Source organism: Podarcis pityusensis, assembly GCF_964106645.2.
Source record: "Podarcis pityusensis genome assembly, chromosome: 13".
Classification (NCBI taxonomy): domain Eukaryota; kingdom Metazoa; phylum Chordata; class Lepidosauria; order Squamata; family Lacertidae; genus Podarcis; species Podarcis pityusensis.
This window is the reverse complement of record NC_138038.1, coordinates 30,384,335-30,456,423: the sequence shown is the minus strand read 5'-3', so window position 1 is coordinate 30,456,423 and position 72,089 is coordinate 30,384,335. Positions and strand designations below refer to the sequence as shown.

General features: G+C 40.6%; 9 protein-coding genes across 9 annotated transcripts in view; 3 read left to right on the top strand and 6 right to left on the bottom strand.

Moving 5' to 3' along the window:
- The window catches only part of LOC308460830 (olfactory receptor 14A16-like), a gene marked incomplete at both ends in the record, with an annotated part of 9,490 nt that extends 2,854 nt beyond the window's left edge, over positions 1-6,636 (bottom strand). The window contains 2 exons of the mRNA XM_080977365.1: positions 3,944-4,128; positions 6,489-6,636. Coding sequence (XP_080833491.1) covers positions 3,944-4,128; positions 6,489-6,636 — 333 coding nt within the window. The remainder of the gene's footprint in view (positions 1-3,943; positions 4,129-6,488) is intronic.
- A 2,474-nt stretch (positions 6,637-9,110) lies between these two features.
- On the bottom strand, positions 9,111-10,097 carry LOC308460829 (olfactory receptor 14A16-like; the record flags this gene model as incomplete). The annotated part of the gene is made up of 1 exon (XM_080977364.1): positions 9,111-10,097. One exon carries the CDS (start codon positions 10,095-10,097, stop codon positions 9,111-9,113), a length of 987 nt encoding a protein of 328 aa, XP_080833490.1.
- Positions 10,098-16,273: 6,176 nt separating this feature from the next.
- Positions 16,274-17,287, bottom strand: LOC308460828 (olfactory receptor 14A16-like; the record flags this gene model as incomplete). Its single annotated transcript, XM_080977363.1, has 1 exon — positions 16,274-17,287. The coding sequence occupies one exon, from the start codon at positions 17,285-17,287 to the stop codon at positions 16,274-16,276; it is 1,014 nt and encodes a 337-aa protein (XP_080833489.1).
- A 4,221-nt stretch (positions 17,288-21,508) lies between these two features.
- LOC308460827 (olfactory receptor 14A16-like) lies at positions 21,509-22,399 on the bottom strand (the record flags this gene model as incomplete). Its single annotated transcript, XM_080977362.1, has 1 exon — positions 21,509-22,399. Exon 1 carries the CDS (start codon positions 22,382-22,384, stop codon positions 21,509-21,511), a length of 876 nt encoding a protein of 291 aa, XP_080833488.1. The 5' UTR covers positions 22,385-22,399.
- A 6,901-nt stretch (positions 22,400-29,300) lies between these two features.
- Positions 29,301-30,408, bottom strand: LOC308460826 (olfactory receptor 14A16-like; the record flags this gene model as incomplete). Its single annotated transcript, XM_080977361.1, has 1 exon — positions 29,301-30,408. Exon 1 carries the CDS (start codon positions 30,276-30,278, stop codon positions 29,301-29,303), a length of 978 nt encoding a protein of 325 aa, XP_080833487.1. The 5' UTR covers positions 30,279-30,408.
- Positions 30,409-35,108: 4,700 nt separating this feature from the next.
- On the bottom strand, positions 35,109-37,349 carry LOC308460825 (olfactory receptor 14A16-like; the record flags this gene model as incomplete). The annotated part of the gene is made up of 2 exons (XM_080977360.1): positions 37,327-37,349; positions 35,109-36,100 (listed from the first exon to the last, which is right to left on the bottom strand). The coding sequence occupies exon 2, from the start codon at positions 36,078-36,080 to the stop codon at positions 35,109-35,111; it is 972 nt and encodes a 323-aa protein (XP_080833486.1). The 5' UTR covers positions 36,081-36,100; positions 37,327-37,349.
- Positions 37,350-42,997: 5,648 nt separating this feature from the next.
- Positions 42,998-62,105, top strand: LOC308460824 (olfactory receptor 14I1-like; the record flags this gene model as incomplete). Its single annotated transcript, XM_080977359.1, has 3 exons — positions 42,998-43,648; positions 58,223-58,318; positions 62,004-62,105. The coding sequence occupies 3 exons, from the start codon at positions 42,998-43,000 to the stop codon at positions 62,103-62,105; spliced, it is 849 nt and encodes a 282-aa protein (XP_080833485.1).
- Positions 47,379-50,215, top strand: LOC308461852 (olfactory receptor 14C36-like; the record flags this gene model as incomplete). The annotated part of the gene is made up of 2 exons (XM_080979017.1): positions 47,379-47,439; positions 49,233-50,215. 2 exons carry the CDS (start codon positions 47,379-47,381, stop codon positions 50,213-50,215), a joined length of 1,044 nt encoding a protein of 347 aa, XP_080835143.1.
- A 2,568-nt stretch (positions 62,106-64,673) lies between the features above and the next one.
- On the top strand, positions 64,674-65,663 carry LOC308461851 (olfactory receptor 14I1-like; the record flags this gene model as incomplete). Its single annotated transcript, XM_080979016.1, has 1 exon — positions 64,674-65,663. One exon carries the CDS (start codon positions 64,674-64,676, stop codon positions 65,661-65,663), a length of 990 nt encoding a protein of 329 aa, XP_080835142.1.
- Between the last annotated feature and the right edge of the window lie 6,426 nt (positions 65,664-72,089).

Sequence of the window (72,089 nt, the reverse complement as noted above, 5' to 3'; positions counted from 1 at the left end):
TAACGGTCTGTTCGATTGATCAATCCTGGTGTTTGTGTGGCCTCATTCCTCAATGTTGTTGAATAAAGGGACTTAGGGAGCGCTGGGTGGATATTTTCCTCACAACATCACTAAGCTAAGGTTTGGCTTAGTGTGTCATACAAACCACAGGCCATTTTGTAAGCTAAGTGCAGTCTATATAAGCTTTATGAGGCACCATCTACCAAGCAGAATGTCCTATTCTCCACAATACACTATAGTAGTATTTTCTTCATTCAGCTTTTAAAACAACTACCCAGGCGATTACTAAAATTAAAAATATGTAAATAACTTACTCTTTTTTTTAACAGAAAGTAAATTTTCAGATGAAATTTATTTACCACTTCAGGGTCCTTTGTATTCTTCCAGCCATTCATAAAACTTGTTCCCTTTTTCTTCTTTTTTTAAGTTCACCTCTCTTTTTGAGGTGGAAATAAGTTCACCTCTTCTTTCTGAGATGGTGGAAATATTTGTGTACTCTTGCAGAATGATGCTTTTACTACGTAGTGGGAAATTATTCTTATAATATTTATACTCCTGGGAGTATGGTCTCAGAACCCCAACGTAAACAATTGTGTTCTTGGAAGCTTGGACTCAGGGGCTCAACACAAAACAACAGTAGCATTTCTTGAGACTTGGTCCCAGGAGTCTGACACAGATGATCAATTGAGGTTCCTAAATAAATGTTAATTTTCTGGCCCTTTACTTCTGATAATAGCTCTGTATAGTTAAAGGAGAATAATTAAAAAAAGAAGAAGCCAACACGATCACTAAGTTCTTCTCAACCACTGCTTCAAATGCATTTAATTCATTAAAAGGTTTAAAAGCTAAGCGTGATATCATTCATATAAATGAATGGCATGTGGTTGAGGTTAGTGGCCTTTCCTGACAAATCCACTAAATCTTTTCTCTCTCTCTCTTTTTTTTTTTTAAAGAATATTTATTCCAATTTTAAAGTTACAAAAAAGAAAAAGAAGAAATAACAAACCATACACATGTTACAAAAAACAGACAGTAAGAGGAAAAAAAACTCCACAAAGAATAAACATACATCACAATAAAGAATAACAGAAATCAAATTAGACCTTTACAACCTTTTTCCCTTTTACTTATTTCCATGACTTCCTCTCACCTCCCTGCTTTGTATTCTAGTTTAGATCGTATCTCCAGCAAATCCTTCTAACCTTCTTTTCTTTTACTTATTTTAACATTCGATAGTATTTAATCCTCCTCTATCCTCATTTTACACTTCATTTTTACTTATTCCATTATACCATATCTGCCAATACGGCCTAATATTCTTTTCCAACCTTTTTCTAACATTCTTTTATATTACAGTATTTCTGAAGATATATTTTGAATTTTTTCCAATCTTCTTCCATCAACCCTTCTTCCTGGTCTCGAATTCTGCCGGTCATCTCAGCCAGTTCCATATAGTCCATCACTTTCATCTGCCATTCTTCTCGGGTAGGCAATTCTTGTGTCTTCCAATATTTCCCAATGAGTATTCTTGCTGCTGCTATCGCATACATAAAAAAATTTCTGTCTTCCCTTCACACCAATTGGCCGACCATGCCCAAGAGGAAGGCCTCTGGTTTCTTCACAAAAGTGTATTTCAATACCTTTTTTAGTTCATTATATATCATTTCCCAGAAGGCCTTGATCTTTGGGCACGTCCACCAAAGGTGGAAAAAGGTACCTTCATTTTCTTTACATTTCCAACATTTATTATCGGGCAAATGGTAGATTTTTGCTAGCTTGACTGGGGTTAAGTACCACCTATAAATCATTTTCATTATATTTTCTCTTAAGGCATTACAAGCTGTAAATTTCATACCTGTGGTCCATAACCATTCCCAGTCAGCAAACATAATGTTATACCCAACATCTTGTGCCCATTTAATCATAGCAGACTTAACCATTTCATCCTGTGTATTCCATTTCAGCAGCAGGTTATACATTCTTGACAAATTTTTAGTTTTAGGCTCTAACAATTCCGTTTCCAATTTGGATTTTTCCTCCTGGAAACCAATCTTTTTATCTAGGTTAAAAACCTCCCTTATTTGATAGTAATGAAGCCAATCTCGAACTTTAGTTTTTAATTTGTCAAAACTCTGCAATTTTAGTTTATCTCCAACTTGTTCTAAAATTTCACAGTATTTTGGCCAATTTGTCTCCATATTAGTTTTTTTCAATGCCTTTGCCTCCATTGGTGACAGCCACCTTGGTGTTTTACTTTCCAACAAATCCTCAAATCCACTAAATCTAATGGCACACCTAGGCATATCATGCAATCAGACAAACAAAATTGTGAATGGTACATCTAAGCTGGAGGAATGCAAGATGCCCATGTAACACAGGATATATTTTGAATCCGCATATCTAAATTTATCTGGAAGTTGTAACTGGGGACAACATCTCAGTAGTTCCCTATGATTATAGTGTTACTGTGGTTGTGTGCCACCCCCAATCTCTGGCTGAGCAGTAACAATACTCCAGAGGGTTCTAGACACTCACCCAGAGTCTGTGTTCCTTTGCAGAAAATGAGGCACAATTGAGTCTCTAATGTCTTTATGATATATGGTTTATTTTATACATATATACAACCTTTAGCCTTCAATGGAGTGGCACACAGCAGCAGCACCCCATAACATGCAAGCTTAATCTATGGCAGCATCACCAGAATCCATGTCTTCTGCAGCCTATCTTGTAAGGCACATTCAAGATGTTCTCCTTTCCACTTCTTCCTTACAGTTCACCTAAGTTCTGGTCTCATTTTGTAACACAGGAGAAGGTCTCTCCTTTGGCATCCTAGAGTTTATTACCTCAAAAATGTCTAGCATTTCACACTTATTCACACTTTGCCCTTTGATGCTTTGAACTGCTAAAGAATAATGCCCTCCAGGTGTTCACCTCACACAAAAATTAGTCTACTACATAACCCATGAAGTGTGCCCACTTAACCAACTTTACATGTGTTTAATACGGAGGCTTACCAGAGAGTCCACTATACTTCTTCCTAATACACTAGGAACTGGCCATTTTCAGGTTATAAATCCTATTATTTACTGAACCTAAACATTGGTATCACAGATCTAAAACAATACTTAGAGAGATTTCACCTTTTCAGAATAAGCCAGAAAGAGATATTAAGAGAAGCTTGCCTGAAACCAAGTAATTTTGATAATGCATTTTTAATCTCTGTATTTCTCATACTGTAGATTATTGGATTGAACATGGGTGGAACAAAAGTATACATCAAAGTTAATGCAAAGTCCAGATCAGATGGAGTTTTAGATGGAGGCCTAAGGTAAGCAAAACATCCTGTGAAACAAAATACGAAGAAGACAACAAGGTGGGGTATGCAAGTGGAGAAGGCCTTCTTCCTTCCCTGAACAGAAGGAATTTTCAGGACAACAGTGAAGATGTGTACATAAGTGACAACAATGAAGACAAAGCAGCCAGTCACCATGATTACACTCACCACCAAAACTCCAATTTCTGTTAGGTATAAGTTTGAGCAGGCAAGTGTAAGTAAATGTGGGATCTCACAAAAGAACTGATTGACAATGTTTGAACAGAAAGGTGTAGCAAAGGTTGCACTAGTGTGCATGACTGCATTAAGAAATCCAGTGACCCACACACCAGCAACCATTTGTATACAGGCTGCCCTGTTTATCACCATTTCATATTGGAATGGATTGCAAATGGCAACATAGCGATCATATGCCATGACTGTAAGCAGGGCAGTATCAGATGATAAAAAGAAAACAAATGAGAGAACCTGAGCAACACATCCAGTATAAGAAATGTGTCTGGTGTTCATGAGAGAATTGGCTATGGATTTGGGGATAGTGACTGAAACAGCAATTAGGTCCTGTATGGCCAAGTTCATCAGAAAGAAGTACATGGGAGTGTGAAGGTGATGGTCAAAGGCTACTGCAGAGATAATGAGAAGATTCCCGAATACAGTTGCCAGGTACAATACCAAGAAGAGGAAGAAGTGTAGAATCTGCATTTCTCGGATTGCTGAGAACTCCAGGAGTAGAAATTCAGAAACAGAGGATTCATTACCTATTCTTGCATTCATTACTATAATGCTTGCTGCCTCTGGAAAAACAAAAACACGACAACAGGAAGTTCAACATCAGTTGTTGTTATTGAGCTTTATTGGCATAAACATTTAAACACTGGTTTAAATCCTCTTCTGATAAGAGCTTTTGTGAGATATAGAAGGTAAGAGAAGGAAGGAGAGAAAAAAATCTAATAACAAATCTTCATCAAAGCAGGAGTTAGCTTTTAATTCTTTATAGCTCATACACCATTATTTTAAAATAAGAAACTGTTATTTTAAAACTGGATGATGGTGCTGCTCTCAATCTCTGGAAAATGAACGATGCCACTGCTGGAGATGTAACACGGGAGTCCTACCACAATCCTTGCCATACTTTCTTAGGGTTGCCATATTTCAAAAAGTAAAAACCAGAATGCCACCAAAATTGTTGAGCCAAAAAAACGTGATTTTTCGATTGACTTGTCTAAGATCCACAACAAAGTGCCGGCTTTCGGAATTCCCCACCCCTCCAGATGTCAATTCCGCCTTTGAAATCCCGGTAATGTCCAGACATATGGCAGCCCTATACTCAGAGGGCAGATGCCTCTTGCTATCATGTACATATTTACAAAATGTATCTTGAGAGCAAGATTCAGTATCAAAACTGATCTTGATAGTTGCTTCAGTTTTGATACTGAATTACAGCAACACTTAATTCTAGGAAGATGATTCAAGCTTTTTGTATTAATTCCCTATGCCTGTCACAACTTGGGTGCTTAACAGCTTGATTCCTAATATCCCTGTTTTATCAGTGAGGCCTTTGACTGAGTAACTGGTAGTGGTTCCACATGACTCAGACACATAGCTGATACTCACCAGCAGACATGCATTCAGTATTCTGGGCTCAATGCTTTGCAACTCCTTCCTAGTTGAGATCACAGAAGTTTCTATTGTTTAATCTTGGTTGTATGTTTCTAACCTTAATGTGTACTGTGCACAGACCACAGTCTTATGTATGTACAAATGTATAGGCTCTTGAAGAGAAGCTTATAACTGCTTTACTTGTCTTCACTCACAAGTAGCTGCAGTGAAGGTTTATTCTTGGTTGTAGCTCATGGCTGATGAGGAGAGAGGCTAACCACTAGTCCTGCTTTGGATGATGTGCTAAATCAAATCCTGATATAGCTTAAGATAACAGTAAAAGGATGCGGGTGGCGCTGTGGTCTAAACCACTGAGCCTCTTGGGCTTGCATTTCAGAAGATCAGTGGTTCAAATCTGCACAACAGGCTGAGCTCCTGTTGCTCAGTCACAGCTCCTGTCAACCTAACAGTTCAAAAGCACACCAAAGTGCAAGTAGATAAATAGGTACTGCTCTGGCGGGAAGGTAAATGGCGTTTCCGTGTGCTGCTCTGGTTTTGGTGTTTCGTTGCGCCTAGTCATGCTGGCCACATAACCCGGAAAAACTGTCTGCGGACGAACGCTGGCTTCCTCAGCCTGTAAAGTGAGATGAGCGCTGCAACCCCAGAGTCATCTGCAACTGGACTTAACTCCCAGGGGTCCTTTACCTTTACCTTTTTTAACAGTAAAAAGGACCATGGAAGAGCAAACCTACTGTAATCTAGGAGGCTGCACATTTGTGTAATCTCACTAAATTAAGATTTGCAATTAGCTTGTCATGGAAACCAGGACTTTGGGTATTCTATGTGCAGTCTATATAGGTTTCAGGAGAGACCACATAACAAGCAGGATTTCACGATCTACACAATACACAATAGTAGTATTGTCTGGACTTAACCCTCCAAAAACTACCCAGATATCACTAAAGTTATAAAAATATAAACATCTTACTCTTTTCCTATATAGAAAATAGATTCCCAGAAGCAATTTCTTCATTACTTTAAGATGTTCTGTATTCTTCTAGCCACTCAAGGACGTATTTTTTCAAAAAGATATCACCTGCTCATTGTCTTCTGTGAAAGCTAAAATGTTTCTATACTCTTACAGAAAGATGATTTTACTATGGGAGGGAAATTTATTATTATTATTATAGTTTTGTTCCTGGGAGTTTGGTCTCAAGAGCCTCAAATAAATCAGCAATTGTGTTCCTTGGACTCAGGAGTCCCACAAAAATTAGCAGCGGTGTTCATTAAGGCTTGGTCCCAGGAGTCCAAAACGAATCATACAAAGTATGTAAACGTATGAACATACTTAAGCTAGAATAAACCACCAACACTTAGATTTGTTTATATTCCTGTTTCTAAAAAGTATACTATGTAATACTATTAAAAATGATAATGTCAATGCCATATAAGTCTTTCTGGAAACTTCTTGTTTCAACTGGACCTTCGCATACTCATTTCTGATAGTTGTGCGAGGTATAACTAGCTCAGTGTTGCACATGCAATTTTCCCTTACCCACTGTGTTCTCCCATTTAGGATATCTGGAGAAGATGCCGTTTATTACATTTAATATATATTCATCTGAGGTCTGTATTTTATACGGTCTGAGAGCTAGTTCTTCATTAACAACATCCCTATGTGTCCCTGAAATATCATCATGCATTCAACCCTCACCTTTGGTTGCAGAGGAGTCTATGCTCATAACCCTGTCCCATAATATCACTTCTGTCTCAGTATCTTATGTATCTGGGACTGGACACCTTGTGTTAAATCAGAGTTAAGGTGTTAACATGCATGGTGGCATGGTCCTGAGTTTTCTATGAAACAAGAGCTCATCAAGGGAGCTTTCCTGCTCTAAGGATGTGGCCCTGTAACTTTGAAATGCCATACAAGGATCCAAAGCCTTTTTTTTAGCAAATACTTTATAATTTTCAAATACAAGGGCCAGCAGCTCTTTTTCTATTTGTGCATGGTTACTTTTGCGGTTGGTGAGACGCCGTGTAGCACATACCGTACCACTTGTCTCCGGAGTTTTCATATGTATGTGGGATTTAAGGTCTAATAATGTAGACTTGTCCATGGAGTTTTCTTGGCAGGGATACTGGAGTGGGTTGCCGGTTCCTCCTCCAGGTGGATCACGTTTGGTCAAAACTCTCCACTATGACCTGTTCATCTTGGGTGCCCTGCTCGGCATAGTTCATAGCTTCTCTGAGTTATTCAAGCCCCTTCGCCACGGCAAGGCAGTGATCCATGAAGGGGATCCCATGGACTGCAAGAAGATCAAACCTATCCATTCTTAAGGAAATCAGCCCTGAGTGCTCACTGGAAGGACAGATCGTGAAGCTGAGGCTCCAATACTTTGGCCACCTCATGAGAAGAGAAGACTCCCTGGAAAAGACCCTGATTTTGGGAAAGATGGAGGGCACAAGGAGAAGGGGACGACAGAGGACGAGATGGTTGGATAGTGTTCTCGAAGCTACCAGCATAAGTTTGACCAAACTGCGGGAGGCAGTGGAAGACAGAAATGCCTGGCGTTCTCTGGTCCATGGAGTCACGAAGAGTCGGACACGACTAAATGACTAAACAACAACAACAATGTAGACTTCTGTTGCTTAGGGCAAAATATAGTGACTGATAATCTAATAAATGAATTAACCACTTAACAATTTTTTTAAAAATATCCCTTCACTAAAGCAGTTCCTATGCCTTCTCTGGAGGCAACTATGGGCAATTTATAATCAGAATATTGTGTTCAAATCTTTAGACTATGTTAGCATACCATGTCTACAGAACATGAAGTTCTTTTCATTTATTCATACAGATTCCATACATTTGAGTACTTCCATCCTTGTGAGGTCCAAAGGAATTTGCAAGGAACATGTGTCACTTGTCTTTTTGGCTATGTTATTTAGATGTTATATGCATCGTTCACTTTGCCCATTCCTCCAAAAACATAAGGGTACATCTGTTCAAGGTGAATGTCTTTTGTTTGGCAAATTGAGTGTCATCTTTCAATGAATCCCAGAGCATGACTTTTTCTCTCTCTCCAAGCAATAGTTCTTTATTCCCATACACTATCACAAATAGGATGAACTCTATCAGTTCTGGGAAGCTTACCACCAACTCCCTGTGTGGAATTACTTTCCCTGTGTGAAACTCCAGTCTTATATTTTCCGAAAGTATGTGGTTTTGTTTTTTAAGATTTTGAGAAATTGTGTCAGTGGCCACTGTGTCAATTTCCCTAACTAAAGATGGGAGGTGGGAAACATGAACAACTTCCTGGGTTTTTAAAAGATACAGCTGTTTTAACTCTTTCTTGGTAAAAAAACAACAGCACCAGCCAGGTGTTTTACTTATGGGAAGGATGCCCTGTGTCCACTTATCTGCCACCAAAGGTTCAAAGTAATGAGGAGACACTTCTGGAACAATTTTATATACAGTATACAATGAGGATTCCAGGTTAATAGTCACTATGGTATGGTAGAACACTTCATTTTAGAAATGTTACTTATGTGGGGCACAATAGTTTCAGGCAAAAATTCTTTACAGAGAACATTTAAGCCCCAGTTAGCACTCTTATTTAAAACTAGTTTCAGGATAGATTATTTCCATCTAAAATGGACATTTGTTAATTCTAGCAAGAATCTCACAGCCCCTTCTAGGATTTTTTTCTCAGCCTCAGGGAAGCAAATTGGGTTGCCCTCTAAAACTAATCCCTAAATCCAATCAGAACAGGTCCTTCTCATCTGAAGTTCCTAAACAAGGGCTCATCCACACTTTTACTTCTTCCATAGTTAGAAACCAAGGGTGTGAATAGGGTTGTTTTCTCCTTTCCCTACTCATTTCCTCGGGAAAACCCATTTTAGCTTTAAATAAAAAGAAATGGCATTCTACGGAAAAGCTTGTTATCAGATGAATGCTGTTGGAGAAGAGAAAGGGTTAGACATGCACTAAATGATAAACAGTCCCTCTCTAAATGCATAATTAACAGGCTATGTGAACAGAGAAGCAACAATGTTAATGGTATATCTATGCTGGAGGTCCTTTTGACACCCAGCAGATTTTGAGTCTGCATATCAAAATGTATCTAGAAGCTGTAACTGGTCATGATATCTCCACAGTTCCTTATGCTTAGACCTACAGAAAGAAATGTAACCTTTTCAGGATAAGTCTGGAAAAGATATTAATAGAAGAGTGCTTCACACCCAAGAGCTTTGATACAGCATTTTTAATCTCCTTATTTCTCATGCTGTAAATTATTGGATTGAACATGGGTGGTACAATGGTATACATCACAGTTATTGCAAAGTCCCCATTAGATGGAATTTTTGAGGGAGGCCTAAGGTAAGCAAAACATCCTGTGAAACAAAATAAGGAGAAGACAACCAGGTGTGGTATGCAAGTGGAGAAGGCTTTTTTCCTTCCCTGAATAGAAGGGAGTTTCACAACCACAGTAAAGATGTGTACATAAGTGACAACAATGAAGACAAAACATCCAGACACAAGTATTACACTCACCACTATAGCTCCAATTTCCATTAGGTAGAAGTTTGAGCAGGCAAGTGTAAGTAACTGTGGAATCTCACAGAAAAACTGATTGACAATGTTTGAGCAGAAAGGGGTTGCAAAAGTTGCACTCGTGTGCATGACTGCATTAAGGATTCCAGCAACCCACACACCAGCAACCATTTGTTTGCAGACTGCCCTGTTCATCACCATTTCATATTGTAATGGATTGCAAATGGCAACATAGCGATCATATGCCATGAGTGTAAGAAGGGCAACATCAGATGATACAAAGAAAAAGAATAAAAGCACTTGAGAAATGCATCCAGCATAAGAAATGTGTCTCATATTCATGAGGGAATTGGCCATCGATTTAGGGATGGTGACTGAAACAGCCCCTAGGTCCTGGATGGCCAAGTTCATCAGAAAGAAGTACATGGGAGTGTGAAGGTGGTGGTCAAAAGCTATGGCAGAGATGATGAGAAGATTCCCAAATACGATTACCATGTACAATACCAGGAACAGAGAGAAGTGTAGAATCTGCAGTTCACGTACAGCTGAAAACTCCAGGAGTAGAAATTCAGAGACAGAGGATTCATTGCCTATCTTTGCATTCATTACTAAAATGATTGGTGCTTCTAGAAGAAAACAGGAAGATAAGTATAGGTTTAAGTCCTCTTCTGATAACTTATATTTGGTAACCAATACTGCTTTGGATGTGGTTTTTGTGGGAAATAGATTTAAAAGAAAGAAGTGAACAAAATAGTGTAATAATAAATCTTCATCTGAAGGAGAACTTAGCTTTCAGCTCCATATTGATACTGCACCATCGTCCTAAGATAAACTACTGCTAAGTAGTGCTTTTTCTTCTGGGAATTATAGGGGCAGAACTACCCAAACAGTATAGAAATTTATTCATGCATGTCACTACAGCAGCAAGAAATTTGGCTTAGCTTGTCATGGAAACCAGGTCACTGGTTTTTCTATGTGCAGTCTATGTCAGGTTTCAGGAAAAATCTAAAACAAGCACTATTTCCCATTCTACACAATAGACTATAGTAGCATTGTCTGCATTTAGTTCTCCGAAAGCTATCCAGGTATAACTAAAGTTATAAAATTAAGCATCTTACTATTTTTCTTTATAAAAAATAGATTTCCAGATGCAATTTCTTCATCACTTTAAGATGTTCTGTATTCTTCTAGCCACTCGTGGATCTTTTTTTCTTTTTTAAAAATCTCTCCGTCCTTTTCTTCTGAGACAGTGAAAATGTTTGTATATACTTGCAGAACGATGATTTTACCATGGGCTGAAAAATTAGTACCATTATTATATTTATGTTCTTGGGAGCTTGGTCTCAAGAGCCCCAAACAAAATAGCAATTGTTTTCCTGGATGCTTGGACTCAAGAGTCCCACACGAAACAACCATGGTGTTTTTTTAAGACTTTGCCCAATGGGTCTAACACAAATACTGAAGATATGCAACTAAACCATCCTGTTTCAAAACAACTTACTATATAATATTTAAAATACTTGTGTGAGATATGACCAGCTCAGTATCCCCCCCCCCCACTGTGTTCTTCCTACTTCTGCTATTCTTTCCTCCCTTTTATGATATCTGAACTAGATACTTTCTGTGACATTTGAATACTTGACAATTCGAGGTCTGTATTTGATATGACCTGGGAGTTACTTTCTGTTAAGAGCCTTACATGTCTCTATGATACCATCATACATTTTGACCATCACCTTTGGTTGTAGTGGGATGTATGTTCATAACCCTGTGCCATCATACATTTTTGTCTCTGTCTCTTTTGTATCTGAGACTGAACACCCTGTGTTAAGTCAGAGTTAATGTGTTCTGCATGTTGTAGTCTGACCTGAGTTTTCTATTAAACTAGAGCTCAGCAGGGGATCTTCGTTTATCTAGTTATGTGGCCCAGTCATTTTGTAATGCGAAATAAAGATCTGTTTTGAGTCTAAGGGCTTTTCCATAAATGCTTTATAATTTTTACATTGCTTTCTGCCACCCCACTAGTTCAGTGGCATGCAGTGAAATTTCTCATGGAGGAACAGTTGGGGCTAGAAGCACTAGCTTGCAAGGAGCATATATATCCATCTGAAGAGTATTATTTTGCCCTATCTCAGTTCAGTGCATGCACTTGTAGGGACTGGCAATTTTTAAACTATCAGTTCACACATACCACCTCACAGTCAGTCTCACTGCTTATCTCACTGTGCTAAAAGCTCTGGGTAATGCAAGAGCCACCACTAAATTTCAACCAGGTGTAAACTCAAAGGAAATACCATAGATTTCACCTGGAGAAAAATAATACTTGGAGTGTTTTTGAGGCCCTTGCTTGCAAAGGTGACTAACAGTTTGTGGTTTGTCCTGCTTATATTGGTCTCCCACATAGAAAGGTGTGAATTGTTTTACATTCAGCACCTCTTTTTCCTATTTGTGTCCTGAACATATTCAAAAACTTGCTGTAGTCATTCATCAGGTTCTGTGATAATACTACCACAAGCAAGGATTTCATGTATATCTTACTGCTATCAATTCCTTTAAAAATGTGATACATTGTCTTGTTGGTGTAATATGAACAATAGGTTAAATTACAGAGTGCTTGGGCTCATGTCTTAAGGCGCACATCCACCATGTCTGAATGTTCTGAGATAAGGTTGCCAGGTGCACTTTGTTACCATGGCAACACCAATGAGGTTGAGTATATGACTTACTGAGCCATTGCTTCAGGAATTATGTCTACACATAGACAAAGGTATAATAATCTCCAGGGCTTTGCTTTCATTATGGTTTTGTTGTGCACTTCCTGTTGCTGTCCTGCTTGCGTGTCAGGGCCTGAATCTGTGAGAGAAAGGGGAAGAGGTTGTAGGTTTTACAAAGCAGTACAGTGGTGCCTCACAAGATGAAATTAATTTGTTCCGCGAGTTTTTTCGTCTAGCGAATTTTTTGTCTTGCGAAGCACGGTGTCGGAAAAGTTTTGGAAAAGCTTCAAAAATCACCAAAAACCTCAAAAAAGGCTACCACACCGCGTTCTATGAGTTGCTCCTTGAAGTCAAGTCGCAACTTATTAACGGTGTTAAGAAAAAGGAAACAAACTTGCAAGACGTTTTCGTCCTGCGAAGCAAGCCCATAGGGAAATTTGTCTTGCGAAGCAGCTCAAAAACCACAAAACCCTTTCGTCTAGCGAGTTTTTCGTCTTGCGAGGCATTCGTCTTGCGGGGCACCACTGTATTAGCTAGCATGGTGATAGTGTTAGCAGATCTCTATACATATATATCTTTACTTCAAAGTCCAGAAGAACTGTACACCGGAATCTCCGGAATGTAGCCTTATTGGAATTCACCGATTGGGTCAGTGTTGCTCTGGGACAGGAGGAAGGAAGTCAAACAACACCTGAGGTTGATTCAAAGAAAGAGTTTATTCTGCTGTCCGGATAGCAGAAGGCACTTGCGTGATCAAGTCCACAGCAAGTCCAAAGAAATGACCAGTTTCATGCAGTTTATATATCCTCCAGGCACCCTCTCACTCCTCCCCTAGGAGCCCAACCACGTCGGCCTACGTACACAGGTTGACATCACATATGTTCCTGCTCTGGTACTCTCAACCATAAAAGGATCTTCCTTCCTGCACTCCTGACCATAAAAGGATCTTCCTCTTCCTACATCATCTGCGGGAACACGCTCTGGCGCTGTTCCCAGATTGGGTCTGCGCGTCTTTGTGGTCAGCACATAAGATAAAGTTCTGACGTGTCTTCTCTCTGTTCTGTTCTACTACTGGTACAGTGAAGGCCATAGTTGCCGTCACAACTGATAAAGCAGAGGGCTCTGTTCTTGTTATGGATTTACTCAACGGCTTGAGTTTATGCATTTTAGCTAAGGGAAAATAGGGATTTTGGTGCAGTTTAAAAACTGCCTGCACAGTCAGTTTTTGGGTTTTGGAAACCCATTCCTTCAGGAAGAAATATCAACAACCTCAGATATGCAGATGACACAACCATGATGGCAAAAAGTGAGGAGGAATTAAAGAACCTTTTAATGAGGGTGAAAGAGGAGAGCGCAAAATATGGTCTGAAGCTCAACATCAAAAAAACGAAGATCATGGCCACTGGGCCCATCACCTCCTGGCAAATAGAAGGGGAAGAAATGGAGGCAGTGAGAGATTTTACCTTCTTGGGCTCCATGATCACTGCAGATGGTGACAGCAGCCACGAAATTAAAAGACGCCTGCTCCTTGGGAGAAAGGCGATGGCAAACCTAGACAGCATCTTAAAAAGCAGAAACATCACCTTGCCAACAAAGGTCCGTATAGTGAAAGCCATGGTTTTCCCAGTAGTGATGTATGGAAGTGAAAGCTGGACCATAAAGAAGGCTGATCCCCGAAGAATTGATGCTTTTGAATTATGGTGCTGGAGGAGACTCTTGAGAGTCCCATGGACTGCAAGAAGATCAAACGCATCCATTCTTAAGGAAATTAGCCCTGAGTGCTCATTGGAAGGACAGATCATGAAGCTGAGGCTCCAATACTTTGGCCACCTCATGAGAAGAGAAGACTCCCTGGAAAAGACCCTGATGTTGGGAAAGATGGAGGGCACAAGGAGAAGGGGACGACAGAGGACGAGATGGTTGGACAGTGTTTTCGAAGCTACAAACATGAGTCTGACCAAACTGCGGGAGGCAGTGGAAGACAGGAGTGCCTGGCCTGCTCTGGTCCATGGAGTCACGAAGAGTTGGACACGACTAAACGACTAAACAACAAATGTGCATAAACACAAACTCTTTATGTGTATTGGTATTTTCCATTTAAATACAATGTTCACCTTGCTTATTCCTTAAAAGAAATAAGGATACCTCTGTTCAATATGAAGTCTTTTGTGTGGCTTATTGTGTGTCATCTTTCAATAAGTCCCAGAGCATGAAAAGTTTTTAGTCCTAGCAAAAGTTCTGTATTCACATAATATTGTAAATGGGATAGCCTCCATCTGATCTTGGAAGCTGACCCTCAATTCTCTGTTGGCATACAACCAAGGAAGCGGGGGCAATTGGGAGGCCCCCAGCTGGCTCCATCCCACCAGCTGGTGTACCGGACAAACTCCAGTCCTTGGTGCCACATGAATCAGCAGCCCAAACTTCAAAAGCTAGGGCATGCTCTAATCAGCAGAGATAACGCTACGCAACAGAAGTATGTGTGAGCATATTTACAAGCAGTTTATTCAGCATACATCAGGACAAAAGGAAAACATGTCTGATCCCCTTCATGTCCAAAGCAAGCAGCATAAGCAATAGCTATACACAAAACGAAAGTTCCCAGCAAGCTGTGCTGAAGTGTAAACAGGCATGTGACATACAACAATTCCACACGTCTGTTCTTAAGGTGGAACGGAATTATGCCAACATTCTCTGTGTGGAATTACTTCTCCAGTGTAAAACTACGGTCTAATATTTTGTTTCTAAAAGGACTAGGTTTTTGTTTTGTTTTGTTTTGTTGTTTAAGATTCTGATACTTTGTGTCAGTGATCACTGTGTCAGACTCTCTAAACTGAAAATGGGAACTGGATAGCATGACCAATTTTCTGTTTAAAAGATACAACTCTCCTTATTAACAACACTAGAGACTTCAGTTTCCTTACACTTACATGTGGGTTCCAGCTTTATGGTTACTCTTCAAAGGCACAACACTTCATTTTATACATGCATATTCATGTAAGGCACAGCATGTCGTTTCAGGCAGACACTCTTTACACTGAACTTTAAAACCCCAGTCAGCACTTTTCTTCAAACTTCTTCTCAGGATAGACTATTTCCACTTACAATCGGCATTTGTTTCACTGCCCTAGCAACTATCTTACAACCCCTTCTAAGACTTTTAATTCCCCTTCAAGGAATCAAATTTGTTATCCATGTTTAGCTACAGTAGTTCCTAATCCCAATCAGAATAGGTCCTTCTCTCTCCAGGTTGCTGTCTAAATGACGAACAGTCCCTATCTAACTGGCATAAAATCCCAATTTGTTGGACAGCAAAGTTCTGTATTATTTACTCACCAGTTCTTCCAGATTGGTTGATGTTCTAACAATATCTGACTGCTGCTAACTCAAGATCTGTCCACTGCAATCACATTTATCTATTTGTTATTCCATCACACTTCTATATGTTTCTAAGGGAATGGTGAATACCTCTGGTCCCTGATCTGTTCTTGTTTCAGGAGTGATGTAAAATCTACACTGGCGGGTGAGGAGGTGTGTCTCTTTTGTGTTTTCTCCTGAGCTTCCTTTAGATGGCAACATATTTTTGCAAAGAGTTTGTATTATTTCCCATGCATTCTGACACTTCCCTATCACAGGGCAGTGTTTGTATTTCTGACTGCCTCCAACTTTTTGCTGAGATGTTAATTCAGATATGTGCGCATGTGACATTCCAGTAAATCTATGAAATCCAGGCAATGCCAAAAATCATTTCATCTAGGTTCTGTCACTCCTTTGAAAACCTGAATAGTCTGTTAAAATGGCTCTTTGCATGATGTGGGGTGACAGAATAGACAGGAAACATGACCTGTTACTATCTATAAACCAGAGGATTAAGTGCTACTGAGATGTGTTCAGCTTGTTGTAGGCCACTTTGAAAACTATGCAAGTGAACAATGGGGTATAAACTTCAACATACATACATAAATGGATTATCAACATGCCATGTAATCTGACAAGCGAAGGAATGCAAGATGACCATGTGACACAGGGCAGATGTTGAGTCTGCATATATGAATTTATCAGGAAGATTTAACTTGAAATGATGCTATATTCCAGGAACTCCCTTTGATTACACCTTTTCAGAACAAGCCTGGAAAATATATCCAGAGGAGATTTCCTCAAAGCCAACAGTTTTGATAATGCATTTTTTATCTCCTTATTCCTCATGCTGTAGATTATTGGATTGAACATGGGTGGTACAAGACTATACATCACAGTTAATGCAAAGTCTCCATCAGATGGAGTCTTAGAGGGAGGCCTAAGGTAAGCAAAACATGCAGTGAAACAAAATACGGAGAAGACAACAAGGTGAGGTATGCAAGTGGAGAACGCCTTTTTCCTTCCCTCAACAGAAGGGATTTTCAGAACTGCAGTGAAGATGTGCACATAAGTGACAACAATGAAGACAAAACATCCAAACACAAATGTTATACTCACCACTATAGCTCCAATTTCCATTAGGTAGAAGTTTGAGCAAGCAAGTATAAGTAACTGTGGGATCTCACAAAAGAACTGATTGACAATGTTGGAGCAGAAAGGGGTTGCAAAAGTTGCACTTGTGTGCATGACTGCATACAGAAGGCCAGCTACCCACACACCAGCAACCATTTGTTTGCAGGCTGCCATGTTCATCAACATTTCATATTGTAATGGATTGCAAATGGCAACATAGCGATCATATGCCATGACTGTTAGAAGGGAAAAATCAGATGATAAAAAGAAAACAAATAAAAGAACTTGAGCAACGCATCCAGTGTAAGAAATGTGTCTGGTATTCATGAGAGAATTCACGATGGATTTGGGGATGGTGACTGAAACAGCCCCTAGGTCCTGGATGGCCAAGTTCATCAGAAAGAAGTACATGGGAGTGTGAAGGTAGTGGTCAAAAGCTACAGCAGAGATGATGAGAAGATTCCCAAATACAGTTGCCAGATACAATGCCAGGAACAGAGAGAAGTGTAGAATCTGCAGTTCTCGTATTGTTGAGAACTCCAGGAGCAGAAATTCAGAGACAGAGGATTCATTACTTATTTTCTCCTTCATTAATATAAATCTTCCTGTCACTGGAAGAAAACAGGAAGATATGTATTGGCTTAAATCCTCTAGTGATAACAAATATTTACTGCTTTGGAGGAGGGTTTTTGGATGTTGAAGGTAAAAGAAAGAAGTGAACAAAAAAGGAGAAACAATTATTTTTTATTCAAATGAGAATTTAGCTTTCAATTCCATATCGATATCATTATTTTAAAAAAGACTACCACTGTTTCAAAACTAGTAGAATGTGGTGTTCACAAGTTCTTGAAGTTGATTGAATTCTAGAGGAGGAACACAGGAGTCCTACTGCCATCATTTCCTTACTTGCTTTGTTTGTGGAAATATGCTGAGGGCAGATGCACCTTGAGAGAATCTCCATATTTACAAAACATATTTTAATATTGTAATTCATGGTCAAAACTGAAGTAACTCTTAAATATAGGGGGATAACTTGCTGCCTATATGATGCAAATTCAAGATCAAGTTTCTTCTCTTAAATTCCAATGTCCATAACAATCTGGGTCATGGACATGTTCAAAGCTTGATTCCTGATATCCCCATTCACTCAGTGAGTCTTTTGCAGGAGTAACTGATAATAGTTCCACAAGACTCACACACTTGGCTCATACTCACCTGCATTCTGTATTCTAGGCCTAATGTTTAGTACTCCTTAGTTAAGATCACACAGGTTTCAACTATTTTTATCTTTGTTATATGTTTTCAACCTTAATGCATGCTGCACACAAACCACATTGTTTTGCATGTAAAATGTATAGGCTCACAGCTGCTTTGCGCTTACCCAGATATTTTGGCTGCCACATTATGTTAAGCCAAGACAAGGTTCTTCAGCTCCCTCCTCACTCACTTGGAGCAGTAATGAAGTTTTTTTCTTGGTTAATATTCATGGTTGGTGAGGAGAGAGCCTAACCACTAGTCTTGGCTTGGATGATAGGCTAAAACCAAACTTTACGGTAGCTTGAGCTGACCATAAAAAGCATCATGGAGGAGCAAAGCTACTGTACTCTTCTCTCCATGAGGTTCAACATTTGTGCAGTCTTCCTAAGATAAAATTTGGTTTAGCATGTCATGGAAGCCAGATCATTGGGTATTCTACGTGAGTCTAAATAAGTTCCAGGAACCACAACAAGCACGTTTTCCCATTCTACACAATACACTATAGAAGTATTGTCTACGTTTAGTCCTCTGAAAACTACCCAGCTATCACAAAAGTTCTAAACATATACCAGTAAATATCTTACTCTTTTCCTTAGTAGAAAGTAGATTTCCAGATGCAATTTCTTCATCACTTCATTTTCATCTGTATTTTAGAAAATCACCCCATCCTTTTGTTCTGTAACATTGAACATATGGGTATACTCTTGCAGAATGAAGCTTTTAACATGGAGTGGAAAATTATAACCTCTCTCTCTCTCTCTCTCTCTCTCTCTCTGTGTGTGTGTGTGTGTGTGTATCTAATGCACTCCTCAGAGTTTGGTCTCAAGAGCCCAACACAAATTAGCCATCGTGTCTCTGGAAACTTGGACTCAGGAATTACACTAAAATAAAAGCAGTGTTTCTAAAGACTTAGCCCCAGGAGTCTAACACAAATAATCAAGGTATGTAAAAAACAAAACAAAACAAAACTTCCAGTTTCTAAACAGCATACTTTCTAATATTTAAAATAATAATATTGCTACATAAGTCTGTCTGGAACCTTCTGGTTTCAACTGGACTTTCTCAGACTCATTTCTTTCTTTCTTTTTAAATAATGTTTTTATTTATTTTCATGGTACCGAAAGTTGTATGACGTATGACTGGCTCAGTGTTCCCCGCTCCTTCTCTCCCCCCCCCCCCCGCTGTGTTTTGGTCAATGCTCTTAATTTCACCCAGGTGTTTATCTTGTGAATTGCCATGAGAGCTTGTGATGAAGGTTGGTTTTTAAATCTAATAAGTAGTTAAATAATAATAATAATAACTCTAAGGAAATACTATAGTATTCCACCAGGGGGGAAAATAGTTGGAAGGGTATCCTTGAAACTACCATTTGCAATGCAGATATGGGGTTTCTCATCTGCTTCTGCTAATATTGGTCTCCAAATATAAATTTGTGGATTTTTTTACATTCAAATACAAGGGCCAGCACCTCTAATTCTATTTGTGTGTGGTTGCTTTTGGGGTTGGTGAGAGGGCTTGTAGCACATACTACTTGTCTCCAGAGTTTCCATATCTATGTAAGATTTAAGGTGTATCACTGTTGACTTTGGTTGCCCTGGGTAAAATATAGTGACTGACATACAAATACATAAATTAACAAGTTAACATTTGGTTGTTGTTGTTGTTGTTGTTGCTGTTTTTTAAAAAATCCATTATAAAAGCAGTTCCTATGCCTACTCTGGAGATAACTATGGACAATTAATAATCAGAATATTGTGTTCAAATCTTTAGACTATCTTAGCATGCCATGTCTACAGAACATGAAGTTCTTTTCATTTATTCATAAAGATTCCATACATTTGAGTACTTCCAGCCTTGATGTATGGAAGTGAGAGCTGGACCATAAAGAAGGCTGATCGCTGAAGAATTGATGCTTTTGAATTATGGTGCTGGAGTAGACTCTTGAGAGTCCCATGGACTGCAAGAAGATCAAATGTATCCATTCTTAAGGAAATCAGCCCTGAGTGCTCACTGGAAGGACAGATCGTGAAGCTGAGGCTCCAATACTTTGGCCACCTCATGAGAAGAGAAGACTCCCTGGAAAAGACCCTGATGCTGGGAAAGATTGAGGGCACAAGGAGAAGGGGACGACAGAGGACGAGATGGTTGGACTGTGTTCTCGAAACTACAAACATGAGTCTGACCAAACTGCGGGAGGCAGTGGAAGACAGGAGTGCCTGGCGTGCTCTGGTCCATGGGGTCATGAAGAGTCGGACACGACTAAATGACTAAACAACAACAAAAACAACAACAGCTTTGTGAGGTCCAAAGGAACTTTGCAAGGAACATGTGCCACTGGTCTTTTTGGCTATAGTATTTAGATTTTATATCGCTCACTTTACCCATTCCTCCAAAAACATAAGGGTACCTTTGTTCAACGTGAATGTTTTTATTTGGCAAATTGTGTGTCATCTTTCAATGAATCCCAGAGCATGACTAGTTTTTTCTCCAAGCAATGGTTCTGTATTTCCATACACTATCACAAATAGGATGGACTCTATCTGTTCTGGGAAGCTGACCCTCGATTTCCTTTGTAGAATTACTTTCCCCATGTGGATCTTAACTCTTACATTTTCCAAAAGGATGTGGTTTTGTTTTTTAAGATTTTGAGAAACTGTGTCAGTGGCCACTGTATCAGATTCCCTTACTAAAGATGGGAGGTGGGAAACATGACCAATTTCCTGGGTTTCTAAAAGATACAACTTTCCCTAGTAACAACACTGGAGACATTTTAACTCTTTGTCAGTAAAAAACAGCCAGGTGTTCTACTTATGGGAAGGATGCCCTGTGTCCACTTATCTGCCACCAAAGGTTCAAAGTAAAGAGGAGGCACTTCTGGAACAAAGATAGAATTTTATAGATTTACATTCATTGAGGATTCAAACTTAATAGTCACTGTCTTAAGGCACAACACTTCATTTTAGAAATGTTACTTGAGTGGGACGCAATAGTTTCAGGCAAAAACTCTTTACACAGAACTTATAAACCCCAGTCAAAACACTAGTTTAAAACTAGTCTCAGGATAGACCTTTTCTAACTAAAATGGATATTCGTGTCACTGCCTAGCAAGAATCTCATAGCCCCTTCTAGGGTTTTTTCCTTAGCCTCAAGGAAGCAATTGGGTAGCCTTCTAAAACTAATCCCAAAATCCAATCAGAACAGGTCCTTCTCATCTGAAGTTCCTAAACAAGGGCTCATCCACATTTTTCCTTTTCCCATGGCTAGAAAACCCACTTTAGCTTTAAATAAAAAGAAATGACAATCCCAGAAAAGCTGATTGCCAGATGAATGCACTGGGTCAGAAAGGGTACACATGCACTATATGACAGACATTCCCTCTTTAAATGTATGATTAACAGGCTATGTGAACAGAGATGCAACATTGTTAATGGTACATCTAAGCTGGAGGAACACAAGATGTCATTGTGACACCTGGCAGATTTTGAGTCTGCATATCAAAATGTTTCTAGAAGCTGTAACTGGTCATGATATCTCCACAGATCCCAATGCTTAGACCTACAGAGAGAAGTGTAATCGTTTCAGTATAAGTCTGGAAAAGATATTAATACAAGAGTGCTTCACACCCAAGAGCTTTGATACAGCATTTTTAATCTCCTTATTTCTCATGCTGTAAATCATTGGATTGAACATGGGTGGTACAATGGTATACATCACAGTTATTGCAAAGTCCCCATTAGATGGAATTTTTGTGGGAGGCCTAAGATAAGCAAATGCTGCTGTGAAACAAAATACGGAGAAGACAACCAGGTGAGGTATGCAAGTGGAGAAGGCCTTTTTCCTTCCCTGAATAGAAGGGAGTTTCACAACCACAGTAAAGATGTGTACATAAGTGACAACAATGAAGACAAAACATCCAGACACAAGTATTACACTCACTACTATAGCTCCAATTTCCATTAGGTTGAAGTTTGAGCAGGCAAGTGTAAGTAACTGTGGAATCTCACAGAAAAACTGATTGACAATGTTGGAGCAGAAAGGGGTTGCAAAAGTTGCACTCGTGTGCATGACTGCATTAAGGATTCCAGCAACCCACACACCAGCAACCATTTGTTTGCAGACTGCCCTGTTCATCACCATTTCATATTGTAATGGATTGCAAATGGCAACATAGCGATCATATGCCATGAGTGTAAGAAGGGCAACATCAGATGATACAAAGAAAAAGAATAAAAGCACTTGAGAAATGCATCCAGCATAAGAAATGTGTCTCATATTCATGAGGGAATTGGCCATCGATTTAGGGATGGTGACAGAAACAGCCCCTAGGTCCTGGATGGCCAAGTTCATCAGAAAGAAGTACATGGGAGTGTGAAGATGGTGGTCAAAAGCTATGGCAGAGATGATGAGAAGATTCCCAAATACAATTACCATGTACAATACCAGGAACAGAGAGAAGTGTAGAATCTGCAGTTCCCGTACAGCTGAAAACTCCAGGAGTAGAAATTCAGAGATAGAGGATTCATTGCCTATCTTTGCATTCATTACTAAAATGACTGGTGCTTCTAGAAGAAAACAGGAAGATAAGCACAGGTTTAAGTCCTTTTCTAATAATCAACATTTGTTATCCAATACTGCTTCAGATATGATTTTTGTGGGATATAGATTTTTTAAAAAGTAGTGAACAAAATAGTGTAATAATAAATCTTCATGTAAAGGAGATGTTAGCTTTCAACTCCATATATGTTAAAATAAATTATTGCTAAGTAGTCTTTTTTTCTTCTGGGAATTATAGGGGTAGAGCTACCCAAAGAGCATTGAAATTTATTCATGTATGCTACTACAATGGCAAGAAAGTTATTTTCCCAAAAATTGAAAGAAAAAGAAGAATCGACAAAAGAAGAATGGATACAAAAACTTATGGACTATGCAGAAGTGGCAAAATGTACTGGAAATATAAGAAATCAAGCTAACAAACATTTTATTAAAGAATGGACTGAGGTAGACGGAGACCTCCAGGTATCCCACCTGGGGGGAGGTGAAGCCAAGCCTGTGGTAATGGTGCCACATAGGGTCCAGGGGGCTGCACATGACCACACAAAGGGCGCCCCCATGTGGGGAGCGGTCATTACTGAATATTTATGAACAAATTGTTGTACTAAGCTGCAGTTTCATAAGAGTATATAATTAAAGTAGATGAATGAAAGAATCCGTTAAGATAATTTAGAATATTCTGGAAATGAAAATAAACATAAAAATTAAGGAACCACGGAATGTGTCGAGTTTTGAAATGATAAAATAATTGTAAAACTATTGAAATGTATATAACTGACAACCATAAATAAAAAAAATAAACTACTGCTGTTTCAAAACTAGTAGATGGTGCTGCTCACAAACTGAATCATCTTAAAGGATGGTCCTGGTTGCAGGCAGGCCCACAACACAGTTCCCCCACCCCTGGTATGGGGGGAGTGATGCCCTTTACGCCAGAGTGGCATCACGATCACCCCAGGCCTCTTTTGGCCAATTGCGATTGAGTGGGGTGGATGCTGCCACTTCTGTAGTTCTATGTCCATCTTTGGCATATTTTCTGTCTATGTGGAAGTCTGCAGAAACAATGTGGAGAGGGGAGATGCCTCTTGCCATCATCTCCATATTTACAACACACATTTTGATAATTACTTAGAATTACAGTAATACTTAAATATAGGATGATTAGGTGCCCATATAATGGAGACTAAAATTTGTGGGTTTTGTGTTAATTTCCAGTGCAATGCCCATCACAACTTGAGTGTACAATACCTTAACAGCTTGTTTCCTAACATCCCTGTTTGATCAGTGAGGTATTTGACTGAATCACTGGTAGTGATTCCACATGGCTCAGACACAGAGCACATACTTCCCAGGAGGCATGTATTCAGTATTCTGGGCTCAATGCTTTGCAATTCCTTCCTAGTTGAGACCACAGAGGTTTCAGGTGTTTTAATGTTTGTTGTATGTTTTTAACCTTAATGTGCGCTGTGGACAGACCACAGTCTTATAAATGTACAAATGTATAGACTCTTGGAGAGAAGCTTACAGCTGCTTTGCTGCTCCCCAGATCTTTTTGCTGCCACACTATGACAAGACAAGATAAGACAAGCAAAGTGCTAAAACTCTCTCCTAACTCACTAGGAGCTGCAGTGAAGGTTTGTTCTTGGTTGCAGCTCATGGTTGGTGAGGAGAGAGGCTAACCACTAGTCTTGGTTTGGATGGTGTGCAAGTCAAAACCTGGAGTAGCCTAAGATGAAAGCAAAAAGGAGCACAGCAAAGCTCCTGTAATCTTCTTTCCAGGGCATTGCACATTTGTGAAGTCTCACTAAGTTAAGATTTGGCTTAGGTTATCATGGAAACCAGGTATCTGGGTTTTCTATGTGCAGTCTATATAGGTTTCAGGAGAGACCACATAACAAGCAGGATTTCACATTCTACATAATACACAATAGTTGATTTAACCCTCCAAAAACTACACAAAAGCTACACAGGTATCACTAAAGTTATAAAAATAGAAACATCTCACTCTTTTCCTTTAAATAAATTTCCAGATGAAATTTCTTTATCACTTTAAGATGTTCTGTATTCTTCTAGCCACCCATGGATCTTTTTTTTATTTTTATTTTAATCTCTTCCTCCTTTTCTTCTGAGGCAGTGAAAATGTTTCTATACTCTTGCAGAATGAAGAGTTTACCATGGGGTGGAAATTTATTACTATTGTTACAGTTATGTTCCTAGGAGTTTGGTCTCAAGAGCCTCAATCAAATCAGCAATTGTGTTCCTTGTTGGTTGGACTCAGGAGCCCCACAAAAAGCAGCAGGAGTGTTTGTTAAGCCTTGGTCCCAGGTGTCCAACACAAATCCATCAAAGTATGTAAACTTCCACCTTAAACATTGCTCATGAAAATATTTAAGCTAGAATAAACCACAGACACTTAGATTTATTTATGTTCCTGTTTCTAAAAAAACTACCATATAATTTAATACTAATAATAGTGATGATGTTAATGCCATATAAGTCTTTCTGGAACCTTCTTGTTTCAACTGGACCTTCTGAGACTCATTTCTGATAGTTGTGTGAGGTATAACTAGCTCAGTGTTCCCCGTGTACAGTAATTTCCCCTTACCCACTGTGTTCTCCCATTTAGGATATCTGTTCCATAATATCATTTTTGTCTCAGTATCTTATGTATCTGGGACTGGACACCTTGTGTTAAATCAGAGTTAAGGTGTTAACATGCATGGTGGCCTGGTCCTGAGTTTTCTATGAAACAAGAGCTCATCAAGGGAGCTTCCCTGCTCTAAGGATGTGGCCCTGTAATTGTGTGTCAATGCCCCTAAGGCACCCCCAAGAGAAATAAAGACACAAGGACACAGCATTTTAGGTTAATGTTAGTTTAGGCCACAACTTTATTGGTTACAGAATGTGAGTGGTATTGGCTTAGGCATTGGCAACAACAGACTACACTCCTGCCTGCCTTGCAGGAAGTCTGTAAGGGTAAACCACCAGTAGGGGGAGCCCTGCTGATGCAGATCAACTTGAGCATCTCCTGGATTCCTGAAGGGATCTTGGCATGGCCCTAGCCGCTCCACAGGCTTTGGATGAGATCCATATCCCCAGATTCCTTTAACGAAATACCCTTAAGCATGGAGGGGTAGGTGATGGCTGCACCTTTCCTCCCCCACACAACACTATTCCAATGCCTAAGCACCACGTGAGCCCAAAGCTCACCACCAATACCTTCACACCTGCAACCAACCTCTTATGCCTTTGATAATATCGGCCAACCAAACATTAATTTTGTGATGCCAAATAAGGATCTGTTTTGAGTCCAAGTTCTGTCCATCCGTCTGTGTCCCCCCCCCCCCGCAAATACTTTATAATCTTTACTTCACTTTCTGCCTGTCCGCTAGAGTGGGACTTTTTGAGACTAGAAGTAACATGAAAAAATTTCTTAAGTACCTGTGATGCAAACTTACGGCCCATGCCTGGGGGGGGGGGGGGGATAGCTCTCAAGTGTGACTATTTCAGAATTCTTTTGGTTGAGTTAGCACAATGGTTATTTCTCTTTTTTTTTTATAATGATATTTATTAAAGTTTCACAAAATTATACAAAACAAAGAAAAAAGTATAAAGTACAGCAAAAAAGTAGAAAATAAGAAAAAACATACAAAATAAAACAGTTAAAAACACAATAATGTTCCATAACCTATCTTCCTTACTCTTATTTCCCCGGACCTCCTCATACCTCCCTTCTTTGTATTCCAGTTCCATTTGTTGGTTCAGCAAATCCTTACCATTAATCTTTTACCCAATTGTTAACCTTTTTTTTTTCCCCATATCTCTTAAAGCATTACAGCTAAAAACCTCTTAGTTTCTATCCAACATCCTTCTAAAGTTCCTTAATTTTGCAATATTTCTGTAAATAGTCCTTAAATTTTTTCCAGTCTTCTTTCACCGATTCTTCTCCCTGGTCTCAGATTCTGCCGGTCATTACAATGGTTATTTCTCCAAGCACATTAAAACTTAACTGGATTCCCTGTAAAAATACTTCAGCTAGAACAAATCATAGACACTTAGCTTGGCAAGTATGTGAAGATATTTACTCACAGAGTTTCAAACCTTACAGCAAGCAAGTCTCTATCCATTGGCAGTACAAAAATTAAAGAAGTAAAAGTGATCTCAAAAAGTGACTCGGAAATAAAAGAGCTTCATTTCCTTGCAAAAAGGAACATGCAATCTTTTGGTTGCATGTTAAGATTCCCAGGAGTTTCCCAATAATAAAGAAATAATTGACAAGGAATTTAGTTTTAGGTTATTGGCAAAATTTTGGCCACAATTAAATTGATTACAGATAGTGAGTGGTTTGTTTAGGCGTTGGTTCCTGACTAGCTGCACCTGACCTCAGCAGGATAACACTGACGACTGGGCCCCACCATATAGTCAGTACAGGTAAACACCATGGGGGAGCATTGGTATGGTCACGTGACTCAAGTTCACCCCAAAATGCTCCCAGGGACCCTTGCGTGGCCCTACCCCCCAAAAGGTGTCGACAAAAGCATGGCGAGTCCCTGGATTCCTTTAACGGAATACCTGTTGCGCATTGGAGGGTCCAGGTTATCTGACCTCCCCTCCAGACCACCTTGAACCAATGCCTAACCGCCACAAAAGCACCTGCGCTCACCGCCAAAAATTACTCACACCTGCAACCAAACATTTAACCCCGCTGACACTTTAGTCAGCCAAACATCATTGCATGGACAGGCAGAGTCCCCCAAACCCTGGGTGGCCCCCTTGTGGAATAACGACTCAAGACAACGTGCTATGGGATTAAAATTGGCCACAACTTTATTATGTTTCAGTTATGGGTAGACCTTGGCTCAGGCATTGGGCGTTTATCCCTCCCAGTCCCCTGCCGGGGATATGGGAAACATCAGGGTTGTGGGGGGAGGGGAGATGGGCTGGCTCTGGAGAACATAGGTTCAATCAGAGAGAGCCCGCCCCTGTTAAGCTGCCATCGCAGGGGAGAGCAATGACAACCTCTAGGCATACGGCTAAAGCCTCCCCCCAAACAACCCCTTTAACAGGGAACCCTGGGATCGCCGCCACAAAGAGGGTCACCGCTGCACCCCCCCCCATTTAGGGAAGATAGATTAAAGGATTCCACCCAAGGCCTGATACCGCCAAGTTTGTGACTTTTGCTACGGGAAAGGCAAACCTGCCAATGCAGGAGAATTCTTTCCAGCCCTCAACAGCAACCTTGACGTTGCAGTGCCCGCGTACCTGTGGAGAAAAGATTAACCTGCAGAAGAAGTCTTAACTGAGGATGGGTAGGGTGGGAGAAGTTCTGGAGCCAACTGACGATTCCCAGGTAAGATCCTCCCCCTATTGTGTGGGCAGGTAGTCCCTCCCTGTACCTGGCCTGATCACCTTGGCAACGCCTCCCCAGGCAGGATTGGGCAACTGGCTGAGGTAGGCGGAGACCTCCAGGTATCCCACCTGGAAAAGGCAAAGCCAAGCCTGTGCTAATGGTGCCGCATAGGGTCCAGGGGGTTGTGCACGACCACGCAAAGGGTGCCTCCCATTTAATGAGGTGAGTGGTCATTTCCAGAATCAGAAAGATGTACTCCATCTGACCTGTACAAAACCCCATCTTTGAAGGAAATGCCTGCATGGCGGATAACCACACCTCCCAAGGCTAGGACCTTCTTGGCCACTGCACCATCCACGCACTTTCTGGCCTTCTCGGTGGCAGCTGGGCAGTGGCTGCCGTGTCACACATGTCACTGAAGCAATTGCAACCAAAATATTTTGAGTTCAGGGAGAGCTGCCATCAACTCATCCAAGTCCTCTTGCACACGGGAACGCAAACTTATGCTGAGGGAAGACGGCAAACCTTTTTGTGCAGCTGCACCACCAACGCTGGGGGAAGACCTTCACAGGTCACACTTGACCACACCAAAGGGAGGAACTCCTCCCAAAGCATTCCCTATCTGGACATCCAGGATACGTTCACATGGGCAGGAAGGCCAAGATGGCACCCCAGTCCAGACTCGTCAGCGCGCTTGCTCCAACACAATTTCCCCAACTCTCAGTACACCAAAACTGCAAGGGAATACTGAAAGGAGTCTCGCCTCAATCTTTAACCAGAGACAAGTCTTAACTTGTTGCGGATACTGCATAGAAGGTCAAAATTGACCGGTTAGCTGCCCACTGTCCTGTGAGGTTGGAGCCTATTCCCACCTTCCAAGGCCCTGTGCACGACAAACTTTTCACAAAGGTCTCTGGAAAAGAAAGCTTTATTATAACAGAAATTGCAGTGGACTGAAATCTGATAGTTTTCAGCATGTCCGATCTGCAGCAGGTGGGCCAACACTATGAACTGTGCTCAGAAACGTACTGGGAGGCAATGTAGGTCTTTCAAGACCAGTGTTGTCATTTCATCTAGGTGCTGTCACTCCTCTGAAAACCTGAATAGTCTGTTAAAATGGCTCTTTGCATGATGTGGGGTGACAGAGTAGACAGGAAACATGACCTGTTACTATCCATAAACCAGAGGATTAAGTGCTACTGAGATGTGTTCAGCCTGTTATAGGCCACTTTGAAAACCATGCAAGTGAACAATGGGGTATAAACTTAAACATACATACATAAATGTATTATCAACATGCCATGAGATCTGACAAGCAAAAGTGTGATAGAGCTGAGCTGAAGGAATGCAAGATGACCCTTTGAAACAAGGCAGATGTTGAGTTTGAATATCTGAATCTATTAGGAAAATTTAACTTGAAATGATGCTGTGTTCCAGGAGCGCCCTTTAATTATACCTTTTCAAAACAAGCCTGGAAGATATATACAGAGAAGATTTCCTCAAACCCAACAGTTTTGATAATGCATTTTTTATCTCCTTATTTCTCATGCTATAGATTATTGGATTGAACATGGGTGGTACAAGACTATACATCACAGTTAATGCAAAGTCCCCATCAGATGGAGTCTTAGAGGGAGGCCTAAGGTAAGCAAAACATGCAGTGAAACAAAATACAGAGAAGACAACAAGGTGAGGTATGCAAGTGGAGAACGCCTTTTTCCTTCCCTGTACAGAAGGGATTTTCAGAACTGCAGTAAAGATGTGCACATAAGTGACAACAATGAAGACAAAACATCCAAACACAACTATTATACTCACCACTATAGCTCCAATTTCCATTAGGTAGAAATTTGAGCAGGCAAGTGTAAGTAACTGTGGAATCTCACAAAAGAACTGATTGACAATGTTGGAGCAGAAAGGGGTTGCAAAAGTTGCACTTGTGTGCATGACTGCATACAGAAGGCCAGCGACCCACACACCAGCAACCATTTGTTTGCAGGCTGCCTTGTTCATCAACATTTCATATTGTAATGGATTGCAAATGGCAACATAACGATCATATGCCATGACTGTAAGAAGGAAAATATCAGATGATAAGAAGAAAAGAAACAAAAGAACTTGAGCAACGCATCCAGTGTAAGAAATGTGTCTGGTATTCATGAGAGAATTCACGATGGATTTGGGGATGGTGACTGAAACAGCCCCTAGGTCCTGGATGGCCAAGTTCATCAGAAAGAAGTACATGGGAGTGTGAAGGTTGTGGTCAAAAGCTACAGCAGAGATGATGAGAAGATTCCCAAATACAGTTGCCAGATACAATGCCAGGAACAGAGAGAAGTGTAGAATCTGCAGTTCTCGTATTGCTGAGAACTCCAGGAGCAGAAATTCAGAAACAGAGGATTCATTACTTATTTTCTCCTTCATTAATAAAAAATTTCCTGTCACTGGAAGAAAACAGAAAGATAAACATTGGTTTAAGTCCTCTTGTGATAACAAATATTTACTACATTGGAAGAGGGTTTTTGGATGTTGAAGGTAAAAGAAGTGAACAAAAAAGGAGAAACAAATATTTATTTAAATGAGAACATAGCCTTCAACTCCATATAGATAATATATCATTATTTTAAAATAAACTTCCCACTTTTTCAAAACTAGTAGATGTTCTCAAGCTCTTGAAGTTTAATGCTGCCACTGCTAGAGGAGGAACACAGGAGTCCTACTGCCATCATTGCCATACTTGCTTAGTATATGGCAATATGCAGAGGACAGATGTACCTTGAGAGAATTCCCATATTTACAAAAGGTATTTTGATATTGTAATTCAGCATCAAAACTCAAGTAACTCTCAAATATAAGGGGACTTGCTGCCTATATGATGCAGATTCAAAAGCAAGTTTATTCTATTAAATGCAATGTCCATAACAATCTGGGTCATGGACATGTTAAAAGCTTGATTCCTAATATCCCTGTTCTTTCAGTGAGATCTTTGGCAAGAGTCACTGATAATAGTTCTACATGTCTCACACACTTGGCACATACTCACCTATATTCTAAATTCTAGGCCTAATGTTTAGCTCTCCCTGCTAGTTAAGATCACACAGGTTTCAACTGTACTTATCTTTGTTATATGTTTTTAACCTTAATGCATGCTGTGCACAAACCACATTGTTTTGCATGTAAAATGTATAGGTTCAAAGCTGCTTTGCTCTTCCCCAGACCTTTTTGCTACCTCATTATGCTAAGACAAGAAAAGGTGCTTCAGCTCTCTCCTCACTCACTTGGAGCTGCAGTGAAGGTTTGTTCTTGGTTGAAGTTCATGGTTGGTGAGGAGAGAGGCTAACCGCTAGGTTTTTTTTTTTATGACATGCTGAAACAAAACTTGGTGCAGCTTGAGCTGACAGTAAAAAGGATCATGGAGGAGTATAGCTACTGTGCTTTCCTCTCCATGATGTTCAACATTTTGCAGTCTTCCCAAGATAATATTTGGTTTAGTATGTCATGGAAACCAGGTCATTGGGTATTCTATGCAAGTCTCAATAAGTTCCAGGAGAGACCACAACAAGCAGGTTTCCTGATTCTACACAATACACTATAGAAATATTGTCTGTTTACTCCTCTGAAAACTACACAGGTATCACTAAAGTTATAAACTTATAAATATCTTACTTTTTTCCTTAATAGAAAGTTGATTTCCAGATGCAATTTCTTCATCACTTTATTTTCATCTTTTTAAATAATAATAATAATCATCCCATCCTTTTCTTCTGGAACAGTGAACCTATCTGTATACTCATGCAGAATGAAGCTTTTACCATGGGGTGGAAAATTATAACATGTGTACACAAACCCACACACACACACACACACAAACCCACACACACTCCTCAGAGTTTGGTCTCAAGAGCCTAACACAAATGATCAATTGTGTCCCTGGAAGCTTGGACTCAGGAGTCCCACAAAAATTAAAGCAGTGTTTCTAAAGACTTGGCCACATGATTCTAACGCAAATAATCAAGGTATTTAAATAGAAAGAAAGAAACAACTTCCTGTTTCGAAATAGCACACTACATAACATTTAAAATAATAATAATGCTATATAAGTCTCTCTAGAACCTTCTAGAATCAGGTAGGTAGCCGTGTTGGTCTGCCATGGTGGAAATAAATAAATAAATCTTGAAAAGATTATTAAAAAAACTATTCCAAAAAAATCCTTTAAAAGAATCAAGTTCTTTAAAAAAACGTCCTAAAACAGTCTTTAAAAGAATCCTTCCAAAAAAATTTATTATTATTTTTTTTAAATTGTCCAGTAGCAGCTTAGAGACCAACTAAGTTATTCTGGGTATAAGCTTTCGTGTGCATGCACACTTCTTCAGATACTCTGAAACAGAAGTCACCAGACCCTTATATATAGTGGGAGGGTGGGGAGGAGTATTTCTCAGAAGGGTGGTGGGAATGGGTGCTTGGCTGATGGAACCTTCTGGTTTCAACTGGACTTTCTTACACTCATTTCTTTCTTTCTTTTTTGAATAACGTTTTTATTTAGTTTCATGATACAGAGTTGTGTGACGTACGACTGGCTCAGTATTCCCCGCTCCATTTCCCCCCTCTGCTGTGTTCCTCCCACTTCTGCCATTCTTTCTTCTCCTTTTCGATCTCCAGAAGAGTTGCTGTCTGTTGCATTGCAATACTTGCCTATCTGAGGTCACCTTTAGTTGTCAAGCGATCAGTGATATTATTTTTGTCTCAATCTCTTATGTAACTGAGACTGAACACCTTGTGTTACGTCAGAGTTAAGGTGTTTCGCACATTGTAGTCTGGTCCTGACTTTTCCATGAAACAGAAGCTCAGCAGGGGATCTTCCCTTTTCTAGTGATGTGACCTTGTAATTTAGTAATGCCAAATAAGAACCTGTGTTAGTCATAGGCTTTTTTTCAGCAAATCCTTTGCAATTTTTACTTTGATTTATGCCAGCCCACTAGACTAAAGCCTCTGTATGTGGGACTAGAGGTAACATTGAAAATATATATATAGTAAACTTCTTAAATATTTGTGATGCAATCTGAGGGTCATTATCATTCCTGAAAATCTGAGGTAACCATGCGTGGGAAAAGATAGCTCTCAAGTGCTATTCTCAATTGTGACTATTTTTGTGTAATTTTGTTGCAGAAAGAGGTTTGGAAGGGAGATTCTTCAACCTCTCATAGTAGAGTTGATACAATTGTGATTTCTCCAAGCACATTAAAACTTAGTTGGATTTACATCTGCCGCCCTCCACCTTTAAACAAACATTTCCCCTGAAAATACTTCAGCTATAATAAATGATAGACACTTTAGCTTAGCAAGTAGGTGAAGATATCTACTCACATAGTTTCAAAAGTTGCAGCAGGTAAATCTCCATCCATTGGAAGTAAATCAAACAAAACTAAACAAAACAAAGAAGTAAAATGTTCTAAATGACTTAAAAGGAAAAGAGCTTGGTTTCGTTACAGAAAGGAAGATGCAATCTTTGAGTTAGCAAAGATGCAGGCTGTAAAATCACATTTTGGGAAGATTCAGTTCACTTGGGCTCTTTTGTAGCTGGGAGCCATGCTACAACTGCAGCTTATTCCAGGAAGCAGCAGAGTGGAGGGACAGAGACTGCTTGGAGTCTGCTAACTCCACCTACCTAGCAACTTGATCTCTGTTGGATCTAGGAAGCTTTGGATCTAGGAATTCTTTGTGTGGAATTACTTCCCCATTGTGAACTTCCTGTCCTCTATTTTGTTTTCTAAAAGGACAAGGCTTTTTATTTTATTTTTAAGATTTTTAAAGATTGTGCCAGTGATCTCTGTGTCAGAGTCCCTCACCAAAGATCAGAGCTGGACAACATGATTCATTTTCTAGGTGTTTAAACAATTCAACTCTCCCAAGTAACAGTTTTAAATCTTTGTGGTAATGTGTGTTTATTTAAACTGCAGCCAGGTGTTCTACCTACAGGTATGTGAGGGATGCCCTGTGTCCACTTATTGCCAACCCAGAGGTCAAAGTAGTGAGAGGAAGAAAAATAAACTTTTAATGTATTTAAACTCATTGTGGGTTCCAGTTTAATGATAACTCTTTTAAGGCACAACACTTCATTTTAGACATGCTTATTTATGTGAGGCACGATATCTGGTTTCAAGCAGACACTATTTACAGAGAACTTTAAAACCCCAGTCAGCATTCTTACTGAAACCTCTTCTCGGGTTAGACAGTTTTCACCTATAATTGGCATTTGCCATAGCAAAAATCTCACAGCCCCTTCTAGGATTTTTATTTCCCCCTCAGGGAATCAAATTGGTAATCCCTGTTTAACTAATTCCTAATCCCAATCAAGGCATGTCCATGTCTCCCTAGGTTCTTATCTAAATGACACACAATCCCTATCTAGACAATATGCAATCCTTCTATCTGTTTAACTGTCAAATTCTGCATTTGTGACTCCAGATTGGCTTTTGTTCTAAACAACTCTGACTAGTTGCTGACTCAAGGTCTGTCCATCACAATCACATTTACCTGTGCTCCTGTGTCCAGCTCTTATACCCTCACATTTGTCTCTAAGGGAGTGGGTCATTCCTTTGCCCCCTGGTCTGTTTTTATTACATTAGTGATGCAAAAGTCTGCCTCTGCGTTGTCCTGTATTTTCTTCTAATCCTGCCTTAGATGGCAACATACTTTTGTAGGTTGTATTTTTGCAAGCACTGTGACACTTCCTTATCAGAGGACGGTGTTTGTTTCTTTGACTGCCTCCAAACTGCATGCACTTCTCTTGTTGAGATGTTAATTCACATTCCAGTAAATCTGTGAATTCCTTCCCCCCCCCCCCCGCCCCAATATGTTCATCTAGGTGTCATCACTTTTGTGAAATCCTGAATACTCTGGTCAAATCACTGTTTGCATGCTGTTGGGGGACAGAGCAGACGAGAAATATGGCCTCTTACTATCCATAAATCAGAGGACTAAGGTCTGCTAAAATGTGTTCAGCCTATTGTAGACCACTTTTAGAATCATGCAACAGATCAGTGGGCTATAAGTAAGTACATAAATGGGTACATCAACAAGGCATGTGATCTGAAAAGCAAAAGCGTGAATGATCCAACTGAGCTGCATAAATGCAAGATGACCATGTGACACAGGGCAGATGTTGAATCTGCATAGCTAAATTTATCTGGAAGCTGTAACTGGCAATGATGATATGTTTCAGGAACTCCCTTAAATTATTCTTACACACAGAGTTCACCTTTTCAGAACAATCCTGGAAGATATACCTAGAGAAGATTGCCTCAAACCCAACAATTTTGATAAAGCATTTTTGATCTCCTTATTTCTCATGCTATAGATTATTGGGTTGAACATGGGTGGTACAAGACTATACATCACAGTTAATGCAAAGTCCAGGTCAGATGGAGTTTTAGAGGGAGGCCTAAGGTAAGCAAAACATCCTGTGAAACAAAATACGGAGAAGACAACAAGGTGGGGTATGCAAGTGGAGAAGGCCTTTTTCCTTCCCTGAACAGAAGGGATTTTCAGAACTGCAGTAAAGATATGCACGTAAGTAACAACAATGTAGACAAAACATCCAAACACAAATGTTATACTCACTACTAAAGCTCCAATTTCTGCTAGGTATAGATTAGAGCAGGCAAGTATAAGTAACTGTGGGATCTCACAGAAAAACTGATTGACGATGTTTGAGCAGAATGGAGTTGCAAAAGTTCCACAAGTGTGCAGAACTGCATAGAGCAGACCAGCAACCCACACACCAGCAATCAATTTTAGACAGGCTACCCTGTTCATCACCATTTCATATTGCAATGGATTGCAAATGGCAACGTATCGGTCATATGCCATGACTGTAAGAAGAGCAAACTCAGATGAGATAAAGAAAACAAATAAGAGGATTTGAGCAACACATCCAGCATAAGATATGTATCTGGTATTCATGAGAGAATTGGCTATGGATTTGGGGATAATGACTGAAATAGCTCCTTGGTCTTGGATGGCCAAGTTCATCAGAAAGAAGTACATAGGAGTATGAAGGCGGCGATCAAATGCTACTGCAGAGACAATGAGAAGATTCCCGAATATAATTGCCAGGTACAATACTAGGAACAGAAGGAAGTATAGAATCTGCATGTCTCGTATTGCTGAGAACTCCAGGAGTAGAAACTCAGACACAGCAGATTTGTTATCTATTTTTGCATTCATAACTAAAATGCTTTCTGCCTCTGAAATAAAACAGAGAGATGAACATTGATTAAATCCTGTTCTGATAACAAATATTTACTAAACTCTATCTTAAAAATGTATCACAGTGGTTTACAAAGCTGTAAAAACATAAATGTTCTATCTCTTTCCTTGCTATACTTTATGCATATGCTAAATGCAGCAGAAACAATCTGCAGAGGTAAGATGTCTCTCTCCATAATCTCCATACTCACAAAACACATTTTTATATTGTAATTCAATATTAGAATTGAAAAACTAGCTCTTAAGTCTCACAAGATAACTTGCTACCCAAATCAAGTTCAAGGTTCTTGTATTAAGTGACTATGTCAATAACAACTTAAGTCCAGGAGAGCTTAGGTGTCTGATTCCTTATATGCCTGTCTTATCACCAAGGTATTTGGCATATTCTCATGGTTCACCCAAATGACTTGTATTGACTGGGCCAAATTTTCAGGAACACCTTCCCAGCTAAGACCAGACAGAATTTAACTGGTTTTTAAATTTATTTTTTTTAAAAAAAATCCCCATTTTTAACCTTAATGCACACTGCACACAGAATATGTTTTTGTCGTTGTTTAGTCATTTAGTCGTGTCTGACTGTTCATGACCCCATGGACCAGAGCACAGCAGACACTCCTGTCTTCCACTGCCTCCCGCAGCTTGGTCAAACTCAAGTTCATAGCTTTGAGAACACTGTCCAACTATCTCGTCTTCTGTTGTCCCCTTCTCCTTGTGCCCTCAATATGTTTTTAAGAATATACAAATGAATGGGCTCCCGGAGAGAAGCTCACAACTGTTCTACTCCTCCTCAAATCTTTTTGCAGCTACACTGTGTTAAATTAAGCCAAGGTGATTAAGCTCTCTCCTCACAAATTAGGATCTGTAATCAAGGTTTGCTCTTGGTTACTGCTGGTGGTTACTGAACAGAGAGCTTAATCACTAGACCTGGTTTGGATGACATGCTAAGGGAAAGCTTGGTATAAGGACCAGGGAGGAGCACAGCTACTGTAGGTGTCTTTCCAGAAGGCTGCACAATTGTGAAACCTCACAAATCTAAGTTTTGTCTTAGCATGTCATGCAAAGCAAGTCATTGTGTATGCTGAGCACAGTATATATAGATATTAGGAGAGAACAACAAACCAGCACGATAGTACTATTGTCTGCATTCAGATCTCAGGAAACTACCCAGGCAATAACTAAAATTATAAAAATGCAAATGCCTTACTCTTTTTCTTAGTAGATAATATATTTCCAGATGCAATTTCATCACTACTTTAGGGTGTTCTGTATTCTTCGATCCACTCAATGAGCTTTGTTAAGAAATCACACTCTCCATTTCTTTCTGAGGCAGTGAAATTGTTTGTCTGCCCTCACATTTGAAAATGTTTGTATACCCTTGCAAAATGACGCCTTTACTATGGGGAACAGAATTATTACTACAGTATTTATGTTCCTGGGAGTTTGATCTCAGGAGCACAACCCAAATTAGCAATTGTGTCCCTGGAAGCTTGTACTGAGTAGTCCAGAAAAAATCAGCAAAGTGTTTCTTGTGACTTGGTCCCAGGAGTGCAACACAAATAACCAATCAAAGTATGTAAATAAATGTTAACAGTCTCGTTTATATTTCTGATAATGGGTCTCTTTAGGTACATGAGACTACATTAGCAAACATGAGCACTAAATTCTTCTTAACCACTAATTTGAATAATTCAGTGATCTGAACCAATAAAAAGTTTAAGATTACAATCATGTCAGGTGTGGCATCATTCAAAGTAATGAATATCATGCTCTTGAGGCTAGTGATCTGTTCCCAGCTAGTGCACTAAATCTAACTGTATACATAAAATGTAGCATATGAAAGACACACACGTTTTTAAAACCATGTATACGTCAGGGACTGGCTGGATGAGGAGGTGGGGACCTCCCGGCCAGGAGCCCCCCCAGGGACGTCAAGGGAGAGGAGCGCTTCGACCCAGGTCCTGGTGCTGGGACAGCTGGGAAAAGGCTGGGGAACAAGCTAGGAGATGATGGAAGCAGGAGGTTGCAGTGATCAGGGGGTGGGGCGGGAGGTCAGAAGAAGGCCCTTCCAGGACAGGGCTGAAGGCTGAGCATCTCAGTGTCAACACAGACACAAACAGGGAGGAATCAGAGAGTACACAGGCCATCCTGCAGCAGTCCTGCTGGCTCTCCTCCTCTCAAACCCAGATCTAGAGAGTCCTATGTGTTGCTGAGCAGCGTACCAGACAGGCCCAGAGCCCAGACAGGATCATCCCCATGTTTCCATCTGTTGGGAAAGGCTCCAGAGTGAGAAGCTAGAGGGGAGAGGTGGAGTCGGAGCTCAGCGTCCAGCAACATCTCAAGCTGAAGGAGTCAAGCCAGGGACACTTCCCTGTTATCTTATGTGAGTCCATTGCATTTCAAGTCTCTAGCCTTTTCTAGGGGCCCAGCACTTTCCTGTCAGCCCTCATGACAGTATATCCTTATGTACAGCCAGGATTGGTTGAAAACTCTAATGAGTACACTCATTTGCCTGCATATACAGAAGGAAGACTCAGGAAGCAGTAATTAATTAGCTGCAGTCTGGTCAGCAGCAGCCTTCAGTGTCAATGAGACAGCCCAAATCGGGTGGCCACACACTGAAGCCAACTCCCTCTTTTTACTTTGCTGCCTCTTACTGGAACAAGATTTATTTTAGGGTTATGCACTGGATTCAGTCAAGGCCCAAGGCCTGAGCAAAACTGGGCTTATTTGGACACTGGACAAGTTGGATTCACATACCCTCCAACATGCCTCTGGTAAAAATAGGGACATTTCTCACTCCCCCTCAACTGACCCTCCTCAACCCCTCTTTTTCGTCTCCCACCCAGCAGAAGAAGGGCAGGCGCCACCACCACTATAACAATGGGACACAACGCACACCATCCTGGAAAAAAAACTCTTAATCCCATTTTTACTCATTTTCTTCTTTGGTAGATTTACAAAAAGAAAATCGCACACCAATAAATAAATTTTAGAAGGGAGCAAATTCAGATGCAGACACACAAAGCATTTTTTAAATCAATCAATCAATCAATCAAGAAAGAAAGACTCCTTGCACTCTGCTGCACTCCCTTTTCCTCCCCACCCAGGGTGGCCCTGCCTTCTGCCTGCATCTCAGAGTTGGCACATCAAGCTAGGTTGGTGCTCAGTGGCAGCAGCTTCTCCTCCTCCTCACCTGCTCTCCAGCACCTGCTACAAGTTGCCCAAAGGAGGAGGCCCACAGTGGTGGCGATAGAGAGGCAACTCCCTTGACAGCCACCACCGCTCGGCACAAGGGCTGGCTCCTCCTCCCCGGGCTTGGAGCTGGTGGCACTAGCAGGGGAAATAGGTGGGTGACTCAGAGTGATCCATGGCTGTCAGAGGGAGAGGCAAGCAGGTCAGGAAAACCCTGCCAGAGCCTCTTTTTGATAGCTGGTGGTGTCTTTTGAAAGAAGGTAGGCCCAACTAACTTCCTGCCTGACACACCCCTTTTGTCTGTTGAGCGGAGGCCTTGAACTTGCAGAGTGAAGGGAAAAGGAAAGACACTTTTGGAGCATCACATGCACCCTGCAGGATCACCCTCTTAGCTGAAAATATGTTGAGTGGAGGGGTTGATTCTTTGGGGAGGCACCCTCAGCCTCTGTTGGAAGGGTGTAGGAGACAGAAAGTCTCCTTACCTCAACCTCTTTCTGGACTACATGTTTAATTAAGCATTAGCCCCCACCCCTGAACTTATTTCTGACTGGATTTGGGACAAGGTGGAGGTCCCCAGATTGACCCACGGTATGTAATCTTGGCGCCTTCCCAGATTGAAGCCATGGAGGCGATTGGGAAGGTGCCAACAGTCCTAATTTATTTTGCCACAATTTGAACTGGGGGGGGGGGGGCTCACCTCTTTACGTGGGTGTCTGAAAACCTGCAGGAGTAGAGACTGCATCTGCTGCTGTTGTTAAAGTTCAAGAAAAGTCTGTAGGGTTTAACCCACTGGGACCTCTGACTAGTAGCAGTCAAGCTTTGGAGCAAAAGATCCTGGTGCTCCACATCTCAATGTAAAGAAAGGTCTAAGATGGCCCTTAGATTGAGAATTATTGCCATACCTAACCCACACAGTGCCAGAAAAGTCATAGAAAGCACAGGGGACAGTGTCCTGATATTTATTCACAGACTGGTCCCACATACATGATGTATGTCTTCAGCCATTTAGGCCACTTTCAGTCCACCTTTTCTTTTCTTTTTCCTTAAGAAGTTATTTGTTTTAAGTCTCCTCCACTTCCTTCAGCTTGATTTCAGACTCCTAAAACCAATAAAGTAACCTTCCATTCAAATCTTCTCCTTGGTCATACACAGAGATAGACAGGCGCATTTTATCATTTTTCACTGTTTTAACAAAATGTGATTAGTGGCCATTTGGAGTATGTGAATCAAACAGGAAAAAAAGAAGAAGGTAATGAAAGAAATGGGTTTAGCTCACATGAGTAATCATACTTTCTCCTTCATCATAACTCAGCTCATTTGTTACTAATTAAGTTCTTTTGGAAACACAAAGCAAACTTTTAGACGTCAAGAACACATTTGCCTCATCTACGTAGTTATGCTGGACTCTTGAGAGCAAGACACCCCAAGCCCCAAAGCAACATAAATCTCCTTCATTTGTCAGTATTTTTAGATGCTCCTGGCAAACCTTGTGGCTGGCTCATAAACATTATAGTTACAGCATTTGCCAGCACAATATTCTTGAGTGCATAGAGAAGAATTTCATGCTAAGGGGAAATGACTCTATGAATGAAAAAGTAAGTCATTCTTTTAAGCTATTCCATTAGAAGTTTTCATGTTTTGCCTCATGCTCTGTCATCCATGAATCTATTCTTTCTCCATTAGTCTATGGTGTGGTGTGGTGTGGTTAGGACTTGAGGAGTAAAGCAGATCATCTTCTCAGCCTAAAGCTAACTAGAAGTATGATGTTAGTATATATAAATCCACATATCATTTCTTAAATAAGAATATTGTTTCCAATAAGATTCAAAACAAAATTATTGGCTCTAGGTCATATCTGAATTCCCCCCTCTCTCTTTCTATCTCTCTATCTGTGTATGTATATGTCTGTGTGTGTACACACACACACACCACATTACATTACATTACATTACATTACATTACATTACATTACATTACATCACATCACATCACTGAAACCATAAGACAGGTTCTTTCTTAGAACCACAAATATGGACTAAAAAAATGCTCAGCCTGAGAGCATGGGGTAAAAAAAGCAAAGACTGAAACTATATTAAATCAAGGTGGTTTTTTTTTGTTTGTTTGTTTGTTTTCAAATTTAGCAAGGAAAAGTGGGGAAGCATGTGGTGAATGTTTTTGGAGTTTATAAAACTCCATACCTGGGATTAAGAAGAAACCTGTGTCCCTCCAAAAATTTAAGTTTCATCATGCCTGACAATTGGCTATGCTGCCTGGGGCTACTGAGAGTTGGTAAACAACAATAACAGGAGAGCCACTGGTGTCTCATCCTTGGAGTAAATATTAGAGTTGGTTCAGATAAAATTTCAGGAGGCTTTTGGCACCAAACCTCACATCATCCTGGCTTCTCTTCTTCTTTGCAGTCACCCAGAAAGACATTCTGAGTAGGTGTTTGTAAATAAGAGCTCCGGTTAAACCACAGAGCCTAGGACTTGCTGATCAGAAGGTCGGCCGTTCGAATTTCCGCGACAGGGTGAGCTCCCGTTGCTCGGTCCCTGCTCCTGCAACCTAGCTGTTCGAAAGTACGTCAAAGTGCAAGTAGATAAATAGGTACTGCTCCAGCGGGAAGGTAAATGGCGTTTCTGTGCGCTGCTCTGGTTTGCCAGAAGCGGCTTAGTCATGCTGGCCACATGACCCGGAAGAACTGTCTGCGGACAAACGCCAGCTCCCTCGACCAATAAAGCGAGATGAGTGCCACAACCCCAGAGTCGGTCACGACTGGACCTAATGGTCAGGGGTCCCTTTACCTTAAGGACTGTTAGAAAGCTTTTTGCTTATTACAACTACTACCATTCTGGGTTTTGTCTCTATTCCAGGAATGACTAACTTGGAAAGGTGGTACAAATAATAATAATAATAATAATAATAATAATAATAATAATAATAATTTATTTCTACCCCACCCATCTGGCTGGCTCTCCTCAGACACTCTGGGCGGCTTCCAACAAAAGATTTAAAATACATTAAAACATTCGTCATTAAAAACTTCCCTAAACAGGGCTTCCTTCAGATGTCTTTATTGAGCTGTTGCTTACTCGGCTAATGGGGAGGTGGGCAGGACAGTGGGGAAGTCCGTTTTGGGGGGGGGCTCACTGGCAGAGTCACTTTTTGCTGGCAAGTGGCAACAATGTCACTGTCAAAAAGTTGGCAGCAAGGCACAGCTCCATTACACCAGCCACTCCTACTCTGTTATGTGTTCTCATATATATCATTATTATATAAATATTACGTATTATGTCAGAATGATTACATCTTTCTGAAGACTTTTTCTCTCAAGTAATTCATATTTAATGTAAGCTTAATGAAAGTACAATATACTGTATGCCAGGATCTATAGGAGACACAGTTGTATGTTCTTTATCTCACACATTCTAGTTATCATGAGCAACTTATGGTCTCCTTAGCTATTGTTATGTGAGAGGAGAACTTCATAGTAATTGGAAACCTACTACAACACATTCTGCTCTCTGGCTTTTTTGAATCTCACCTGACGGACATTACTAAATTCAATTTGAATTAATAGCACTTGAGGTTAACTCTTCTTTAGACAATGCAATAATGTTAACAACTTTCTTCCTTTTTTCCCTTCCATAGAGCATTTTGCAATTTAAATCAGAGATGAAAAGATGTCTAACCAAACTTCTGTGAACACGTTTCTGCTCTTGGAGTTTTCTAATGTTCGAGAACTGCAGATAACACAATTCTTTGTGTTCTTGCTTTTTTATTTGGCCACTGTCACAGGAAATCTTCTCATCATTTCTGCAGTAGCTCTTGATCATCACCTTCACACTCCTATGTATTTCTTCCTGATGAACTTAGCTGTGACTGATCTTGGCTCAGTTTCAGTCACAATCCCCAAATCGATGTCAAATTCCCTTTCAAATACTAGGGTGATTTCTTATTCTGGATGTGTCACTCAGGTTTATTTCTTTCTGCTTTTTGCAGCATCAGATTACACCCTCCTCACTGTCATGGCACATGATCGGTATGTCGCCATCTGCAATCCACTACGGTATGAGACAATTATGAATCAAGGTGCCTGCATTCAGATGGCGGGCAGTGCATGGCTCAGTGGTCTTCTCTATGCTGTGCTGCACACTGGCAGCACTTTTGCCATGACATTTTGCTCCAATATTGTTGATCAGTTTTTCTGTGAGGTCCCTCAGCTTGTAAAGATCTCCTGCTCAAAGTTATACATACTTGAAAATGCACTTCTTTTCTTAAGTGTGGCTATAGCATTTGGCTGCTTTATTTTTATAATTGTAACCTATGTCCAGATCTTCAGTACAGTTTTGAGAATGCCCTCATCACAGGGAAGGCAAAAAGCTTTCTCAACTTGCATTCCCCACCTCATTGTTTTCTCCATGTTCCTGTTTGGTGGAGCACTTGTTTACCTAAGACCCATACAGCATGCCTCCTCACATACAAATATGGTCTTTGCCGTCATATATTCCGTGATTCCACCCATGATGAATCCAGTGATCTATAGCATGAGGAATAAGGAGATTAAGGTCGCTGTGTCCAAGATTTTAGGATTGAAATAGCTTTCTAAGGATACAATTTGTGGTGTTATTCTTTATGCAGGGTTTTGTATGTAATGATGTTAAAGTGTATGAATGTTTTGATACACAATCAAAGTAGGGGAAGTTAATGTGGTTCCCATGTTGTTGGAATTCAATTCCCATCTGTCTCAGCCAGCATGGCCAATGTGTGCTTTGTCCATTGCAGTCCTAAATATCTTCTCTTGTTTGTTATAGAAGAAAAATGTCAACAGTTTTAGAACTATTTCAAAGCATTAATCCTATTGTAATTTAAGTATGCTTAGGGTTTTAAAGAAACAGAGCCATTTTTAATCGATCAATCATCCCATTTTAAATTTGTTAAGCAATCTAGTGCATTTTCATAAATGGGTGTGCCTATATGTATCTCATGCTGAAACAATAATATCGGTTCTTTCTTAGATATTGAAAGAAATATGAAATAACTTACAACTGAATATAAAAATCAGTCACTCGTTGCTCAAATAAAAATATAAGCTTCAAACATTTCCTTCTACATTCCATCAACCTGGTTTGAGTAGTTAATGACACATGTGTTGCGATTCACCTAAAATTGGTGTGATACACCATTCATCTGAATAAGAATGGAACATTCTAACATCTTGATGTAGGCCTGATATGCACAGATCCCCATTCCCCGCCCTCGCTTCTAATTCCCTTGATGTTGATATAATGTGAGGTTTCTTTCTGTTAAAATGCAAACAGATATAATTCTGTTCTTCTATGTTATACAGGTGTAATATCTTGTGCTATAGGATTGGAGGCTTTGTTTAGCTGATGCTTGTGGTTCTCAAACAAAACAAGGCCGTAATTTTGATATACAGTATGTAATGTTGGAATAAAGCAGAGGGATCACGTCAGTCTCTTTGTTAAGATAAGAGACCTGGCTAAGACTGTTAAACGCCCTATTTGCATGACTAAAGAGCTGCACATGTTTCCATAGGAACAACTAGCTAATGGTGCTTCCAGAAGTAGGGTGCAAGTCTTTGCCTCTCAACCAAATGGAGACTAGGTCATCTTGTAAGAAGGAGAATAGGCAGGGAACTGAAAACTAGAAAGACAGAGACTGGAAATGCTCACTGTGCTGAAACCAAAGCTATGGTTTTGCAGACCCATAGAGACATAACGGGGAAGCAAGGTATTGTTATAAGAATTCTAAGGTCTCAAATATAAAATAAATATTCATAAATGCATACATATCTAAATATATAAACCATGTGTCTGACATAGTACAGGAGAGCAATCCTGAAATCATTTTGACTCTCCCAATGACCTGAAATATTCCTCTATAGTAAGGGAAAGCCTTCTCATTGTCTTTTTGCTTACAAATTCTGTCTTAAGGGCATATTTGTGTATGAATAAGGTGAGCCTGCGACCTGGATACAGGAACTAAAATATTAACCATCACAAAACCATCACAATGGCTAGGCTGCTCAGGTAATGCAATCAGCGACAAATTATCAGATATCCTGGCAGACAGGATTTCTGCTGTAGACCACCTCCTATGATGTATATATGATGATATTGGGGTGATCTTTGGACTAAGGGGGTTGGGCCATGTCAAAAGTCTTTAAAGGATGCACACTTTTGTTCAGGGAGGGGAGGGAATTCTGTTTCAACAGAAAAAATAAATATCTACCTTGCTTTCCACTGGATCTAGCCTCTATCCATTTTTTCTCTGACCAATCATGGACTCAGGGGATTCAGAGTCCCTTGGGGAGTTGGGGAGCAAAAGCCAAACTCCAATTTTTATATCAGTATGCCAGAGTGTTAATGCTGTGACTCTTCCCATCTTATGCTCAGATTGTATATATTTATAAAAATAAAACCATATATCCTGAAAACACCACAATTTCCAGTGACTTCATCCCAAGGAAACCAAACCTGGGAAAGTTTTGGCACTCCTGGAGTCTCTCACCACTTAGAGACTGGAGCGCATGCAACACTAGCATAGTCATTCCTCTGATTTCATGGATCAGGAGTGTTCAGTACACCAGCCCTAGCCATCACTCCGTAAGGCAGTGAGATCAGAGGCGGAATTAGGGGAGTGAAACTGGTTCGTCCACACTGGGTGCCAAGCCGAGAAGACGCCACAGCCATGATGAAGAACAGAAGTTGAGAGGTTGGGGGTGCTGAATTTTGGCATTGCACATGGTGCCACTGAAATTTTAAATCCCAAAGTCTGGCACTGGTGGGAAGTAGCTATACTCTACCAATGGTCAGAAACTGATTCTTCTGTCTTGGTGTTGGCATTCTTACATAAACATACTCTGTCATCATAGCCTAGTTGCATCAATGGTTAGGTACCGTATTCTTCCTCTCAAATTAAAAAAAAAAAAAGACTGGTATGTGGCTGATGTAAATCTGATTAGCCAAGCAGCAGGAAATGGTGGGGGTTGAGGGTGTTCCAAATTGTTGTTGTGAGTGGGTGGGTGTTATGATGTGTCTGTTTGCACTGCCAGCATTCATGTATGTTCAGCTGTTCCACCTGGCCTTTGGTTTGGACTCAGTCTGACCCTTACGTTTCCCTCCACTTACTGTTTTGATCTATGGACTACTTTTAAAATGAGGCTGCATTTTAAATTGCATATTAAGCTGTATTTTAAATTTTTCTGCATTATGTTTTTATTGTAATTTTACTGGTGTTAGCTGCCCTAAGCCCAGCTCTGGCCAGGGAGGGTGGGGTATAAATAAAAAATATTATTATTATTATTATTATTATTATTTACATACAGCTGAGAAGTTTAGGATCTTTTGCTGGAGTTATGACGTGTTCTTGTGATGGATGTTTGTTAACCCCTAATCTTATGCCCACAAGAATTTCTCACACAAAGAAACAAAGAAAGCTTGGTTTATTATATAAAATAGGAGTGACAGAATATATAAAAATGCTGCTTCAGATAGCAAAGTTACAATCTAGGAAGTAGCACATTACAATACATACACACTTTGATTAAAGAACAAAAGATCCCCTAACTATTCTAAAAGCCTACAGAACCAAAAATGGGGAGGAAGGGGGGAGTATGCCTGTCCTTAAAGTGAAGCAGATATACAGAGTCCTAGGGATCACTGGGTTAAGTGCTGTCCTGTTACAGCTGTGTGAGCTTTGCATCATTTTTATATATACATTTTGCCAAGGCATACCAGTAGAGGGGAGGGGGTTGTGAAATGAGTGATTCCTACAATCTCTATAGTTACACTAGTGGCCAAAATTGTGGAAACCTTTTGGGAAAAAGTGTATTTCCAAGGTTTGATGGCTCATAACACCACTTTATTCTGGAGTAATACCATAAAATTATATATCAATGGAAAAACAATTTAATGAAGAATGCATTACACTCAAGAGAGCAAATCTCTAGGAACACAAACCAGATATTACTGTACCCTCCTCCCCTTGCTGAATATATCTTTTTGGCCATCAAGGACTGGTTGGGTTTCATATGCTTTTATGGAGGACTATCCAAATGCACAGACAGCTGAAGTCCTTAGAGGAGAAAGCACATCGGAAGGTAAGAGAAAAATATTACTAAATTAATTCATACAGTTCAAACCTTACCTAACACCATATGAGTTACTTAATGGATCTCACATGTATATCCATTAAATCACTGGTTGCCAACTAATAGGTCATGGCCCGATTCAGTATAGGCTGCAACAGGAGCACCACCACCATGCAAATGTATAGTACAGGATTAATCAATTTTTCTCAACTTTATGTGTGGGTTAAAAGCAGGTCCCGAGTTGGAAAATGTTGAAGTTTGTTTGTTTGTTTGTTTGTTTATAAGAAAATCTTGATGAATGTGAGATTTTTTCCTGGGCGTGGGAATCCTTTTTTATTCTTCACACAAAAAAAATAAATGAGTTCTTTAAGTTTTAAAAACAGGGTGTTGTGTTGGCTATAATGCAGAACCACAATCAATAAAGCAAGAGCTGCCTTTAACATTTCAAACTGAAGTGAATTTGGGGGTTTCTTCAGTGGCAAAACATCCGAGGAAAGTAGGAAGAGGAACTTAAGGAAAGATTGAATGAGTTTTCGCAAGCCTTCCAAAATTTATTTGAAAGTTTCCATATGTATTGGGAAATTGAAAGGTTTTAACTAAGCTAGTGAAATTTCAGAGGAAGAAAGAGAGTTTGTGCTCCTTTCATAATATACTGTGGCTTCTCTGATGCTTTGATGGCAGAATACTTATTACCTGCTGCATCTGAAAAAATCATTAACTTTCTGTTTATTTTCAAAGTGCCTGGTTCTCATGTAACAGATTTTATCACATTGTGGATCTATTCAGCTGCAGCCCCATGCACTCTTAACTGAAAATTACATCCAAATTGAACATAAGTAGGACAGGACTGTATGTCAGTGAGTTGTAAGAACCACTTTCAATGTGTTTAGGTCTTTTACCCTCACTCTTCCAATTTTTCTCTCACAATTCTTTAAGTGCTTATTTATATAGTATTTTTCCCAGTGTACTTCTGTTCCCTTCTGATATTGTCCCCCTCAAAAATGGCATCCTGTGGGGGATAGTAGGTGCTGATATTCAACAGGAGAAAGCTTAAAATCCTTTGGTGTGCAGGGTTAGGCTGTGTGCACAGTCCCCATTTCTCTGTGTGCTCCTATCACTGGTTTGAGAAGTGGTATACACACAGCATAAGCCACAAGCCACATGTCTCTGGTCATTTTTTAAGAACTGCTGCATTTCCTCCCAAACCACATTTGATCCAAGTTGTGAAGAGTGACCTAGCTACATTTCAAGCTGGTATTTAGTAGACATCCTTAGCTGTTCTAATCCCACACCCAAAATATCTATCCAGTACTATAACTTTTGTGGAAACTTTTTGGAAACTCAACCTAGGCATTGTTTCTTGTCTTACAGTTGAGTTTGTTACTTATCTCCCTCAAAATTTTTAAGATGTTATTTTACATCACCCAGAATGCTGAAGTTACATCCATGGGAGCTCTGAAGGCTGCTGATGTCCTTCGCAACTCATGGTGCAGGCAAGAGCAATGTGTTATTTTGTAATTGCAACTTTTGTTTTGCAACTATTTTAAGACTGTTTCCAGTAAAAATTTGAAACTCATTTTTATGTTGGAGAGCAAATTCTTCTCTACTATACACAAGGTCCAGATCGGGGATTCCAATGCACCATTTTTTTTTGGGGGGGGGGGGGGTTGGCATCCATCTGTCTTGGAGACAATGGAGTGCACCTCCAGGAGTATGAAATGTTAAATTCTCCAGGCTGAAGTGTTATATTACTAGAATATTCTGCTGTCATTAAAACTTTGTATTTCTGTTTCTTTTTGCAGAAAGCATGGACCAAAGCAAAGACCAAACTATAGCTAACCAATCCTTTGTTTCAGAGTTTCTACTCCTGGAATTCTCAAAAGTTTGGGAATTTCAGATAATACACTTTGTAATATTCCTGGTATTGTACTTGGCAATTGTAACAGGGAATCTTCTCATCATCTCTGTAGTAGCCTTTGACCATCGTCTGCACACCCCCATGTACCTCTTTCTAATGAACTTAGCCATGCAGGACCTGGGACAAGTTTCAGTCATTATTCCCAAATCCATGGCCAATTCACTCATGAATTCTAGGCACATTTCTTATTCTGGATGCGTTGCTCAAGTCCTATTCTTCACCTTCTTCATATCTACTGATTTTTTCCTCCTCATAGTCATGGCCTATGATCGGTATGTTGCTATTTGCAACCCACTGCAATATCAGATGGTGATGAACCTGAGAGCCTGCACTGAAATGATTTTTACTTCATGCGTCACTGGGTTTCTTTATGCAGGTTTGCACACTGTCAGCACTTTTGCAACTCCTTTCTGCTCCAATGTTGTCAATCAGTTTTTCTGTGAAATCCCACAGTTAGTAAAGCTTTCCTGTTCTAAGAAAAATCAAATTGAAACTGGAATTGTGCTGTTGTTTGCTCTCGTTGGGCTAGGCTGCTTTATATTTGTTCTTGTGACATATGTACAGATTTTTAGTGCGGTGTTAAGGATGCCATCTGCACAGGGAAGACAAAAGGCCTTCTCTACCTGCCTTCCACATCTCATGGTATTCTCCACATTTATGGTCACATGCTTGTTTTCCTATTTGAGTCCCATGACTAATACAGCAACACATTTAGATTTGTTTTTTACTGTGATATATTCTATGGTCCCACCTTTGCTGAACCCACTGATTTACAGCATGAGAAATAAAGAGATCAAGGCTGCTTTGTCAAATATGTTAAGGTTGAAAACATCTTCAAATAAATTTGTTTTTAGTTTTCTAATATAGAAATTAATATAGTCATTTTCTTTAGGTATGGATATGAGTGTCACATGGATGTTTCACATTGATTTCAATGGGACCAAATAAAACTAAATCTGAATCCATCAATTGGTTGTTGTCTAACTATATGGATCTGCTAACATAAGGGTCTACATAAAGGAACTTCTACTACTTCTTGTCTTCCTGTGCATGCTTATGCCCTTCTAAATTTGTTCTTGGAGGTCCCCCAATGTCTCCAGAGTGGGAAAATGCATGCCTCCGCCCTTCACTTCATCATAGACCACATTGTTCCCCAAGGTAGACTCCTTGAGCATTTTGTTGAAAGACCAGCCACACCACCACAGCTACTCTGCCATTGCTTTGCATCGTTCCCAGGTGTGCCACAACTGCAAAGTCACCGTCAACTGGCAGATCGATCTGGAGCTCTATGTATCCTATGTGTACCTCAGCTTGTTCTACTATATTGACTATGATGATATGGCCCTGAATAGCATTGCCAAGTACTTCCTATTTCTTTTTGAAAAACAGCTTTGACATTTTGCAAACCTTTTGGAGGATTTTTACAATCAAGTGGTGTATAAATTTTATGAAATAAATAAATTATTTATGCAAACACACATAACACAATCTAACTGAATATTTAGTGTACATAAGGATGTTTATTTATTTAATGGATTTATACCCCTCCTTTTGGTGAGGGATTATACCAAGGTAGCAAACACAAATATATACATTAAATGTACAACAATATATAAATTCATAATTAACATTAATGGTTTAAAGTATGTTTAATTCTTCATTGAATAGCAGCCACAAATTCTGGTACTCACTTGTGTATTGTTCTCAAGACTGTTCCACAATAACTGCTCTTTGTAATCACATGCTTCCATTGACCTTCTATTTTAACATCTTTTTATTGAGATATAAGGAACTATATTATAAGTCCTATTTTTACTCACCTGTAAATCCTGCAAACAAACAGAGCAAGGAGAGATAAGTGCAGTAAGCTCCACCCATCCCCAACATTTCTATCTTTTTACCCTCTGACTTGTCGTGAAGGAATGGGACTGTTTAAAAAGAAATGAACATTTTGCAAGCAGTTGGGTTTGAGAATAATGGAGTTAATTTGCTTCCTGAAGTCAACCATGTATTGCAGGTGATCACTTCAGGAGATGTTAAAATGAAGAAGTAATAATAATAATAATAATAATAATAATAATAATAATAATAATAAATTTTATTTATATCCCGCCCTCCCCAGCCGAAGCCAGGCTCAGGGCGGCTAACAACACTAAAATAGTGCAACATTATAAAAACATCATAAGAATTAATTAAAATCAAAATTGATGGCAACCATAAACTAAAGTATTGTAAAGATTGCCAAAGGAGGGAGTCAGGCTGCGCCCTGACCAAAGGCCTGGTGGAACAGCTCTGTCTTGCAGGCCCTGCGGAAAGATGTCAAGTCCTGCAGGGCCCTTGTCTCTTGTGACAGAGCGTTCCACCAGGTTGGAGCCGCAGCCGAAAAAGCCCTGGCTCTAGTTGAGGCCAGCCTAACCTCTCTGTGGCCTGGGACCTTCAAGATGTTTTTATTTGAGGACCGTAAGTTCCTCTGTGGGGCATACCAGGAGAGGCGGTCCCGTAGATACGAGGGTCCTAGGCCGTATAGGGCTTTGAAGGTTAAAACCAGCACCTTAAACCTGATCCTGTACTCCACCGGGAGCCAGTGCAGCTGGTATAGCACCGGATGAATGTGATCCCGCAGCGAAGACCCCGTAAGGAGTCTCGCTGCGGCATTCTGCACCCGCTGGAGTTTCTGGGTCAGTCTCAGGGGCAGCCCCACGTAGAGCGAGTTACAATAATCCAGTCTGGAGGTGACCGTCGCGTGGATCACAGTGGCTAGGTCAGGGCGAGAGAGGTAAGGAGCCAACTGCTTAGCTTGGCGGAGATGAAAAAATGCCGCCTTTGTTATAGCTGCAATCTGTGCCTCCATGGAGAGGGAGGTATCGAAGATTACACCCAAACTCTTAACGGACGGTGCTGGCACTAATTGCACCCCCACAAGAGATGGGAGTTGCCCCCTCAATCCCATATCGTCCCGTCCCAGCCAGAGGACCTCTGTCTTCGAAGGATTTAACTTCAACCGGCTCCCACGTAACCATCCAGCCACAGCTTCCAAGCATCTGATCAGTGTGTCTGGGGCCGAGTCAGGATGGCCATCCATCAACAGATAGAGTTGGGTGTCATCAGCATACTGATGGCAGCCCAGCCCAAAACTCCGGACAAGCTGGGCGAGGGGGCGCATAAAGATGTTAAAAAGCATCGGGGAGAGTATCGCACCCTGGGGCACTCCACACACCAAGGAGTGGCGGGATGACAGTTCCCCCCCAAGCGCCACTCTCTGTCCCTGACCAGAGAGAAACGAGCGCAGCCATTGAAGGACTGTGCCCTGGATCCCCACGTCGGCAAGGCGGTGGTCCAGGAGTTTGTGATCGACCATGTCGAAGGCTGCTGACAGGTCTAGAAGAATCAGCAGCCCCGACCCGCCTCGATCCAGCTGCCTGCGGAGATCATCTGTTAGGGTGACCAGAGCCGTCTCGGTCCCATGACCAGCGCGGAAGCTGGACTGGAATGGATCCAGAGCCGATGTTTCATCCAGAAACCTACCAAGCTGTTCAGCAACCGCTCTCTCAATCACCTTACCCAGGAATGGAAGATTCGAAACTGGGCGGTAATTGGATAGATCTAAAGGATCTAATGATGTTTTCTTTAAGAGCGGACGCACCACTGCCTCCTTCAGTTCCCCTGGGAATGCCCTGGTGCCAAGGGACAAATTGATGATATCCCCCTGGGGGGCCCGCACCTCGTCTGGACACGCTCTAATCAGCCAAGACGGGCACGGGTCAAGAGGACAGGTGGTGGGCTTTCCAGCTCGGAGGAGTCTGTCCACATCGGCTGGGGATATCCGGTCAAAGTGGTCCAATACTGGACCCGAGGACAGTCGAGGGGCCTCCAGTTCCTTTATTGTATCCAAATTGGCAGGGAGGTCATGGCGGAGCGACAGGACCTTCTCCGCAAAAAAGCTCGCAAATGCCTCACAGCTGTGTGTCGAATTGTTATTTAAATTTGGCTGTCCTTCGAGGGACGTTAAAGACCGAATTATACTAAATAATTGTGCCGGGCGAGAGCTAGCGGATGCAATGGAGGCCGAGAAGTAGGACTTCTTAGCGGCCTTCACTGCCATCTCGTAGGTTTTCATAAAAACCCTATAAGATGTTCTTGAGGCTCCGTCACGGGCACCCCGCCATACCCGCTCTAGCCGTCTGAGGTCCCGCTTCATTTTCCGGAGCTCCTCAGTAAACCAGGGAGCCCGGTTTCTGCGGGGTCGCAGAGGGCGCTTAGGTGCGATCTCATTGATGGCTGCCAGGAGCTGGGTATTCCAGCCCTCAACAAGCTCAGTCAATGAGTCGCCAGGGGGGGAAAGGTCCCGCAAGGCTTGACGGAATCTATCAGGGTCCATCAGCCTCCGCGGGCGAGCCCAAATCGGCTCACCACCTAAGCAGGGTGGGGGTGGAACGTCAATCCTGGCTTTCAGAGCATAGTGATCAGACCATGGCACCTTCATCGAAGGAAACATGATCACATCTATACCGATGCCAAAGATCAAATCCAGCGTGTGGCCTGCTTGATGTGTGGGGCCCGAAACAAACTGGGAGAGCCCTAGTGTCGCCATGGAAGACACCAGGTCCAGAGCCTGTGAGGAGGGAGTGGCATCGGCATGGATGTTGAAGTCCCCCAATACCAATAGGTTAGGGAACTCCAAGGCCCAGCCGGCCACCGCCTCCAGCAGGCCTGACAGGGTGGCTGCTGGTGCGCTAGGTGGCCGGTACACCAGCCAGACAGCCAAGCTCACCTCGGAGCCCCACACTAGGCCAACACATTCAATGCCGGGGATCGATGGCGATCGTAGAGCCCTGAAAGAACAATCTTCCCGGATTAATAATGCCACCCCTCCCCCCCGGCCCACAGTCCGTGACTGGTGGAGGACGGAAAAACCCGGGGGCGCCATCTCTCGTAAGGTAACAGTATCCCCTTCGCGCACCCAGATCTCCATCACACAAGCCAGGTCGACCCCATGCGAGATGATGAAATCTCGCAGGGTGGCGGTTTTGTTGCCTATAGACCTGGCATTGCACAACACCAGTGACGGAGGTGAGTAATCCTTGCTCACCCTACCCTCGTCTCTCGGGATGGGGCGCAGATTGGAAGGGGTACGAGCATATCCGTATCTCGATCCCCTTCGCCTATGACATCTGCCCCCACCGCCATACCTCCCCACCGCCATACCTCCTAAAACATGGATTTGAGGCAGCCTGATCTATAAAGAGGATAAAGGACTCTAACTGAAATAATTTTGCTTAATGGAATTTTTGCAAATAGAAACCCCTTAGATAAGACTAGCAGGATGCTTTTATTGTGTTTGTACACCTAATTCAGCTGAATCCCAAACCAAGTGGAGTAATTGGGGGATACCATGGATTGCAACACTGAATGGAAAGGAAAGTTAGATGATAATGAAGGTGAGGAGGATAAATAGGCCAAACTTCATTCCAATTAACTCAATGTTTGCCTTAAAATTAAGAATTCCATTGTCTAGTCTATCCATGTCAATAATGTGTTCTAATTCAAGCTAAACAAACCCAACTCCTTCAACTTTTCCTCATAAGGCTTCTTTTCCAGACTCTTGGTTATCTTGGCCACCATTCTTTGCACATATTCCATCTTGTCATGATCCTTCTTAAATTGTGAAACCCAGAACTACACAATATTCTAGATGTGATCTGACCAAGGCAGAATAAAGTGATACTATTACTTCCCTTGATTGGGACACTATACTTCTGCTGATGCAGCCTAGAATAACATTATATTTATTTTTTTGCTGTTAAAACACACTGTTGACACATCTTAAGCTTGTGGTCTTCTAAGACCCCTAGATCCTTTTCACATGTACTACTGGCAATCCAGTGATTTAGTGCAGTTGTTTCTTCCTGTCAAATGTGGAACCTTACATTTGTCCCTACTGAAATTCATTTTTTTAGTTTGGGCCCAGGTCTGCAATCTGTTAAGGTTATATTGAATCCTGATTCCGTCTTTCATGGCATTAGCAACCCCTCCCAGTTTGGTATCATCTGCAAACTTGATGAGCATCCCCTCAATTCCTTCGACCAAGTCATTTATAAAGACATTGAACAACAATGAGCTCAGGACAGAACCCTGTGGCACCCTACTTGTCACTTGTTTCCAGGATTAGATGTACTCTTTGGATTGGGTCAGCCAGCCAGCTACAAATCCAACTAACAGTTACCCCACTCAACCCACATTTTACCAGCTTCTTCCCAAAAATATCACTTTGCCAAAAGTCTTACTGAAATCAAGTTACACTACGTCCACAGCATTCCCCTGATCCACCAAGCTTGACACTCAATCCATCAAAAAAGAAAAGAAAAAAAGGAATAAAGAAATGAGATTTGTCTGGCATGACTTGTTTTTGAGAAACCCATGCTGGGTCTTGGTAATCACATCATCCTTTTCTATGTCCCCACAGACTGACTGTTGAATTATCTGTTCTCAAACTTTTCCTGGTATCAATGTCAAGAACTTAGGCATGTGCCTCATCTGTTTTCCTTAAATATGAGTTCCATTGTAAAGCCCAAGGATATAATTGTCAGATTCACCTTTCACTTAATTAAGAGGAGTTACAGATAGGTAGCCGTGTTGGTCTGCCATAGTCAAAAATAAAAAAAATTCCTTCCAGTAGCACCTTAAAGACCAACTAAGTTAGTTCTTGGTATGAGCTTTCGTGTGCATGCACACTTCTTCAGATACACTGAAACAGAAGTTGCCAGATCCTTCTATATAGTGAGAAGGTGGGGAGGGGTATTACTCAGAAGGGTGGTGGGAATGGGTGATTGGCAGATATCAATCACCCATTCCCACCACCCTTCTGAGTAATACCCCTCCCCACCTTCTCACTATATAGAAGGATCTGGCAACTTCTGTTTCAGTGTATCTGAAGAAGTGTGCATGCACACGAAAGCTCATACCAAGAACTAACTTAGTTGGTCTTTAAGGTGCTACTGGAAGGAATTCTTTTATTTTTAATTAATAGGAATTACTCAAGAAAGAGTCAAAGTGCTAAAATTCCAGGATCCCAAGACCATTGTTTTACAAAATATACGTGGAGGCACTTTAGGGCACCACCACTACTCAGTCTTGTAATGGGGTATCTACACAAAGTGAAAATTCCATATAGATGAGGCTTCCCATTCAATCTGATGGTCATAGTGGATGGAATACTGCATTCGGCGACCTGCATTCGATTCATCCTTTAGGTGAATCCTAAATGTAATGTGATGATACTTTGATGGAACGTATGAGGGTTGGGAGACCCAAGCAAATGTAAAAGGGTAGCTGATGCTGTCCACAAGCACCAGCCTAATGTTATCTGTCTCCAGGAGTCACACCATGTTGAGTCTGTTGTATGCCTACTAAAACACAAGTATTTTTAAGACTGTTGTAAGGGGAATCCATTGATTCCCATTACCCAGATTGCATTAAAAATGTTGTTAGAATCAGCTTACTCATATTGTGCTAAGAATGTGTCAAGAATATTTGTGCAGGAATAACTCAGCCTTGAGCTAGCCTGATAACAAGTTCCATCCTCTTCTTGCTGAACAAGGTTTCCAGCTCTGATAATGCCTGCTTTTCCTCTGTGAATGTCACTTAATTTCTACATCCATGTGTATAAAGCTAAGGAAAGGGCTCTATATAAGCCTGTGTAATTTATACATCTGTGGAATCGACCCTGGTGAACTCCCCAGTGACTGTTGCTTCTTGTCGAAATAAAACTGCATTAAGCTTTCCTTGCTGTGTTCATAAAATAATTCCAACACACTATTATATTGTACCCAGGACCAGAAGTTCAAGAGGGGTTGCCATAATCTTAAATGCTACTTTTCATTCACCATAAGGTGAATGGTGACCCAGTTAGCTATTATGGCCCAAGTCCTTTATATAAATTCTAACAGCACTTTGGATCACGGACAATCTAAGTTCACCACCTGCACAACTCTCAAAATACACATCTGATTCAGTGTTGCTGAGCTGTACAAGACTCATGAGAATTAAACCTTCAGGGTGTGATTAGAAATGAGACATGAATAAACTGAATGCTGAAGCTTACCACTGTTAGAACAGATAGAGAGATGTTGAGAGAACATCACTAAGATAGTTACAGATGAATAAGAAAGAAGTAATGTGATATATTTCTGTTCACAGGTACCAAACAAACATCAGAGAAGAACAATGTCTAACCAGTCAAGAGTGAATGGATTCCTTCTTCATGGATTTGCTGAAATCCAGCAGTTGCAGATATTCCACATCATCATTTTTGTCATGATGTATTTGGTGGCCTTCATAGAAAACCTTCTCATCATCACAGTCATCATCTATAGCCACCAGCTTCATACACCCATGTACTTCTTTCTGGCCAACCTGTCATTCCAAGACTTTGGCTCCATATCCGTTACAGTTCCCAAGTCCATTGCAAATTCATTGATGAAGACCCAAACCATCTCTTACTCTGGATGTATCTGCCAAGTCTCCTTCCTTGTCTTCTTCATGGTCTCCCACTTCATCATTCTTGGTGTCATGGCATATGATCGTTATGTTGCCATCTGCAATCCACTGCATTATGAGACTGTTATGAACAAAAAAGCTTGCATTCAGATGGCAGCCAGTGCATGGATTGGTGGAGTTTTTTATTCAACTATGTACACTGGGGCTACATTCAGATTTGAGTTCTGTTCTAATGTCATCAATCAGTTCTTCTGTGAAATCCCACAACTGCTGAAAATCTCTTGCTCTGACTCATATCTCAATGAAATTTGGGTTCTGATTTTTGGGTCTTCTTTTGGCTTCATTTACTTTTCTCTAATTATTTTTTCTTATGTTCAGATCTTCAGAGCTATTCTGAGAATCCCATCCAGCCAAGGGAAGCAAAAATTCTTCTCAACTTGCTTGCCTCACTTTATTGTTATTTCCCTGTTTGTGGTAAGTGGCACCTTTGTCTATTTCAGACCAAGTTCCAGTTCCCCATCAGCATTTGACCTCCTGGTTTCTATGTTCTACTGCATGGTGCCACCAGTAATGAACCCACTCATATATAGCATGAGAAACAAGGAACTGAAAGTGGCATTCTGGAAACTGATTACTAACATTTCTCCCCCAATCCTTCGGCAAAAACCGTTCTCCAGTGCATTTTAAAAAACAGTTTCTGTTGTCTATATGCCTTGCCCAAAATTTCCATTCATATGTTTGTTTACTCAGAAGTAGGCAACACTGAACTCAATGGGAATTACTCTCAGGTAAAGATTGTAGCCATATAGGGCTTTAGACTGATGTTGTACTAAAGCTTTGATCCTCCCTATCCATTACCCATGCTAGCAGAGGCAGACAGAAATTGGAGGACCAATATACAAGCCAAGCCTTCTTTAGAATGAATAAACTCCCAAACTGGGCAAATGTAGCTAGCTCACTGCTAGCATTTATATAATTGAATATATACTCAGAAATAAACCTCATTGAATACATTTAGAGTTTTTGGCTATTGTGTATTGGACTGCAGATTTAATCTTTCCCATTGAAATCAGGAGGATCTAAAGCTTATTTAATATAGATGATTGTGTTGACTGCCAGTTGACTGGTAAATTATCACATGTTAAAATTCATAACAATGTTCTCCTTAAAAGCTTATACAGTGGTACCTTGGTTTAAGAACAGCTTAATTTATGAATAACTTGGATTAAGAACGCTGCAAATCCAGAAGTAGGTGTTTTGGTTTGTGAACTTTGCCTTGGAAGAAGAACATGTTCTGCTTCCTGTTGAGTGTGTTCCATTTGTAAATTGAGTCTGCCACTGCTATTGGAAAGCACACCTTGGTTTAATAAATGACTTTCAGAATGGATTAAGCCCGTAAACCAAGGTACCACTGTATTCCTCAACATTTGTATTAGTTATAAATTCTTGCTGTGGAAATGTAAGCCAATAGATAAAAAGTAATTTCATTCATGGGAGCTTACCTATGTACCCATTCTTGCAGGTGTTGTAAATTTTCACCAATTCACTTGTTTTTAACTCATTGTTGTGTATGTCATTATAGGGATGTTATAATGTTTTTTGTTTTCTTTTTATGTCACAACTTGCACATATGGCAATCAGCATTCAGAATGACCCTTGGGTGGCCACAAATTCCCTCTTGTGTTATGATTTCACATACCAGCACTTCTTTTGACATGCAGTCTCCATTTTGCAGATGTGGGATTGGAGCCAGAAGTGGAGGAATGGGAAGACTGGAGAGACAAAAGGTCATTGGGAAAGAGCAGGTGCAACACACTCAAAGGTGTTTTCTATTGTGTTTCATTCCTTAAAAAATGAGGTGAAATGTTTTATCTATAGCCTTTATAAAGAAGTTGGAAAGTGTGACTAGAATAAGCTTGCCATAGTCAAAATATATGAAGAGATAAAACAGTGCAACGTGCATTAGTACTCCAAATGAAGATGGGGGATTTTATACCAAGATTGGGGTGTCCCAACATGTAGCCTACAAGGCCATTTTTGGGAGTCCTAGGCAGGGCATCCTGTGTGGGTGAACTGGTAGCACTGCTCTAAATCTGGTGCTGCCCCCCACCCACCAGTGTCAGGAAGGAGCAAGCAGAGAGCTAGGTGAGAGCTGCCCCCAAGTCCCCAGAGTGCTGCTTCTGGTAAGTTGGAGGGGCTCCTCATTGCCTCCTGTTCACACAGGTCAATGACCTGGCTGGGGGCTAGAAAAGGGGGAATCAGTGGGCTGGCGAGGAATGACAATTTGGGGCGATCAGGCTAGGTAGATCTTGGCTGTGCAGAAAATAACTGTGTGGTGGGAAGAGCAAACATGGGCTCTTGTTTATAGATTAGCAAGGGGGGATTTTTTTTAGATACCCACCTCTAATGTCTCTTACACCCAAAGCACACACACATGTATCAATAAGGAAAGGGGTCCTTGGATTTGTGACTTTCTGCCTCTTCTCTTCACCCCCAGCAGGATGGACAGGGAGAGGGATAGTCAGGAGTGCAACTGCATGAGAGGGATGGAATGTGGTGGTAATTGTTTTGTGGTTACTTTGATTCCTGTTACATATGCTCAGATCTTTCAGGAGTTGGATTCTCTCTCACACACACTGATCCTGGATTCTCCCACATTTTTGTGTTTTGCATCTATTTATTGGTAAGGGAGTCACCCTGAGTATGCAGATTAAATTTATTTAATAAATGAATAAATACATTAAACCATTAAATTGTGTGTGGCATATATTAAATAGTATTAACTCTATTGTGAACACTTTAATTAATGACATGAAAATTTAATTCAGTGTCTGGTCTGTGGTTTCGGTATCAACTCTTGTGTCCCACTTGGTTTGAAAGGCTGGACTGCCCTGCTTTAGATCCTCAGTTGTGGGAGTCAAATGCAACCCCTTAGACTCCTCTACATGGCTCTTGGGACACTCCACAGGCTACAAATCTTCACCAGTCACACAATCTCCCCATGCCTGCTTCACACCTTCCTGAATTGTTTTGCCTGACTGAAATGTGTCCTTGAGCTCTGTTAATGCCTCTCACTTGTCAGGATGGAGGATAGAGAGGGTAGTGTGAGTGTATAGAATCTAGCCTACTTTGCAAATGTAAAATTCACATTTATCCCTGCATCTAGTTTTATCTCTGGCACTGTCCAGCAGTGGTACCTGGTCCTGGTCCAGGATGTAATGTGGTCCTTGACTGAAGAAGGTTCCCAATCCCCTAGACATCCTCATCCTTTCAACACATAGTTGGGGAGTGGAGTTGCACTCCAGGACTGGCATCACATTTGCTGCATAGCCCCTCCTTCTGGCATCCATATGTACAGTGTGAAAATCAACACCTTCACCACAGTTGTGACTAGTAGAGGGGTCAGTACTGGTTGGGGTTGGCAACATTGTCTTGGGTGGAAGGAGCAAAGGAGATACAAGTTCACTTTCCTTCACCCATCTCCTGAATGTATATAGATAAATAGGGTTTTAAACCCCTAATTAAACATTGGCCCCACGCTGAGCTTATTCTGGACTGGATCCAAGGCAGCACAGGGCAGTGGTTCCCAGGCAGACACAGAGCAGGTCATCCTGATGGCTCCCATATTGAAGCCATGGGGCAGATGGTAGGGGGGGGGGCGTTGTGGAGAGGGCTAATATATTTTGACAGTTCCTGCCACAACCTGCACTGTGGTGGGTCACCTCTTTACAAAAGTATGCTGCTGGGACTGGGTGAGTGGCCATTTCTGATTCCACCCATTGCTGAAAGATTGCTCAGCAGCAGTCAATGGGGCAGCATGGCAGGATGGGGAAATTAGAGGTCTGTTGAGGAATGCCTGCAAATGCATACAAACACAGGCAGAAATATTAGCAAACTGAAATTAGCTAATAGGCATATATCTTCTGGTTCGCCAGAAGCGGCTTAGTCATGCTGGCCACATGACCTGGAAGCTGTACGCCGGCTCCCTTGGCCAATAAAGCGAGATGAGCGCCACAACCCCAGAGTCGGTGACGACTGGACCTAATGGTCAGGGGTCCCTTTACCTTTACCATTATGTACCTTCTGTCCTCCATTTTTTCAAAAAAATGTTGAACCAAATAACAAGTTGAATGCATTTCCTGAATGTCTCTATTGCTAGTCTCTGGTGAACTCCAGGGAGCAAATCTCTAGGAACACAAAACAGATATTAGTACAATCTCCTCCCCATGTTGAAGAGGTGATTACTGGCATCAAAGCCTGATTGATTTTCATATATTTTCATGAATGACTATCCAAATACAGTTAGCTGAAGTCAATAGAAGAGAAAGTGCTTTTGAAGGTAAGAGAAAAAAAATAATTTATATAGTTAAAATATTACTTAACACCATAGGAGTTACTTAATTGATCTCACATATATATTCTCTAAAGTTTCTATTTAGGAAAATACTGCATTGAATCTGTCCACACACACCCTTCTTTCTGGACACTGGAATATTTTTGATATTTTATTCTTCACAAAAAATGTGAAATCTTTTACTGAAAAAAACAATGTATTATACAATGTAGGACCACAATGAACAAAACAAAAGCTGCCTTCAAAATTCCAAACTAGATTTATGTTCTCAGTGAATTTGGGGATTCCTCTAGATAATTTTTTTTTTTTTTAAAAAAAACTTAGTGGGGAACAGTGGGGAAGATGAAATTGGTTTCCTTAAGATTTCCAACATTTCTTAGTAGAATTCCATAGACCAACTGCTTGTTTGTGGATTTTGCAAGCATAACATTCAAAATAAATTCAAGGATTCTCCTCAGGCAAAATTTATAAGGAATGTAATGGGAAATCAAAATGTTTTTTACACGGCTAGTGAAATTTCTGAGTATTAATTGGAGTTTATGCAACTTTTGTAAATAAAATATGACTGTGTACATTAATTGCTTTTCTAGTGCTTTGATGCTAGGATGCTTATCATATGTAAAGCCTGAAAAATCATTAATTTTCAACGTATCTGGTTTCCATGGAACAGACCTTTCCCATTTTGGTTCTGTTGTAGTCTCATGCACAATTAGCTGGAACTTAGAACTTATCCACACTTACATTTTGCCCTACTCTTTTCAGGAACAAGCCAACACTTTAAAGCTCCATGTCCAAGCACTCTCTCTTTCGCCCCTGAGCTTTGCCCATGAAAATCTACTCTTTAAAGCTGAAGTGCAACAAATGGCAATTTGGCTTTTCCATGGATTGCTGTTTGCTGCTACTTAGCTTTACAGAGCAAGTTTACATGGGGAATACTCCTGAGCAAAAAAAAAAGAATGCTCAGAGCTTTAAAGTGCAGATTGTGCCTGGAAAGACTGGAGGAAAGTTAAGTGTGGATAAATCCTTACCAACAAAGTAAGCATACGTAGCTAACCACTGTATGTCATTCAGCTGCAAGAAACAGTTTCATCATGTCCAGAACTTTTATGCCTTATTTCCTCACTTTCCTTTGACTGTTTAACTATCTCCATTCTTTGACCACAAATATAAAGTATTTTTTGCCAATGTAGTTTTCCTCAGATATTTTCCCCCTCAGAAATGACTTGCTGTGGAGGATGGGAAGTGCTGATTTTCAACTGGGGGAGATACAAATAATCATTTGGTGTGCAAATAGAGGCTGTGTGGGGTTAACAGCATAAATCTAAGGGGTCTTAGAGGTTTCACCATTTTGGGGGAGACAAATTGACTTTGACTGTGTTCAGCTCTTGTTTTAGGCATGTTATGGAGATGATGATGATGATGATGTTGTTGGCAATGATAATTATACCCTGCCCACCTGGGTGGAAAGAACCAGTGGCAGTCAACCAGCAATTTGTCTACCTGAGTTAATGGAAGTGGTCTCAGAGTTGGAGTTGGAGACCTCCAGGATGATTGTGCTGGGGGAATTCAATACCCATCAAAAGACTAGCTTGTTTGTGCTGGTTCAGGGCTTCATGGCCACTATGGCAGCTATGGGGCTGTTCCAATATGTCATTACTACATCACATGCATCAGGACATATTCTGCATTTGGTCCTGACAGCCATGCGGGAGGGCAATGATCTGAAACATCTTAACCCTTATCATGGTCATGTTTTTTCCTGTTGAGATTAAACAATTTAGTAGCTCTTTCCCTTGGAAAGGGGGGGCTATTAAAATGTGCACCCCCAATTGTAGTGGTTTCTGGTGAATTTTTGAAGGTTTATGGGAACGATAGCTGCTCCTTCCAAAGCCATAGTTGATCTATGGAACCGAGAAATAACAAAGGCCTTTTCCAATGGGCAGAATTCTTGTAGCTCCTTGGTTTACATTTGAGCAGAGGTATAGGTAGGTAGTTGCAAGGTAGATCAAATGTAAGTGAAGAAAATCTCATTATGACCTTATTGGACACAAATGACACTGCTGGGAGCCATAATTAGGAAATTTTGTGCCATTAGTATGTGGATGACACTTGGGTTTATCACTTTGTTCCATCTAAAACAGGAGATGTGGTTCAGGCGCTATACCGGTGCTTGGAGACAATGATGGGCTGGATGTGGGCCAATAAATTGAAGCTGAATCTTGAAAAGACAGAGGTGATATGTGCTCTGAGTTCTCAAGTCTAGGAAATTGGGGAATGGCCTGTTCTGGAAGGAGGAGGTCTATAGTTTGGACATGCTTCATTGTCACTGGATGTTCAGTTAGCCTCAATGATTAGGCACAACTATTTCTAGCTCTGTTTTATTTGTCTCTTATAGCACTTCTTAGACAGCATTATATTATTACAATATTCTGTTGAAATTAAGAGATACCACTTGTGATTCTTTTTACAGATAGCATGGATGTTAGCAAGGATCAAGCCATCGCTAACCAAACTACTGTTTCAGAGTTTCTGCTTCTGGAATTCTCAAAAGTTCAGAAATTACAAAGTCTACACAGCATCCTGTTCCTGGTATTGTATTTGGCAACTGTAACAGGGAATCTTCTCATCATCTCTGCAGTAGCCTTTGACCACCACCTGCACACCCCAATGTATATCTTCCTGATGAACCTGGCCATGCAGGACCTGGGCCAGGTTTCGGTCATTATCCCCCAATCCATGGCCAATTCCCTCATGAATACGAGACACATTTCTTATTCCGGATGTGTTGGTCAAGCCCTATTCTTCACCTTCTTCTTATCTACTGATTTTTTCCTCCTCATAGTTATGGCCTATGATCGGTATGTTGCTATCTGTAATCCACTGCAATACCAGGTGGTGATGAACAGGAGAGCCTGCACTGAAATGATCCTTACTGTATGGATCACTGGGTTTCTTTATGCAGGTTTGCACACTGTCAGCACTTTTGCAACTCCTTTCTGCTCCAATGTTGTCAATCAGTTTTTCTGTGAAATCCCACAGTTAGTAAAGCTTTCCTGTTCTAAGAAAAATCAGATTGAAACTGGAGTTCTGCTCTTGTTTTCTCTCATTGGGTTAGGCTGTTTTATATTTGTTCTCGTGACATATGTACAGATTTTTAGTGCGGTGTTAAGGATGACATCTACACAGGGAAGACAAAAGGCCTTCTCTACCTGCCTTCCACATCTCATGGTATTCTCCACATTTATGGTCACAGGCTTGTTTTCCTATTTGAGTCCCATGACTAATACAGCAACACATTTAGATTTAATTTTTACAGTGATATATTCCATGGTCCCACCTTTGCTGAACCCACTGATTTACAGCATGAGAAACAAAGAGATCAAGGCTGCTTTGTCAAATTTGTTAAGACTAAGGACCACTTCCAATAATATATTATTTAGTTTTCTTCTCTGTGTGTGGATTTAAGTGGCACCCTGATTTTTCACATTGGTATCAATAGGACCAAAGTGAAACTAACATAATTTATCCAATCAAATTTCTCTAAATAATAATAATAATAATAATAATAATAATAATAATAATGCATGTCAACACTCTTCACTTCATCACAATTACAGATGGAGATTTAAAAAACATTTTTTTACTGAGAAACTACCCAGGTCACACTTTTCAAACCAAAGTCTGGAATTAAATAAAGCTGTTGTTCAAAATGTGCATTTATTTTATTTTTTCCATGCAGTTCTCAAACTCTGTTTCTCCCACTAAAAAAAAGTAACCATAGGGCAAAAGTTGGAGCATCACCACTGGCACTTATTTTGAAGAACAGAACATGACACTTAGGGCCAAACTAGTTGTGATGTTAAATATGTATTAGGAATCAGTGTGTGTGTGTTTGTGTGTGTGTTTAATTAGTAGCATGGCAGATTTGAGGTCTGCTACATTTGGGGAGGGGAGTTTTAACTCCTTCCCCACCTACACATTCCTACCCATCCCCATTGTTTCCCTTCCCCAAGTTGCTTTTGGCTTATAAAGGAACATTCTCATATATGCCAGTGGAAACATTCCTTCCAGGTCTCATGGCAAATTGGAGGGAGTGATTTTTATCAGGACCTTGACCTTTGATGAAAGACATTAACCCTCTCTTTCCTGTGTGTTGCAGTCCTAATGAAAACCATTCCCTTCCACACCTGCAATTAACAGCTGCTTGGTTCAGTGCTTAGATAGAAATTTGAAATCATTAACTCTATTCAGTCATGTGTTGAAATGATTATTTTAGTATTCTGCTGCCTGTTATTATGCTTTTTAAAAAGGTAAAGGTAAAGGACCCCTGACAGTAAAGTCCACTCGCGAACGACTCTGGGGTTGCAGTGCTCATCTTGCTTTACTGGCTGAGGGAGCCAACGTTTGTGTGTAGACAGTTTTTCTGGGTCATGTGGCCAGCATGACTAAGCTGCTTCTGGAAAAACCAGAGCAATGCATGGAAACGCCATTTACCTTCCCGCCGGAGTTGTACCTATTTATCTATTTGCACTTTGGTGTGCTTTCAAACTGCTAGGTTGGCAGGAGCTGGGACCAAACAAAGAGAGCTCACTCCGTCGTGGGGATTCGAACCGCCAACCTTCGGTTTGGCAAGCCCTAGGCTCAGTGGTTTACACCACAGCGCCACCCGCGTCCCTTCATTATGCTTTTTAATATGTTTTTATTATTGATGCTCCATAACATGTGTTATGGAGTGTTATGGACCAGTGCTATCCCTGGTCCTGAGATCTTTTGATAAAGGGTGTTATAAACAGTAATATAATAATAATGTGTTCAATTCACCAGCTAGAGTGCACACATTATCTCTGTAGAGACATTAGAGCATATCTGTATAAAAATTCTATGACCAACCACAGTTTAAGGGGAAAGCTTTGCTGTTAGAATCATAGAATCATAGAGTTGGAATAGACCACAAGGGCCATCGAGTCCAACCCCCTGCCAAGCAGGAAATGTGTTGGTGAAATGTGTTGGTGAAATGTGTTGGTGAAATGTGTTGACAAATGCAATGGTGTGATGGACATCTGCAATTTGGTGAATGTTAACTTTCATTGACAATTCCAGCCATTTTAGGAGACAACATAAAATTACAGAAATTTCTGCAACCTTGTAGGAAGTCACACTTCAACTAATTAAATAATTTATAAAGGTAATGTATCTTTATAAAATCTTGGTAAACAATGTAAACACACTTGTGACATGCTTATTTCTTACATTAAGACTGTACTCTTATGGACAGTTACCTGGGACTATTAACCATTGAACTGAATGGGACTGACTTCAGAGTAGATGCATATCGTATTGTGACATAATGCATTCCAAGAAGCACCACTCCAGGAAAACAACAAAATGCATCCTCACTGCAATCATTTATGAGTCAGTGTCAATACATATCATACAAAAAGCAAGATTCAATGAAAATTTTCATTATATAAACAGCTGATTAAGAAACAATAGGACTACAGAGCTGGATGGTTGCCTATGTTACAAATAAAACAGGAACCAAGAATATATATTAATTAAGAACAGTTACTGATAAAATAATGACTTGTTTTATCATGTATTATTTGTGTTAGCTGTGTGGAACACATTCATAAAAATAAAATGGACTGGATTGAAATATATGGTAGCACTGCAGTAAAACCACTGCCCCCATTTCAAATCCTAGTGTAGGACCACTGTCCCAACTCAATACATACCATAGTAGATACATTTTTTTCTAAGGTTCTTGGTTGCTTCCATTATTTCGATTTCTTAGCTGCTCCCTGTGATTCAGCTCAGGCTTCAGCAAAATAATATAGCATTTGGGAGAGAAGATACAGCCTAGTAACCCAGCACTGGAAGCTAAAATAGAGAAGATCTCCACAGCCACCATGTATTTGCCTTTGGTGCTCAGGTACGTTGGTACAAATGACACCCAAACACTGCAGAACACTAGCATACTAAAAGTGATGAACTTGGCTTCATTAAAACTATCTGGCAACTTCCTGGCTAGGAAAGCCACAGTGAAGCTTATAACAGACAGAAGTCCCATATAGCCCATGACAATGTAAAACATGTTGACATATCCTTCATTACATTTTATGATGATCTTCCCTGCTAGTGACTGCATGTCAACATCTGGAAAGGGGGGAGAGATTCCTAGCCACACTGCACAAACGACTCCTTGAACAAGGGAGCAGGAAAGAACAATTGAACCTGTCATTGTTTTTCCCACCCATTTCCTCATGCTGGATCCTGGCTTGGTGGCCTTGAAGGCCAAAACCACAATGATGGTTTTGGCCAACACAGAAGAAACAGCCACTGTGAAGATGATGCCAAAAGCTGATTGTTGTAGAAGACAGGTCACCTTCTTCGGTTTTCCGAGAAATAAGAAAGAACAGAGAAAGCAAAGCAGGAGAGAGATCAGAAGAGTATAGGTGACATCCCGGTTGTTGGCTTTGACTATGGGGGTCTCTTTGTGCTTAATAAAAGTTCCTAGCACCAAAACTGTGATCAGGGAAAGCATAGCTGAGAGTGAAGCTAAACTAATCCCTAATGGTTCTTCATATGACAGAAAGCTCACAGCTCTGGGAATGCATCGATCTTGGCCTTTGCTTGGGTGCTGATTTTCTGGGCATCTGAAACAATTGTCCATGTCTGGGGGGTAGAAAAATATTTTAGTGCCAACTCATGTAAGACCTTTGGGGAAAATATCATAATTACTTCTGAGGTGGCTATGCTGCTCACAGAGAGTTCTAGCTTTTCATTCCATGTACAGAATTGGTTATGTGAGAAGACATTTTAATATTAAACATAGAATCATAGAATTTTAGAGTTGAAAGGGACCCAAGGGTCATATAGTCCAACCCCCTGTAATGCAAAAATATTTTGCCCAATGTGGGGCTCAAACCCACAATTTGAAGACTGGGGACTCATCTATACAGTTGCAGATAAAATGTTTTAAATGTGTTGTAAAGTGCAATATACACATGGGACACTAAATGGCGACAGTGAGCTATACTAAATTTAATTAATTTTTCAAAACTTTTTTTTAAAAAAAATATTTTCACGTTTTTTATATGTGTATATATTCTACCTAAGAGTCTTATGCTCTACCAACCTATATTCCAGAAAGCTTATGAATAACAGTATGTAGTGATTATTATTATCATTCTTAGAAGTGATTGAATAATATTATTTTTATGCTAGTTCTTTATACTGATTAATGCACATTTAACCCTTTACTTTGTGTTTTAGCAAATCCTCAAGTGCATTTTTGTCTGTTTCATTTATTGAATGCTGCCTTGAGCAGGAATAGCAACTCTAAAATAAATAAATAAATTAGTCTGCTGCTAGGTTTTTTGCTATAGTTTTTAATTTTCTTTGCACACTCTTATTTAATTAATTTGAGTTATTACTGTTATTTTAATTGCTGCAATCCATTCTGAGATGGATTTAGGGCAGGCTAAAAATATTCTGCAATAAATAAATAAATACATAGGGTGACAACACACACATAATTCTGCATGTATTCATTGTTGCAGGACATTCTAAGCAGGGTTTCTAAGGTATTTGTAGAATGCAGATAGAAGCAGGTGCAATGTTTGCCATTTATGGATTCTAAGCTGGAGACACTCATGACAATTTGGCTTGTTTTCATTATGCTGGAGTGATTTCTCTTTCTACACACATTGACAATATAGTCTGTGACGGCAATACATGATTCTTGACTAATTGTCTGGGTTGGTTAGTTACAGTTAATCATGGAATTCTAGATTTCCCAATAACATTGTCAGATAAAGTCTGATTCACACATCAATGTACCACATGAATTCTCTTATCATTTGATGACCTACAGATAAATGTGTGAAATGCTTTCATCGACAAAGACTGCATTTGAAGCAAGTTAAGTACTCAGATTGCTGAACCAGTTTCGAGGTGGAGAAAACTTATTGTAACACCTTGGAAAGATGGCACAAACTTAACACTCTCACCAAGTACTTACAACCATTCAGTGGTCTGTTAGATAAATTGGTGGTATGTGCAGCAAATGTTGGTACCACTAACCCTTTTGGTTTGAAATCTCTCCATCTGGGCATGGAACACAATCATAGCAACAAAACTTCACCCCTTCTCTTTTCTTCTTCTGATAACCAGGGTGGCAGGAGTCACAACACAAAGAAATAGGCAGCACCTATCAGCAAACAAAGCAAGGAATATGATGGAATCAATGAGAGGAAAATAATCACCTTTTTTTTTTTTTAACAACAAAATGAATAAGCTGTTGACTCAGAAAAATCAAATTATATTGAACATTATTACATAGTATACTACTGAGCCCAATAGTTATGTTTCCAGAGAAGATAAATTACTTGTCTTAGTGCATTATTGTATAGAAACAGGCATGACTATAGATGCTAGAAAGACAAGATTTGGCCCTTAAATATGTTTTATTATATGTATCCACAGTCTTGCCAAAGACAAGGCAATTATTGTGACTAGGCTCAGGGATAAAGAGTTGAGACAAATGAAACGGGTTAAAATGGGGCTACATTTTATTACTAATATGAGAAGTGCATAACCTAAAACCTCAACCTTTGGTCAAATATCTTTTCAATGGCAAAGGGTATGGTATAGAACTGGAGTCTTGTCTCTCCCTTCTGGTGAGTAGAGAGGCCTTCTTGTTCCTGGTGCCCCATGACTCTGGGCACTTGCATCTTAAGAATGTTACATATCCAGCATATGGGCCCACAACCCAGAGTAGCTGTCTTCTGGAAACATTCTTCACCTTCAAAGGTGCCAAATGGTGTTCATCTATTCCCTTCTCTCTCATTAACTTCTCCAGCACCTTCCAAACAAATCAACACATTTCTCTGCATCTACCGCTAAACCCCTATCCTAGCATCCAGTATATTGGGGGGGGGGATGCACAACTTGGCCAACTTGTGGTCCTAAAGTAACTGGAAATCCTGCACTGGATAAAGGAGTAGACTGAGCAGGTGTAGGAAATGGCAATAGAGGCCTGCAGAGATGTGGTATAGACCTGTAGACCCATGACCATGCTCTCAGATGCCAATGTATGTGCATTTTCCTCATCTCCCTCATCTCTGTATTTGGCTTGTCACAGCAGACCTTCCAGATGCCCCATTCTCTGACTGGAGGAAACAACTATTTCCATGCAGAGATTGATATATTAAGCTTTCTTTTTTTTTTACACCTCTCCTTAGTTTCTAAGAAGGGATGCGGGCGGCGCTGTGGTCTAAATCATTGAGCCTCTTGGGCTTGCTGATCAAAAGGTCAGAGATTCGAATCTTCGCAACAAGGTGAGCTCCTGTTGCACAGTCCCAGCTCCTGCCAACCTAGGAGTTCAAAAACATGCCAAAAAGTGCAAGTAGATAAATAGATATGGCTCCTGTGGAAAGGTAAACGGCGTTTTCATGCACTGCTCTGGTTTCAGTGTTCCATTGCACCAGAAGTGGCTTAGTCATGCTGGCCACATGACCTGGGAAAAAACTGTCTATGGAGTGGACAAACGCCAGTTGCCTTGGCCTGTAAAGCGAGATGAGCGCTACAACCTCAGAGTTGTTCGCGACTGGACTTAACTGTCAGGGGCCCTTTACCTTTACCTTTTTTTGTTTCTGGATGCAGTACAAAGCACTGGATTTATCAAGACAAATTATCATCCATTACATGGATCTTGTTATTCAACAAAGGATAGTCTCAAACATTGGCACACCCATATGGAGAATGGAAAGTAGCTCCCCAAAGCACCCCAAAACTCATACCTGGTTAAAGCTTCCATGCCACACAATTATATCTTCATTAATGACAAGTTTATCTTCCATTGGAGCTTTGTGTTCAAACTTTCCAATT